Raw genomic sequence first — 71,826 nt, forward strand, 5'->3', positions numbered from 1 at the left:
ACTATTATTTATTTATTTTTTTTCCCCACAGGATTTGTTGGTCCCAAACCTATAAACTGTAGTGTACTCTAATGGGGTCAATATATATATATATATATATATATATATATATATATATATATATATTAAAGAAATTCACATTTTTATTCAGCAAGGATGCATTAAATTGACCAAAAGTGAGAGGAAATATTTCTGTTTCAAAAAAATGTTGTTCTTTTTTAACTTCTATTAAACAAAGAATCCTGAGAAAAAAAGAAAAAAAAAAACTGAAGCAGCACAACTGTTTTCAACATTGATAATAATTAGAAATGTTTCTTGAGCATCAAATCAGCATAATAGAATTATTTCTGAAGGATCATGTGACACTGAAGACTGGAGTAATGATGCTGAAAATTCAGCTTTGATCACAGGAATAAATTACACTTTACTATATATTCACATAATAAAAAGTATTTTAAATTGTAATATTTCAATGTTACTGTTTTTACTGTATGTTGATCCAATGAACGCAGCCTTTGTGAACAGAAGATACTTTAAAAACATTAAAAATCTTATCGACCCCACACTTTTGAACATTAGTGTATGTTTAAGAGGCTTTACTTACTAGTCATTTGGTCCGACAGGAACTTTTTTATCCGCTCCAACTCTGCTATGGTGCAGGGCATCAACAGGGAAGGATCTAGGAACATAAACAATTTGTCACAGAGCCAACAATATTATTATTCAATGCCAGGTTCATTAAAAGAAAAGAAGCTACAGCAGGAAAAGAAGAATACACATAAACTGAATTTATGTTTTTTTGTTTACTTATTCATTAAATATTGCTCATACAGTGTCACTTACATTTGGATGTCAAAGCCTTCTTAAAACAAATTAAATAAATAAAAACTGTAAATTTGAGAAAATAAAAGAAGAAAATAACAGATGCATGGTATAGGTAAAAAATATTGTGGAAAAAATGGATATGGAGTTAATTGGTGAGTTTCACCTGTGTTTCCTTCCTGTCAGCAGGTTCCTTCAGAAATGCTGAAATCTTCTGAGCTTTCCCTCTGTTGTAGAGGGGTTATTTTGTCGCTGCTGAAATCACAGAACAATGTTTATCAATATTTGTTTACCATGAGAGATCAAAACGCTTTTGAAAACTTGTGCTCCCTGCAAGTTACGTCACCGATTAACAGTAGGCTACATTTACGTTTATAAATTAGCCAGCTTCTAATCACCCATAGACAGCAAAACCTTTACAAAACTATCAAAACCTCTACACATAAACCTCTACACATCATCTACACATAAAGATGTGATTAAAAGCCTAAACTATTATAAACAAATCGATCGTTAGAGTTAGCCTACCTCTTCTGAAAACGGGATGCTAACGGAGATGATAACGGAGTTTTTCGAAGACACTAAACTGTTTCTGTAAAGTAAATATTCAACATAAGTGTGTCAATTACATGTTAGAGAAGTGTCAAGAACAGTTGTGTGTGTTATTCGTGTGATTTTAGCGACTAAACTCACCTGAAAGAAGTGAAAACAACAGCGAGAGGCTGCTGTTTTTGCTGCTTGTCAGTTGTTGTTTCTCCGTTTCCATGGCAACTCTGCGCCGCTCCAGTGTTTGAAAGCGGTTCGGCGCGCACACGCATTAAAACACGTCACAGTCATGCAGCACTTACATAAATAAACATCTAGAATTAAAACATTACATAAAAAAAATCTCATTAATATTAAATCATGAATTTAAAACTCATTTTGTAGTTTTATGACCCTATAGGAGCAAAATGCCACCCCAGCATAGTGGGACAATTGTGGCACTTTTATAACTTAATAAGTGTGTAACTTTTATAACTTAATTATTTATTTATTTTTTTTACAAACATTCAACCACGTTATTTTATTTGAAAGCGTGCCCATAGGCAGTTTTTTTATACCAAGTTTTTGATATAGATATTAAGTCAGTCTTAATATTTTTTATTCAGACTTTCAGATTTTTTAACTGTAAAAATAATATAAAATAAATACACACTTATCAAAAAAGATGTCCTGTAAGCGCTTAGTAGAAACTGGACCGATTATCGGCTTGCCACTGGTGTACCAACGGTGGCCCAGCAGCGGCAAACCGCTGGTGATGTGCCACCCAAAAAACGCTGTCAGATTGACGGCATTTTCAGATTGGTCGGCTTGCCGATGGTGTGCCGACGGTGGTCCGACCGTTTCAAGCCGCTGACTTTGTGCCGCCCAAAAAACGCTGGCGGACCGGCAGGTCATTGTTAGCTGGGTAATGAGCTAAAATAAAACAAGAAAATGCTGGTAGACCAGCATCACCAGCAGGACCATGCTGGTAGACCAGCATCACCAACAAGACCATGCTGGTTGACCAGCATCACCAGCAAGACCATGCTGGTAGACCAGCATCACCAGCGAGACCATGATGGTTGACCAGCATCACCAGCGAGACCATAATGGTTGACCAGCATCACCAGCGAGACCATGATGGTTGACCAGCATCACCAGCGAGACCATGATGGTTGACCAGCATCACCAGCAAGACCATGATGGTAGACCAGCATCCCCAGCAAGACCATGCTGGTTGACCAGCATCCCCAGCAAGACCATGCTGGTAGACCAGCATCACCAGCGAGACCATGATGGTTGACCAGCATCACCAGCGAGACCATAATGGTTGACCAGCATCACCAGCGAGACCATGATGGTTGACCAGCATCACCAGCGAGACCATGATGGTTGACCAGCATCACCAGCAAGACCATGATGGTAGACCAGCATCCCCAGCAAGACCATGCTGGTTGACCAGCATCACCAGCGAGACCATGATGGTTGACCAGCATCACCAGCGAGACCATAATGGTTGACCAGCATCACCAGCGAGACCATGATGGTTGACCAGCATCACCAGCGAGACCATGATGGTTGACCAGCATCACCAGCAAGACCATGATGGTAGACCAGCATCCCCAGCAAGACCATGCTGGTTGACCAGCATCACCAGCAAGACCATGATGGTAGACCAGCATCCCCAGCAAGACCATGATGGTAGACCAGCATCACCAGCAAGACCATGCTGGTTGACCAGCATCACCAGCAAGACCATGATGGTAGACCAGCATAGTCTTGCTGTCCACCAGCTAAACCAGCACCAAACCAGCATGGACCAGCATGGACCAGCACATACCAGCATAGACCAGCATGGGAATTATATATTATATCATGTATATATGTATATATTGTTTTATATATATATATATATATATATATATATATATATATATATATATATATATATATATATATACATTTTCATCTAACTCAATATTAGTCCCATTGAATGACTGTTGTTTTTGATGTAATTGTAATTATAATTGTATTTTGTATACATTATGTATAACTTAGAAGAATCTGCATCTAGTCAGTTTCTTACTTTGGTCAATAGCTCATTCTGTCAAAATAAAAAATTAAAAAAGCCTTCCAAATGTGTGGTGTATTCCCTTCATATAGAATCATTATGCATTCATATCATTAGTCAATTTTGTGAGAATATTGTGTGTCAGTACTTACCACTTAGTTATCACTTTAGTATCTGGTACTACAGACTGCATAGCTCAGCTTATGGGGATGTTATGAGATGAACAAAACATCAACATTGTGTAAGCTGTTGTGTTGGGATATTTGGCTATTACAGTTTTTTATCTCAGTCGCTTTGGTGCATTTCTCATATCACTATTTACATTTGCACAACAGTTAATGCAGTTCTCAAAACAATTAGTAAAAACAGCAAAACCTAGTTGATAACCTGCAAAAGCGTGTCACTTGCTCAAAATGGATAGCTCATTCCTCAAAAGCAAGTACTCATGTCAATGAAAGTGTCAGTGTCATCAAGATGAAAAGTCCTGACATCATTGTTTTAATAACAAGATAGTCAAATGGCTTCGTCATGTTTTCATTATGACAGTCTACTCTGTAAATGTTTTCCAATGCAAAAAAAAGTAAGATCTTGTTGACACTACCTGAAAATGCTCAAGACAGCACTATATACTATTTGCACATCCATTCGAAAAATACAGTAAAGTTACACATTACTGTATTTAATGAGGTAACTGAGTACAAGACACTGAATATGTGTTTCATATTTTTACTGTATATGCTCTTTGCAATTCTAATTTGTTCACACTGCGGGCTAAAAATGCACCCTTATTTACAACAAGCATAAACTCCCTTTGGGTAGAGCTGTGCACAACTGTAAACAGTATTGCAGTATATTGGAATTGAACATACAACATACATAGTACTGTAATCATTCATGCTCCTCCAGACGTTCCTCTCTGGCCTCATAATTTCATCTACATCACAACTAGTTCAACATTTTTATATGTAATGACTCAGGCAATGAAATGAGGACTATTAGTTTTACATGGAATAACTATTCAGCATTCACAAGTATAGTTAATTTTGACTGACATGACATAAGCAACTGATAATGTTATAAAACAGCAGAGAGTTGTATGAAAGCAATTGATGCATGTCCAAAAGCATTTGCAATTTGTTGGAAGGAATGAGAAACTGCTACTGTGATGTGCACAAATGACTAAATGTTGTGGTGGTTGAACTAACTGTTGTGCAAATGTAAAGAGTGATGTGAGAAATGCACAAAAGCAACTGAGAAAAACTGTAACATAGATATCAATTTTAAACAAGATTAAAAGATCCAGTAAAATTGTCTGAACTTTCTGAAGCTGAAAATGTACAGTATTTGTGATGTGCTAACACAATTCACATATTAAAACATTACAACATGTGAAAATATATTCCACATGTGCTCCACATTATAACCTATAGGCTAGTAACATGTTTTCCATATGTGCCACTTGCTCCATTATGTTCAAACTTTGTTCACATGTGGTGACATGTTTTTCACATGTGGTGGTTCACATGTGGTGGTTCACATGTGGTGACATGTTGTCACATGTGGTGACATGTTGTTCACATGTGGTGAAATGTTGTTCACATGTGGTGAAATGTTGTTCACATGTGGTGACATGTTGCTCACATGTGATCATATAAGTTCACATGTGATCACATGTGGAAAACATGTGATCACATGTGAAGTTCATGTGTTTTTTCTGTAAGGGAGTGGACGTGACCGCAGTCGTAACGGTCGACGGTGATGTCACGTGCATACCCTCTATAGGCACATTTCACTTTTTTTTGAAAAAAAACGCAAAGATTTTACTCCCTCTCTTTTTTTTTAATTGCAAGAAAAGAAACAGCACTGCATTAAACACATTAATATAAACTGAGGGGGAAAAAAGAAAAAAAAAGAAAAAAACATACAGACAAATGAAACCTCAACCAGTAAGAAAAAAATGGTCATAGTTCTTAAGGAATTTGTTGTTCTTGTTATTATCAATGAGTTTAATAGATTTAATAACAAGGGAAATCTCAGCAATGTAGACATCAAATCTAGGCAATGTCTTGAGAAATTTGTTTTTGTGAATAAAAAATTTGCAATGCAACACAAAGAAATTAACAACAAGGTCAATAGCATAGTCACTCCTCGAAAAATAAAGAAATATATCCTTCAAAGAAAAGTCTAAATTGCGGTTTATAAAAGGAGAAAGATAACAGCTTAAGTTCTCCCAAAGAGATTTAACATGAATGCAATGAAAGAATAAGTGAAGCAAAGTTTCTTCCTCAACTTTGCAAAATACACACAAGTCAGAGAGATCAACAAAAGGCAATTTGGGAGTTGGTTGGATAAACATTATGTAACATTTTGAAATGTACCTCTCTTATTTTATTGGACATACAGTATTTTTCAGGGAGTAACCACGCTCTCTTCCAGTGAATACTGTCAAAAACATTGTTCCAGAAAGATTTACATCTAGGGGATGTATAAACAGTGTAATGTAACAATTGCTTTACATGTTTTGGCACCTTTCACTTTTCCGGTTGCCACGAAGTAACTAGTTACGTCGCCATGACGAAACTTTGGTCACCAAATTTGCAATTACGTAACAGTTACGTAATTTTGTTAGCTGGGAAGGTCCTATCTACTGCAATAAACATGACGTGCTGGATCGAAAATATGTGAAATAAGTTTTTCTAGTCGACTAGTAGTTGTTCATTTAAGCCATTAGTTGACTAATCACATTTATATTCATTTAATTTCTTAAATACTGGAGAGAATAAACCAATAATGAGCGTTTATGTAATATAGGCTATGCACGCATAACGCTTGCCATAAAGAGCCGGCAAAAGTAATGATTAGGAATATGACAAAAAACAGCAAGGATACAATGTGAATGTTTCAAGGCCAACAAATTGGATAACAATAGCTTTAAAACCATGTCGCTTGTGTGGTAATTTCATGACTTAACTTACAACAGAACAACGACGGTCATTGCTCATAGTTTCTATTGAGCTTTATTTAAGCTATAGGCTAATAAAGTAATTACGCGGGGTGCGCCGGCGCATTTGCGCATGCAATTATTGAGTGCGCCACGATCACAGTATAATATCGCAAGCCAAAAGGGTCAGAATTATGCTATAGAATATACGCGTTTACAATCTAACGCCGTCGAATACGGCGTTTTAAACAGTATTTGCGCCGCAAAATACGCCGTTGTGATTACAATCGCCGTAAAAAACGAGCGAAAACCTGTCAATGACGCCATATTTAATGGCGTTTTAGTGTGCATGAAAAGCGCCGCTTTTTACGCCGTCCATCTTGCCATATGAAGTAATCAAATACTGTTCCTACATAATTTATAGCCTATTGTAAAACATGTAATGTATACTGAGACTTTATATTTTGTTGTGATTTGATTAGAATATTAAAGTAAACTTGAGTGTTCCACTGTCACAACAGGAAACTAAAAAATTTGCACTGCGGGGCTCACAAGTAAGGCTACCATTCCTCCTGCAATGGTAGGTGTATCGTGGTTGATAAACACCATCAAAATGACGTTGATCAATATATAAATTAATAGGCTAATCACCCGACATGAAATTCAGACAAAGTTCTGAATTCATGTTGATTTCGAGGCTTTGAGAGACACACTGTCCGCGACAGCAAATGGAAGAGTTTTAAATAATTATCCAAATAGGTGAAATAGCCATGGTTATAGCCTAATTTTATATTTTTGACTAACAGAGCAAATGAGGGAAGCATCCCAAACGATTAATGTTAATGGGGCGGTCAAGCAAGCAGATTAAAAAAGCGGACACAGTAAGGTGTAAACAAGCAGCAAAATTAGTCTATAGTTTGGAGCTTCAGACACGTTAAAACCCATAGGCCTATAATATTAATTTAGTCACCATGAACTTTCAGTTTGTTTACAGTTTGTCACGTGTTGTACAGTTCTCCCGCTCCTCATTATTGGTTCATTCCGTTCAGGTGCACATCATTAATTGTCTTGTTTGAGTCATATAAGATCAGAGAACATATGTTTTGTCTTTTAAAATTATGGAAATTATTTTGGAAAGAAAACAGCATTACAGGATCGTGAGATGTGCAATATGTCGGGAGACATGGGTCAGACATGATTTTGACCATTTCATTAAGTTTTGTTTAGTAGAAAGCCTTTCTTTAAAACAAATTTCGTTTTGTATAAATTGTATCTTAATTTTAATCCATGATTCATCATCCAATATAAATAAAAAGCAAATTTAGCAGACATAATAAGCCTAATCATGACATGGAGGCGCCGGAGCCATCACCTTTGTTGCACATGAAAAGGAGCGCGTGAACCGAAACTCAGGAAGTGTGTGAGTAAGTCCAAGATAATCGCACAGGTTTTGATTGCAAAGACGACTTGCTGGCCCTTCAAAACAATCCTCCTCATTGCAGAAAAAAATGTCCAGAAGGCTATGTCCTGCTGAAGATATTGCTGCACATCTCTATGCTTAATAAGTTTATTAAGCCTGGAAGAGGTCATCCTCTTCACCCAGCAACTGACCAAGTGATGGATGACACCGTCTCCCCATCTAACAAATTTGGGTTGCCAGAAGGTTCCCTGCACGTTAATTTATGGTTCCCAAAATGTTAGTTTTTGGTTCCCAAAACGTTATTTTTTAAATTAGCCAGGAATTTCCATCTTAATGGAAATATATAACATTATTTTTAATTTTTTTTTAATAACGTTATTATTTTGGATTGCACATTTCAAATGAGTTTAATGGATAGGCGTATTATAGCTCAATCAGCTGGATGTCTTCCGATGGCCTTTGAATATGTTTATCATATAAAAATAATTACTATGACATTTATTTTCTAATATGACAATGTAACTGAAAAACCAAATTTAACAATATTTTAATAGATACAACAAAACAAGGTGCATATAGTAAAAAAAAGTAGCTTGCAAAAAAAAATGTGGTTTGGGAGTCGGGCATTTTAACAGGCTATCAACTACTACATATATGTTGCACAACTTTTAAACATTATCTTGCTCCTGTTATACTAGGGACAATCCCTCGTTTTGGAAATATTACTTGCTAGTGTTCAGTTTTTTTACTAGCGTGAAAAGGATCTGGGTTATCAGTTAAACACATAGAATGGGGTAGGTGTTGCTGAACATGAAATCTTAGCAATACATTAAAGTATGATAAAGATGTTTAATGTTATTAGAGATGAAAATAGTTATAGGTTATTGTACATAAATATATCCTATCAATTCATAGGGACTCCTTTGGCTAAAATGATCCCTGCTGAATTGGTCTGGTCTGATTCAGTTACCACTGATTGGGTGAAAACCATTCAAGTACACCAGAGAAATCTAAATTTTCTCGGGGGAGCATGCCCCCGTACCCCCTAGCAAACAATATTTTCTGACCTCAGTAATTATGAAACCCTGCGTACGGCCCTGCTTATCTAATGAAACCTGAGGTAAACACATTTCTACAAATGTGCGCACTTTTGGACTAAAAGTTTGTATGTACGCAAATAAATGGGACCAAACGCGACTGAATGTAAAGGTTTGTGTCTCATTATTCTATTATATATATATATATATATAGGCTATATATTATATATTGCCACCCCAAGATTTGCTGTGACCTTGTCTGGCCATCCCTATTAAAATTTTCTGGGGGTGCCACTGAAACAAAGCAATTGCGCTAGTTTTTAAAATGCTTCAAAAAAAGCTTTTTTTTTTTTTTTTGTCTCAATGTTGTTCATCACAGCACCAAATACTTAATATTTAAAGATTTAATAGGCTATTTTTTTTCAGACTTAAACATTTTTATATTTTAATCTGGACTACAACATGCCCCAATGATTAGAAATGTTCTGATTATTTGTTATTGTTCAGTAAATCTTTGAGACATACGGCTTCATTAGTTTACATGTTAATTCATTATTACCAAACTGACAATAAAAATACTTATAAAGCATTAATTATTTTTAGTTAATGTTAATTTTTTACTTACTGTTTAATAACATTACTAAAATCAAAAGAACTTATTTAATGGACCTGAGCTAAAACTTGTTACGGCTACTGGTGTAGTAGAGATGGAGCATACACGGATATCCACAATGCAGGGTACTTTAATCAAACAAAGGAGAGATTTACACACAATACACGTTAGATTAACAATGAGGACAGACAAGGAGTGAAGGGAGTGAGTCCATGGCTGCGTTCCACTCCAGTTTTAGACACGCACTCGCGAACTTCCCTACACACTTCCCCTCGGGGGAATCCCTGCCGCCATTTTGAAGTGCGTTCCACTTCGTGAAGTGGACGAGGGAAGTTTACATGGACAGACCCTCGCTCCCTCGATTTTAACCGAGGGAGCGAGTCTACTTCACATGTACACTTCAGGCAGCTCCATAACCCACAATGCAACACGATTATGACGTCACCGCATATCGCGTTTAATTTACCCTACCACAAACAATTCTATGATATATTAATTATTTTTTTAAACATTTAAAACACACATATATGCATATAGAACGCTGTATTAAACAAATTTGTAAGGGGAAAAAATAAATAATAAATCAGCTCCATTGCGGATTCCAAGTGATCAAGGGCTTAGGACGTTCCAGTTCAGCCCATTGCAAAGGTTCCGGCAGAAGTGGGCACTCGTGCAACGTAAGCAATGACGTACATCCGAGTCAACGAGACCGAGGGAAGTTAGCGAGGGAAGGGCATTTAAAAACCGAACTGGAACGCAGCCCATAGCTGTGTCCCAATTCAGGGGCCGCGCACTTCGAAGTGCATGAAAGAGGTGGGGTTTTGGAGTGGAGGGTTGCCAGGTCTGCGCAACAAAACCATCCCAAAAGTAGTGTAATCACAGCACAAGTGTAAATGTATCCCAATCCCAGACATGGCAACAATGAGCCGAGCGTCGTTACATGCCTAGCGCTGTGTGACAGACAGCTGACAGTTGACGTTTATGTGTGCATTTTAAAGTTTTATGACTTTCTATTGGGTTTTGACATGCTTCACTGCCGGCGACGATGGGACACTGGACCAAAATATGTATGGTTAAACTATGTAATGTTAGTTTTATATCGTTAGCAACTAGTTAACCTTGTTTGTTTTTTTATGTTAAATTTATGTTAACTGTGAAAATATATACATTCATATTTATACATTTACTTTAAAGTACAGTACTTTAGGATTTTATTCAACTACTCCATCTCAGTTGTTGTTTATGATGTTCAACCTAAGTTCTGTTGTAAACAGTTGTAAAGGTACTTTATGTAATGTATAGAACGATGTATTTTAATGTAAAAATATTTAATTTACATGATGAAAAAATGATTGTATATGTTGTATATGTATAATGTTTCATGTAAAATTATAAGTTGCATAAAAGAAATAAACAATGAACAGAACAATTTTTTTATTTACAGACGTGAACATGCGTAAAAAAAATAAATTATCGAACATAAATTATAGTAATAGAAATTACTCTGGCTCATTTACAAATAAATTACTTTACAAATATAATGTATACAACTTATGCATTTAATTTTTAACTTACATCACAAAAATAAGCTGTACAGAAATTAGGCTGTTTCATTGACAAAGTGACATTTAAATAATATTTATATCGACACATTTTATGCACTATTCTGTTCTTGAGAAAAGTGGGGGGAAAGCAGCCTTTGAAGTGCGATTCACCGCGGCGCGAGGAGGGATGACGTAATTCGAGAGCGACTTCAAGTGCACCCTCTCCGTTTCCCAGTGGAATGAAGCACCGATCTCAAGACACTTCATGGTCTACACTATCCCACAATACATTGCGCGCCAGTGACGACAGGAGTTCTGTGTGAATTCACATAAATGTAAGCAATGCCCCGTGTTCACCAATATCTAAATCAAACTGTAATATCTGTTTTTCATAAATACAATATTTGTCTCTAAGATGGAGTGCAGTTGAATAAAATCCTAAAGTACTGTACTTTAAATTCAGACTTAAATATAGAATAAATGTATAAATATGAATGTATATATTTTCACAGTTAATAGCCTAAATTTAACATAATTGAACATTAAATAAAACAAACAAAGTTAACTAGTTGCTAACGATATAAAACTAACATTACATAGTTTAACCATACATATTTTGGTCAGTGAAGCATGTCAAAACCCAATCAGTCATAAAACTTTAAAATGCACACATAAACGTCAACTGTCAGCTGTCTGTCACACAGCGCTAGGCATGTAACGACGCTCGGCTCATTGTTGCCATGTCTGGGGTTGGGATACTATTACACTACTTTTGGGATGGTTTTGCTGCGCAGACCTGGCAACCCTCCACTCCAAAACCCCACCCCTTTCATGCACTTTGAAGTGCGCGGCCCCTGAATCGGGACACAGCTTGTGTGTCTCTCTGACCTACAAACATACAGATAAATCTACAGGATGTTTGTCACAGAACAGGAAATCATGTGATCGACTAGAGGAAGTAATAAGGCATTTCTGTGGGTTTCCTTCGGAAGTGCTGGAACATTCTGGATCATGTTGGTGTCATTCTGTTCAATCCTCAGAATCTGCTGTGATTACAGAAACAGAATAAGATGAATTCAGATGTAGTTTAACTCAGAGGAATGACGACACACACCAATAAATAAATAAATAGAGATAAACAAATAAATGTAGTAAGAAAATTCCTTTGTTTATTGTATGTATTTTTTTCTTTCATGTGTTTATATTTATATACATATTTATTTATTTTTATTAATTTCTCTATTATTATGTTTATAGGGGACCTATAATGCAAAATTCACTTTGATAAGGTGTTTGAACACAGATGTGTGTAAACAACCAGCTTATAATGGTAAAAAAATCCACCCACTCCTTTTATTATAATCCCCATTAATCATAAAGTCTCTCCAGATTACCCCTGCGCTTCTGTAAGAAGCCCCGCCCATGACTGCTGACAGACTCCGCCCTACTGACTTAGCTCCTCCCCTGAGTGAGCTGTACACAGTCCGCCATTTTGATCTCCTCACTAGAGCATCTAACAGCAGCATTCACGTGAGAAATATATTCTTATTAAAGCAACTAAAGTTATTCAGTCAAGAGCAGTTTTTTTGTACTGTCATTAATTACTCACCCTCATGTTGTTCCACACCCGTAAGACCTTCGTTAATCTTCAGAACACAAATTGAGATATTTTTGATGAAATCCAATGGCTCAGTGAGGCCTGCATATCCAGCAATGACATTTCCTCTCTCAAGATCCATTAATGTACTAAAAACATATTTAAATCAGTTCATGTGAGTACAGTGGTTCAATATTAATATTATAAAGCCACGAGAATATTTTTGGAGCGCTGAAAAAACAAAATAACGACTTATATAGTGATGGTCGACTGCTTCAGGAAGCTTCGGAGCGTTATGAATCTTTTGTGTCGAATCATGATTCAGATCTAGGGCTGTGCTCAGAATATCGATACAACGATACATCGTCATGAACTCCTGACGATGCGCGTATCGATACAGCAGCTGCCGTATCGAGTCTGTCTTGCTTTTAAATCTAGCCAATCACGTGATGTCAATTGACCCTAGCAAGCAATGCAAGCAGACATTCACGTTTCTGTGAGCTTTCATTCGTAAATAATCAGCTGTTTTGTCGCGAATGTGAACAGGAAATGCGCTCTCGAACGGAGAAACACGCGATCTCCAAGTCATCGATCAAAGCGTGCTAACGTTTTAGGACAGGTCGATGGTATATAAATCATGCCCGAACGTTAGCGTTTGTCAATCAAGCCGAACCGTCCATTTAGAAATTTGGAGGCCGATCTCTCAGGTTGACGCGCGAGCTGGCTTGACTTAAGTTTTCGTGAGGATATAGTTTATGGACTGTTTTGATTTCGGTAATTACATCTAGAAAGGTAAAAGCAGTGATGACATATATAATAGAGATATCTGAAAGTGAAACGAAAGTGATATTGGCCTTGTCCAGTGGGGAGGACGCACGAGAGGAGACCTGCGCATTTAATTGGTAGACTATGTGTATACTGTAATACTGCATTTACAATGCTTATAAATGGCATGCACTTTGATCGTGAAAGTGAAAGTGCCCTTTGCGGTCACATCGCATCATTTAAATCTTGTTAACATTAGTTAATGCACTGTAAACCAACATGAACAAACAATCAACAACTGTATTTTTTAATAACTAACATTAACAAAGATGAACTAATACAGTATGTATTGCTCATGGTTAGTTCATGTTAATACATTATCTGATGTTTAATAAATGAACCTTATTGTTAAAGTCAATTCTGAGAATTCTTTCTAAACACTTTATAAATGTTACAAATGTATTGCTGAAACACATTACAAAGTCTGTGAATTGTGTAATGCTTAATTGTGAAGTTAGAGCGTTAAACAGTTTTTCACCAAGTCTCTGCTCAGGATTTTTTGGGCGGAGCTAAAACGGGGGTCTGATGACGCACTTGGACCCCCGAGCATAGCCCCTCCCCTAACACTATATAACTGTCGATGACGCACCGAGCGTGGCACCTCCTCTAACTCTACAGCGGTTCACTCGCTCAATCTCGAGTGTTATTACAGTTATACAGCCCTTTGCACATTTAGCTAGTAATGCCTTCGTCACGCAAATGCATATTACATGGTTGTTTTAATATACAATATGCTTGGTCTCCTTATTTAAATTTCCTAAAACGATGATATGAAGGATTCTAAAGTGATCGTTCTACACCGGATAATTTTACAAACTTTCATCAAACAGCTGGGATTCACAGATAATCCGCTGTTTTTGGTGAATGTGACTGAACAGACCTCGGCCCCCTCCCGCCTCGGCCTTCCTACCGTCCCACCGATAACCGATGATATATGGGGCCGGACAGAGTCTCTCCCGCCCCGGCCTTCATCCTCCCGTCTCGCGGCACCGTCATTTGTTGACTCGACAACAGTCCGGCAGTACGTGCCCACCAATGAGTGCAAGTTGCTGAGTTTGCTTATGTTATAATTAGTAGGTAGTCCACAGTAACTCTACTAAAATTTGCAACCCTCTAAAAATGATTCTTTTTATATGCATCAGTATGTTTGACTCATTAGACAAGTAAGTTGAGACGGCAGCTCTCGCGAGTGGGTGTGGTTTCAGCGCCGACAGCGGACACGCCCCCAGCGTTTGAGAGCAGAGAGCGCTGCCTATTTTTTCGAGATTTTGATAACTTATTTCATTTACTTGCAGATTTTTTTAATCATTTAAATTTGGCTGGGTGGTTAATAACACATTTTTCTGCGGTGTGACAAACTCAGAACACATACTTTAAAATGACTTTACAGGGACTTTAAGTGTGTATTGTAAACTCATGTAGCCCATATTTTGTAGACCACGTTAATAAAAAAAATGTTGTTCTAGAACATATTTTGAGTTGATATCCAAAAAAATCATTTTTACAGATGGAAAAAAAACAGGCAGTATAGACATTATTATAATATTATAGCCAATATAATTAACCAACTTAGTTTTCTTACAGTCAACTTACTGTTGCAAGTGAAATTAGTCATTGAGCTTTGTTGATATGCTTCAGTGTCACTATAATTGTCAATTCAGTTACTGAGGGAGTGACTTTAAAAGCAAGCTTTTAAAAGAAGCTTTTTTGTGACAATTTTTTTATATTTAATTTAAATCATTGGTTTTTTTTAATGACAAAAACAAAATAGTTTTTCAGTTATCACGACTGTTATAACACTGGTTATTCAATAAACACATATTACTGTTACTAAACTCTGCTCAAAATAAATTTAAATTCTAAATTGAACCATATCGTGATACGTATCGTATCGTGGCTTTAGTATCGTGATGCGTATCGTATCGTGACATTGTTGGTGATACACAGCCCTATTCAGATCGCGTGTCAAACTGCTGAAATCACGTGACTTTGGTGTTCCGAACCACTGATTCGATATGCTGATTCATGACGCTCCGAAGCTTCCTGAAGCAGTGTTTTGAAATCGACCATCACTATATAAGTCGTTATTTAGTTTTTTTGGCGCACCAAAAATATTCTCGCGGCTTTATAATATTAATATTAATAACTGATTTAAATATGTTTTTAGTACATTAATGGATCTTGAGAGAGGAAATGTCATTGCTGGCTATGCAGGCCTCACTGAGCCATCGGATTTCATCAAAAATATCTTAATTTGTGTTCTGAAGATGAACGAAGGTCTTACAGGTGTGGAACAACATGAGGGTGAGTCATTAATGACAGAATTTTCATTTTTGGGTGAACTAACCCTTTAACAGCAGTAGATACTGTATATTACACTTCTGTCACTTTAACACACAGATCTAACTTTGAACCTTGTGTTTTTGACATAAACTTGTGTGTTTTTGACTGTTTAGGCGCAATAAGACATGAAAGAGAACTTAGTTTGACACTCACACGACAGACAGCTTTCTGTGCGCTCAGAAAACCATTTATCAGAATTTAAACTGTTATGACTAACTTTCATGATGATGAAGAATCATAATGTCAGAACCGAATCCAGATGATTATCAAAAAGAGGCATGAGCTGTACAGGCCCCGCCCTCTTCAGCAGCTCATTTGCATTTAAAGACACATGCACGAAAACAGTATGTTTTTCCTTCCACTTAAAAATGGGCATTTAAAACATGCTATAATAAATGATCTGTGGGATATTTTGAGCTGAAACTTCACAGACACATTCTGGAGACTTATATTACATCTTCAGCTGCTTTATTGATCGAAATGTTTCCATAAAAAGAATTCAATCAGTGCAGTAACAACACCAATAAACATTATGAAAGTCAATCATTTATTCTCATAGTTCTGCCACAGAAAGAGTCTGGATTCATTTAAGAATCTCCAGCACACTGAAACTCTTTACAGTGAACGGCTGCGTCTCAAATCGCATGTGAAAGTACTGTTAAAAAGAATGTTCTATAGTATGAGTGATGCATGAATGTAGTGTGAACACTCTATATTCACCATATTCAGTCTGTCATGTTCATAATTGTTGTGCCTATGCAGATCATGGTAAGATTATTACATTATATTGTTTGATTTGAAGGAGTTTTACTGACATAATATGATATAGAAATAATTGTTGTGATGTTGTGTTATCGATGCGTAAATTTAAATATACATTCTGGATTAGGTTGTCATGATTGACAGGCGAGATGTGGCTCCTCCCCTTCTGGGAGTTGACCAATGTGCACGCGGGGCACGTGAACGCGCTCAGCTGAGCTGATGAAGCGCGTGAATTCGGCGTGATGAGGAAAGTTTCTTCAGGAATCCGCTGATTATGACGGTGAGATCTATTGATTGATTGATTGATTGAGTGGTTGATATGAGAGTTGATGTGACCTTTGCGCCTGAAGTTTATGTGAAACATGTAATGCATCAGTTATATGTTCATTTGTGTCACAGAACCGAGTGATATGAGTTTAATTGATCCGATCAGGAGTCAGAATGACATGAAGAAAAGTGATGTTAGTGAAGAGGAAATGTGTTGATTCTTGTGAATCCAGTCAGAGACCTGACTTGTTATTTTAACTTTATGTGAAATAATGTATGACAAACACTGTAGTGAAAAGATAAAGAAAAATGCATGATAAAGTCAGCATGAAATATGAATTATCACTATCGATTTTCTAAATGCATGTTATTGATTTTACTGTGATCACTTCATCTACGCATATATTTAATTTATTTTTTATTAATGCAAAAAATACAAGTTTATAATAAACAATTAGTGTATAATACACAAAATTTAACAACACAGTCAACAGAATACAGAGAAAACAAATTAGTTAATTTTTTGCTAATGACAGAAAAAAATTAAGAAAGCGTTTTTCAGTGTGTACATTGATCTTAACACATTTAAAATTATAATTTATTATTCTCAGGTTAGGTAAAGTAAGTAGAGTTTGGCCTAAATTATAAGCATTAAAAATGCCTACAGTTTGGTCAGAAAATTTTATGCAAGAAATACAGTCATTTTTAAACAATAGTTGAGTTAAATAAAAATATCCAGCAGGTTGCTCAAACATTTAACCCATTTGTCCATTTTCAACCCAACTTGGGTTGTTTTTAACCCAGAATTTATTAGAGTGTAGGTTCTAATCTTCTTGATTGGCATAAGATTGTTTTCCCATGATCCAAGATCCTTTTCAAGGACTGGCAGGTGAAAGCTGTCCGCCTCTTCAGGTCCTTGAACATACACACACACACACACACACACACACACACACACACACTTCTGTTTGCTGGCCAACCAGTTTCGGTCCACATAAATATAATATTTACTTTACATCTTACATCCTAAAGCATTGTTGTCGGTGAACTTACATTTGTGGATGGGTCAATGATGTGACAGGATTTTTTTTTTTTGTCCAAAGGCCTTAATAATAATAAAAAACAAAGATATGACATCCAAAGTATGTAAAGTAGTACAACTAGATCTCTTTTATTGAATTCAAAAGGTTTTAATGATATTTTGCTACATATAAAGGTTTTTTAAAGATTTTGAAGTGTCAAAAGGTCATTTGGTTTAACTGTCCAATACAGCCATTTCATTTGTGATTAAAACATCTTAAAATGTAATAAATGTATATATTTTTTTATTCTGGCATGATTTTATAACATCATATATCAATATAGTGCAAAATGGTGTTAAAATTATGTGTAGAAGTTGTTGCTTTGTTATGAGAAACAATGTCCGGAAAAATGAATTTCACTGATGTCATACGGAGTAACAATATAAAGGAACTATTTTGGATCAAGTCATGTGACAGGATGTGACATCATTCAGACACCTGCACAGGATCACATGGTCATGAAGCAAAGTAACTAACTCTCTCTTAACTATTTGAATAATTCATGTTTTCTCTTGATCATACGCATGTCCCGAAACATCCGGTCTTTGGATACAACCGCTATAAAACATGGAAAATGTTGTAATATTTTAAAAACTTGTACTAAATATAAAATGTTTAATTTTCCTAACTGGAATTTTCCTAATATCGTCATTCGGCAAAACCGAAATTTTGGTTAAACCGCATGACTTTTTTGGTGACGAATTGTGTCCATCTGGTAAAAAATGACAAAAGCAGTGTTAATTGATTATAAAAACCACATAATCTCATTGTAACACTTAATAAAATCTCCATTATGTTTTTTTTTTTTTTTACACTTTTAAAAACCCTATTCGTCAATGACCCGGATATAAAATTTGTAAAGAAGATAAATTAATTTTTAACATTTTTTTTAACCTGCACAGACTGTGGTGAATGCTGGTCTTAAACCCCGCCCCTTTCTGACAATCCACTGTATGCTCGCATTCAGATCCGCCTCCATTTTTGAGTGCCACGCCCACATCTCAACATCCAATCAACAATGTATGAACAGAACCAAGTCCTCTTTCAACTGGACTTAGATCACAGTACAGAAGATAAGATCTGACTCATCATGAAACTGAAGTTGCGCTGGTCTTTTCTCCTCTATTGTGCCGTATATCTGAGTGAAACGCTTCTCAAACAAGAACAAATGTAGGGCGGGGCTTGATTTTGTCTGTGGGGAATTGATTGGATGGTTGTGGTTTGCTATTGGTGGATCTCATGTGAGTGACAGGTTGCCTCGCCCTCATCATCAGAGAAGAGATGATATTCTGATTCAAGACTACCAGGAACATGAATTTAAAACAATAATGATAAATCATTCAGTGCAATATTCCATACAAAAATAGAATCAGCAGCTGTAGGAATCAGACGTGATGATGTGTGTTTGTCATCTAACGCTTCATTTCTTCATAAAGCATCTTTTACAGACTAAAACACTTGCAGTGATATCAGTGGAGTCATGTCAGGGTTGGTATTTTAAGGTTGGCTTGTCGATAGTTTGTGTCTGCGGTTCGTAGCGTCATTAATAACACATGCAGAAGCAGCCGCTTCTCTCTGTTGAGTCCAGCAGCAGCGCCGTGAAAATGTTTTGGCAAACGTGACTTTAGCCGTCATTTGAGACACACAGATTTTTAGACCTAGTCCCTGTGAAATCAAAACTGACAATTCTTGTTTTTTTATGGAATATTGCAGTGTTTATTCTAAATGATTGATCGGTGCACATCATAATTGTTTTAAATTCATGTTCCTGGTAATCTTGAATCAGAATATCTTCTCCTCCCTCTTGCAGCATCTCTTCTCTGATGACGAGGGCGGGGCAACCTGTCACTCACATGAGATCCACCAATAGCAAACCACAACCATCCAATCAATTCCCCATAGGAAAAATGTCTGTGAGAGAGTGTGTGTGTGTGTGTTCAACCCTCTTACAGAGGAAGTTTAAGTGTGTTTAAACTTCAGAACAGCTTGTTCTTTCTTTTCTTTCGGTCGGTGTGAAGTTTCCAGACTCATCTGTGTTTGTAGTGATGGACTCATACAGGATTTATTTCTGACATCTTGATGGTGAAGGTGAGCGTTTATTGTAGAATCTGTTTAATAATTATTATAATGTGGATTGTGTTTTGTCAAATGCTTTTGCTGTGCACATTTATTTATTCTGATTCCACTGATATCAATGTCGATCTCTGTGCTTCTCAGGATTGTTGGTGTTGATCTGATTCTGCCATGAGCCGCGGCAAGTTCACGTCTGGATCTCGGCAGCTGAAGGTAACAGAAGCCAACAGATGACTGTTGAATATGAGTGCTAGACCAACAATATTCTCCCACACGCCCGAAGAAGCTGCTTGGAGAAACTGATTCATGAGGGTTTTTGAGTAGATCAACAAGAATATGTTCTGCTAAAGTTCTCATGAAAACATTATTTCTGAATGTTGACTAAATTTTCAAATCATCCATTTTTTTTTAATTATTTTTTTGTAAAAACTTTTTTTTTCTTGGTTATGCATTCATTAAGGGAACATTTCATGCGTCAAACATTATAGGAATGTTGCTTTTCAACAAGTAGAAACACTTAAAAAATGTTAGACATTAATAAAGGCACAATATTTTGGGATTCAAATATCCAAAAACCACTAGAACAGTGTTATATATTTTGTTGACTTGTGTACTTACATTATACCACATGTTTCCAAGAATGTTTAAATCCAGAGAAATAAGCAATTTTAACCAGGACACAGTTTCTGTGCGTCACCTGTCAATGACATCATACTCAAGTTACCTTCAGTTTCCGGTTTTATTTTAAACACCAAAGAATTTGCCAATAAACCAGTTTTGGTGATTGCAATAAAGACTTGAAGCTACTGTGAACGTTGGTATAAGAAACACAGTGTCTGTAATTAGACATGCAACATTTTTCCAGCTCTTCAAATGTTATTTTTAATGTGATGACCAAAAAACATTATTTCTTCATCCTTCTGAGATTGTCTCCATTTGTAAAACGAACATTTGAAGATGTAAGAAAATCCAACATTTGATAGAAAACACTTTTGTTTAAAAATTAAAAGACATTAATTACCATTATAACCATCAGATGGCAGCAGAGGACCATTTATTTACCTGTAATAGTTTTTCACTTATGAATAAATATTAAACTTTATAAAATCACTAGGTTTAAAAATACATTTTGTCAAGGTGAAGTATGGAGTACTCACAAAATCTCATGAAAAACAATATGAATGTGAATGTGAATGAATTACAGAAAGCGATCACCGCGCTCTCTTTATAATCACAGCAGCTGTCAGTCAATGCAGCACAAGATCACACTTTACTCACATTTTATTCCATTAATCTAACTAAAGTGCACAATAAATCTTTAATTTACAATGTTGACGCTTTTTTTCCACACGAAAGTGTATAAACTGATGGTCAAATTGAATTTTGCAGAGGAGGAACACTGAGACGTGTCTTTTTAATGTTTGAATAACTAAATTAACACTAAGCCAGACTATTTAAGTGTCTATATTCTGATTATAAACTAAGTATTACACCACTGATGCTGTTAAAGCGACCTCGCCGACACATCAACAAGTGACATTTCACCAGACGTTTTTCAGCTGGTTTATATTATTGCGGATGTTCTTAAGAACTTTCCGAGCATATGGTCAATTGTCCTTGCACTCTATATCAAATGTCTATTTCTGATTTTATGATGACCTGTCATAGTTTAATCTGTTCCATCACAGTTTTATAATAATCCTAAAAGATCAGTAACATAGTGTTTTGTGTCATTGCTTAGGCGAAGCATTCTGTCAATCGAAAAGAAAACAATATAGCTTAGTGTGCTTATCAAACGGCAAAGTGTTCACACAAGCAGCTCAGGATTGGCGTCTCAGAGCGGATCCGTTCACAGTAAATGAGCTTCATCACTGATAATGACGCTGATCTGAAGCTGCTCTTCAGTGATTGCTTTCTCTGGTCAGCTCGACTCTGTTTGCTGTGTTGAAGGTTCCTCATGACGCCCCGCAGAGATCTCCATCACATGCCAGCCTCGCTAAATTCTGCGGCTTCATCATCCTCGTGTTCTTCATCATGGCCTCTTACTTGCTGTCGGGTGAGAGGAAGACTCTGCTGGAGGACCTCAGTGAAAGCACCCTCAGAGACTTGGTGCGCAGCATCGGAACTAAAGTGACGTTCAGAGCCAGACGAGTTCCTGCCGTCAGCGAGCTGCACGACTTCGACCCGCACGTGAGAAATTCATAGAGTACATAGTGACATCTGAATATAGTAAAAAGCACCTTTTGTTCAATGGAAATGTTAAAGGTTCTTCATGGAACCATGATGATACAGAACCTCCAGGGCACATTTATGAGAATTTAGAGATCCAAATGAACCAGACTGTTGAACTCTCTGTCTCTTTCAGATGTTCTCCGTGATTCCGCCGCACTTTTTACCGAATGTTAAGAACCCCTGCTGGTATGAGGAGCTGCGTGGAAACGTGAGCGCAGATCCATACGGATCCAACCTGTTCGGCCGCTTGTCCAGTAATATGCGAATTGCCTTCGAGTGTCTGAGCGCCACGTTCAAAAAACAGTTAATTCTGCGCGACGGGAAACTCCAGCGCCTGCGATGCCTTCCCTACTTCTACATCATCGGTCAGCCCAAGTGTGGCACGACGGACCTGTATGAGCGCTTGAGGCTCCATCCCGACGTTCATCTCACGCCACCCAAGGAACCGCACTGGTGGAGCCGGAAGAGGTTCGGTATGTGAGATTCCTGATGCTTAAATGCCCTCAAAGGGAAGCTGCTTTCATCTGCACTCTCATTACAAAGAAAATGTTCTGGAAGAAGCAGCTTCACAAAGCAGAAATAGATTAAAAACAATCAAAACAAGCAGTTCTGGTTTGTTTGTTCTTGTCAGAAGCGTCTGCTGGGAACTAAAACACACTTCATTATGAATCTCAGATCACAGTTTGATTCGTGAGAATGTGAACCGATTCATCAGGGTCATATAAACACGTGTGATGATGTACAGTCATTAGAATAACACACGTGATGTAGATTGTTCTTTCGTTAAGATAATTATAGTGTTTCTACTTCAGAGACTCGTTCAGATGCATCTAGTTTAAGTTTAATCTTCTCTAAACATTCTAAAACTAGAAGATATTAAAGACCAGATATCTGAATTAACGTTACTGGAAGAACATTCTGAGAACGTTCGCTGGGATCAGGTGTTTCACCTGCACAGAATGAAATCTGCCTCGTTCAGCTTTTTTCTTATTTTACTGCATTTCAAGCTGTTTCCTGTCTAGATATAATCAGCTATATTTATCTGTTTCAGTCACATGACTTCCTCTCAGCTCAGAGAGAGCAATAAAAAACATTGATCACTGGATTTGATTCATAGCAGATCCAGAAAACGTTTTACACTCAAATTAATTCACACACATTTATGTAGATTTTATCCGCAATTCAACTCCATATACAGTAAATGTTCAGGGATTTCTCTGTGTCTCTGTTCATGTTTCTGTGTTCGTCCCGCTGATGCTCATAAATATTGCGGATGAGCTGCAAAGTCACGTGACTGACACAGAAGCACCTGTCGTTTGGAGAAGCTTGATCTGGATCCTGTGATTTGCAGGAATCATTCGTCCCGGTGATCCTCCTCTCACCCGCTTCCCGCTGGACCATTACCTGGATCTGTTTGAGCCAGTGGCCCAGCGGATACAGCACAGACTTCTGGGAAACTCCTCCATCAGCAGCAGCATCATCACTGGTACGTTCTCAGATCTGTGTGTTTATTTTAATTTCCACATGAGGTCAGGTGATCCGTGTGCTCGAGTGTTCCTAGAATGTGTTACAAAGTGAGGCTTTACTGTAATAACATTCTGTTTCCTCTAAAAACAATGTGTGTGTGTGTGTGTTTGTGTGTGTGTGTGTGTGTGTGTGTGTGTGTGTGACTGACAGGTGAGGCCAGCGCTTCCACTTTGTGGGACAACTTGGCCTGGCTCTACCTCCATGACATCAGCAGAGAGGCGGAGCCTCCGTCACTCGTCCAGGACTTCATTCAGGCGGTGCAGCCGGACGCGCGACTCATTGCCATCCTCAGAGACCCTGTGGAGAGGTCAGAGGTCACACCAGATCTCGAACTAAAACTACAACTGTAAAAAAAAAACATTTTCATTACTTGAAATAAAATAAAATGAAATAAATAAAATGAAAATAATAAAATAAAAATAAAATACAATAAAGTAAAATACAATAAAATAAAGTGAAATGAAAATAAAATGAAATAAATGAAAATAAAATAAAATTTAAAATAAATTAAATTAAATTAAATTAAAATAAAATGAAATTAAAATAAAATAATCTCAAAATAAAAAAATGAAACAATAATAAAATTAAATAAATAAAAGAAAATGAAATTAAACTAAATGAAATCAAAATTAAATAAAATATTTAATTATACTTATTTAATTAAAATGAAATAAATAAAAGGAAATTAAATGAAATAAAATAAAATGAAAATCAAATGAAATACAATAAGAAAACAAAAATATTAAATGAAAATAAAATGAAATAAATAAAAGCAAATGAAATGAAATAAAATTAACTGAAATAAAATGAAAATAAATTAAATTAAATACAATAAAATAACATAAAATGAAATGAAATAAAATGAAAATAAAATAAAATGAAATAATAAAATAAAATTAAAATAAAATGAAATGAAACAGTAAAAAACAATAAAATGAAATTAAATGAAAATAAAATGAAATAAAATGCAATAAAATGAAATAAAATAAAATGGAAATCAAATCAAATGAAATACAGTAAAAAAACAAAAAAATTAAATGAAATGAAAATAAAATGAAATAAAAGCAAATGAAATTAAATAAATGAAATGAAATAAAATAAACAAAGCAACGTTTCTGTAGAAACTTGTTTCTGTCAATGAAATAAAAATGAATAAAAAAAAAAAAAAAGGTAATTGCAACTTTTTATCTTTTTCTTCGTTATTGCATGTTTATATCTTGCAATTTGGACTTTATAACAACCAATTGCAAGATTATTTATCATAAATCTGAGAAAACACTCATAATTGTGAGATAAAAAGTCGCAATTACCTTTTTTATTTTTTTATTCCATGGCAGAAACAAGCTTCAATACTCATCTCATTTTTGTTTCGTTTAATTTGACTAAAACACTTAATTTATTTATTTATTTTTAAATGTCAAAAACTCAAGAAAATTATTAAAACAAACATTTTTGCTCGTGAATAGTGACCACTGACATGCGTTTTAGTTCCGGGTCACGTGACGCTCGTGTAGCGTGTTTGATGATGTCATCTGATGCTTCACACACACTCAAACACACTCTTCTGCTGTTCTTCTTCAGACTCTATTCAGACTATTTGTACTTCGGCACGTCTAATGAATCAGCGCTGGATTTCCATCAGAAGGTCTGTGAGTCTCTGCGTCTGTTCGACGCCTGTCTGCGGGACGCCGGTCTGAGAGCGTGTGTGTACAGCGGCGCGCTGTATAACGCCATGAGTGTGAGTATGCCGACCTCTGACCTCAGAGAGACCTTACATAGTTAAGTATTTAATAGTTATTTACGCGTGTGTGTGTGTGTGTGTGTGTGTGTGTGTGTGTGTGTGCGTGTGTGTGTAGGTGCGGCTGCACGTGGGCCTGTATGTGGTGTTTATTCTGGACTGGTTGTCAGTGTTCAGCCGTGATCAGCTCTTAGTTTTGCGTCTAGAGGATCACGCTGCAAACCTGACGCACAGCATGAACAGAGTCTTCCACTTCCTGCAGTTAGGTCAGTCCTGCAGCCGCCTGTCCATCATCATCTCATAAACACTGACCTGCTGTGAGCAGAAGGGGGCAGCAGATGTTCATCATCATCTTCATGAGACGCAGCTCACAGCAAAGAGAACATATAAACCACACAGAATCGTTTTGGGATGAGACTGATTGTGTCGTGTGTCTGTTTGCAGGTCCGGTGTCTGAACAGACAGAGAGACTCATCAGCAGACGTCCCGTGGCAAACACCAGGGATCCGTCGGACAGGAAACTGGGGCCGATGAAGCCGGTGACACGAGAGCTGCTCCGGCAGTTTTACGCTCCTTTCAACCAGAAACTGTCTGCGGTGCTGCAGGATGAGTCCTTCATGTGGTAGAGTCGCTGCCATTCACACGCAGATCGCCTGTCAGATGAGTTTGTTCACTGGATCATGAGGGGATTTTTTGTAAATGATGAAGTATTTTTAAACCACACAGAAAAAAACCCTCTCTTTTAAGTCTTTGAATCGCTGACATCTGCTGGTCAGATTGATCCAGTTCAGTGTGCAGTTTCACAGTCGGCATGAAAAAGAATTCACGCTCATATTTTCTTCTCTATTGTGCCGTATATCCGAGTGAAACTGCTTCTCAAACAAGAACAAATGTAGGGCGGGGCTTGATTTTGATTCGATGGTTGTGGTTTGCTATTGGTGGATCTCATGTGAGTGACAGGTTGCCCCGCCTTGTCATCAGAGAAGAGGGAGGGGAAGTTACTCGGATTCAAGATTTCTAGGAACATGAATTTAAAACAACGATGATGTGCACCGATAAATTATTTAGAATAAACACTGCAATATTCCATAAAAAAACAAGCTTGATTTGTTTTTTTATCTAACTACCTGCAATCTTTTGAATTAAGAATCATGTGATGATACCATTCAATTACTGACATGCGACGCAACACCGCGACACGTGATAAAAGGTATAGAGAGTATAGGAAAAGCTAGCTAGCTTACCAATTCAGAATAATATTTAGCTAAATGACTTGCATGGTTTTATACGTTGCTAAATCACCAATATGCATCATAAATAGTTTTAGACATGGACAAATTTGCTTTGATGAAACAGCCATTACATCTGTTATGTTAAAATTTTACTTTGACAAGCCAAAGTAAGCAAGTTTTTAAAGTAAATAAGCAACTTCCACTCCTCACATGTGCGTCTCCTTTTGACAGTCCTGCAGAAATTATGTGTGGTTCTAAAATATATGGTCACATGACAATAAAATTGCACGGTTGCCAAGATACAGGGGGTGGGTCAACTTACCCACTGGCTCATCTTACCCCTATGGACAAAAAACCAATGAGGCGTTTCTCAAAACTAAGGCGCCCCAGACATGATCATGCAGGAAAAAAATAGTAGGCTAAATCGTGCGCACGATTTACTCATTTGTTCCCTCGATTTATAAATCATGCGCATGATTTCAAGGGAACGAATTAGTAAATTGTGCGCACTATTCAGTAAATCGAAGAAATGAATTAGTAAATTGTGCGCGCGATTAAATTTTTTTTCTTGCATGTCATGTGCGGGGCTCCGTACAAAACATCCCCATAGTGACTAAAACTTGTTCTGGAAACCAAAAATCAGTTTGCGATCACTTCATCGTGTGGATACGGTGCCGTCACTGGCTTACGAACATGCTTTCTTCGGTCTGACTGATTGTTGAACACCCAACATTAGCAAAAACAACCGACCCTCACAAAAACAAGAATAACGGCACTATATAATACTGTTTGCAATCACTGACCGGCCTCAAGACCAGATTCAGATTCACTTTTTGAAACAATCCACCCTAGCAACCACCCTGAACACCCTAGCAACCACACACTGACAATCCCTCCGCAGCCCTCTAGATGGCAGCAGTGAGTTTGGTTCTAGTAAGCAGCTCACGCGTTCATATACTGTATATTTGATGAGGGCGACGCTGTCAGATCATCCTCATGCCGTGAGCTCTTCCTGTGGGAAACTCCAGGGAAAGTCCCGGATCATGAGAACGGCTCCTGTGCTTTTATGAAGAATCATAAATTTGCTGTTTGATGGTTGCAGCAGCTCAGGAAGCTTAGGATCACAAACACAGAGGCCTCTGGGTAACAAACTAGATCTGTGTTTTATTATCTTGGCTTGACAGAGACGCTCTGTTATTGCAGAAAACCTGGTTTTGGGTCCGATCTTGATTTACAGTGCGTGTCCATTAGAATTTGGTTTCCCTGTGGTTATTATATGTTGGGAACCAAATAAAAACCTTGCTTTTTTAGGTTTACATTTTCTTTGTACAGCATTCTCAGATTGTTCTGGGAAGCAAAAAACGTTCCTGTATTGATATCCTTCCAGTGGACGTTTCCGACTGTTTCCAGTAAGTTTTTGTTATTGTAGTGTTGTCATGGAAACAGATGCTCAGGGGCCAGTTGCATAAGCACAGCCATTACTTAAAAAACTAGTCTGACCAACCAAAGGATAATCAGTCTTCCTTTTTGTTCTCATATTAAACAAGTCATAGATCTAACTTTTTATGCAACTGACTTGAAGTAATGAATTGATCACCAAAATGACATATTTAAATGCCTTAAAATAGCTTGAATGTTTTGAATTTTGGACAATATCAGCATAAATCCTTATCATTTTTTGGTGCAAATACATTTAAAGTAACTTGACATTATCATTGAAGACCAGCAATAACAATTTTCATTTTGATTACATAATAATGGCAATATATACATGTCAAAGTCAGACACGCCCCTTTGCCAGCTGTGATGCTGGTTACTGGTTTAAACTCGGCCCAGGTTTGTAAAAGATTTTTGGGTCAGCACATCTTAATAGCTTCAACAATTGATTATCAATTAAGTTTAGAATACAATGAACCAATCAGAACCCGATTTAGGTCAGATAGCTGCTAATGCTGGATATTTTTTTTCTATTTTATAAACTGTTTATATAATAAAATATGTTTTCGTAGTTTGTGTTGTCCCTTATCAGTGCAAAATTATCACAAATTAAAAAGGATTCATGCCAATATTGTCCAAAACCCCACTTTTGTAGTGCGTTTCCAAACTTTTGGAGGGCAGTGGAGGGCACCCTTGCCTCATTTAGTATACATGGTTCTATGAATATGCAAATTAACCCCGCCTCCACTCACTCGCACCAGTTCAGAGATCCACTTGTTGGCGATCACACCTTGACGTGATTGGTTACAATGTAGTTTGTGATGTAAGAAACGCCAGCAACTATCTTTGGTTCACTGCAGTTTTAAGGAGAAAATACTCAGCAGTGGTGTTGGCTTATGAATTTGCACATGGTTTGACTTAAAGCATATTAAAAACACCACATAGACATATAAACAACATTAAAAACTTGATTTTCACCACAGCGGGTCTTATTAACTTCTGCGATTATTCCAGCTAACAGGGAACGTTCTGGCAAGGTTCTCTCAAAGATATGAACAAACGTTCTAATAACGTTAAGAGAAGGTTATCTGGTCTTTAATAACATGCACAAAATCGCCTTTTTCTGTAACATTTCAGTTGTTACTACTTCAGAACATTCAAAAGTAGCTTTCTCATATTTGCAAAATCATAAAAGAGAGTAAAACATTCCCTTAATGTTCACATAACCAAGAAAAAACATGTTCTCAGAACGTCTTTTTCAGCTGGTTTGCTGCGGATCTGCTGGTTCCATGTTTCAGATTTCTCCGTTTCATGAAGTCACTCGTGCTTCTGACAGGAAGATGGAAGCGACTGCGCAGACGTGCCAGCGTCTGTCTAATATCAACATGTGCTGGATGTTGGCGGACGGTCAGCTGGACACATATTGATCATCTGCTTCGTGTTACTCTGAATCATCAGGCCAGATATATAACTCACATCTAACAATGTTCTTGCCATGTCCGTCTCTCCTGCAGAAAGCCATGATTCAGTGTGCTGAATGACTGATGTCTCGCAGCTTTAGTGATGAGGTTTATCATTTAGAAATCTTCTGAGTGCTTCAAACGCTTCATTTAAGTTGCGTTTCTTTGTTCCAGTGTGTTTGTTGTGTTTTCGTAGGGCAGAACGTGGATTGTTGGTGGCTTACAGATGCATTCGGAGCGCTCGTCTGACATGGTGAATGATGATTTAGCACCGAGATGCATCTGAAGATCGTTCTGCAAGAAATCAGTGTTGATTTTGGACGCTCGTCAGAGTCTCCGGGTCGTTTAAGGGGATGAAATATTAAGTAGCTGATTAAAAGTCTGATATCATCTGCAGTGGTTTGTACAGACAGATGTTTCCCCGAGACGGTTCATGCGGTTCCTGCAGCTTCGGGGTTTGGTCTGAAGAATGTGTGATGATTTCAGGAAGTGCTGCTGGCGTCTCAGATTCATCCCAGCAATCCAGTGAAAACACGCTTTAATTTGCACAAACACTGAGGTGAGCAGATCTCTGAAATTAACACTGTGTGACCGCAGCAACCGCTCCATATCGACAAAACCTGCATGCTGTCCTTATTGATATAAATGCAGAAATCCGTTTCAGCTCAAAATCCCCCACAGATCATTTATTATAGCTTGTCAAATTTGCCCCTATTTGGGTGTGAGCAAAAACACGCCGTTTTTGTGTGTGTCCCTTTAAATGCAAATGAGCTGCTGCTCCCGCCCCCTTTCCAGAAGAGGGCGGAGCTTTAACAGCTCAACAACAACAAAGCTGGAGAATCTCACGCAGCCAAAATGACGACAGTGTTCAGCCTTACATTGTTCAAACCGGAGTCGACACTGATGGAGAGACTCAGGAAGAAGTTACAACTTTCAGACGTTTCTGAATGGTTAGTGGATAAATTGATGTAGTTGCTGTGGAGTTGATTCAACTCATCCACTAGCATGTGCCGTCATGTTCATCTTTTGTGTTGAATTGACCCTCGTTTGTGAAGCAGTCCGGCGTAAAATGACGGCATTTACAAAAACAACTCTTCCTCTTCTCTAAAGCAGCCCAACATGGCCCCGCCCCCTTTGTTGCGTGTTGTCGGGGGCGGGGTTTATGTAAATTTTAGGGTTTGTGATGTCACAAACCTGGGACGAAGCTCGTTGTAGTTCCTACCAGCCGTTTGTTGTAGTCCTTAAAAAGAAAATATCTCCTTTGCATTGAACTTTGAGCGTCGTAACTTTGCAGATGTTGTTTATGCTCAAACAGCAACATTACACACTAACTAAAGTTGAAAAATCATAATCATGGACCCCTTTAACTAGGATTAATAAATGCTTTTCAAGTATTGTTCATTGTTAGTTCATGTTAACTATAACCATATTGTGAAGTGTTAGGGATTGTTACACAATCATTCATTTGGTTTGTTATTGTGAGTTTCAGATGTGAGGAAGTGAAGCTCATAATGAATCGCGTCTGAACGGATCAGCGTCACTGAAGCTTCACAGCAGACGCTCATTACAGACCTTCATTTTACCGTAAACCTGCTTTCTAGTCAGTGCGGCTATAAGAATCAGTATAAGAGGTGGGTGTGTGTGTGTGTGTGTGTGTGTGCAGTAACACTCGTGATGAGATAAGCTCTGACACACACACACACACACACACACGTTCAGATACTCAAACCTGCCCGGACCTGGATGTGATTAACACATTAGAGCATTAGTGACGCTCTGAGAGAGTGTGTGTGTGTTTGCATCCATCAGTATGAATTCTTCTCAGTTCTCTCTCGTTTGGTTGTGGGATGGTAATGAGGTCAAGGAAGCTCCGCCCAGTGGGAGGAGTCACAGTGAGACAGAAGAGTGAGACATCAATCAGCTCTGGATCAGATGATCTGTCTCTCACACTGCAGCTCCTGCTTCATGCTCTAGAACAAAACACCTGGAACCAGAGCCAAAACATCACCGTCTGTCTGTCTGTTCTTCGGCTGTCTCTCTCTCTCCTGAGTGATTCCAGACAGCAGAAGTTTTACCTGCCAGTTCATCGGTCCGGGAGCCGATTGGATCAAATAATGTGGCTCCAGACTCTCCTGCTGCTCGGCCTTGTGGGTCTCATGCTGGATGTGTGTTATGGATATTCATCTGAGGATGAGGATTATTACATGCAAGAGCTTCTGAGTCGGGAACATTACCAGCGCGTCTCGGAGGACCGAGCGACCGACGGCCGTCAGACACCCGGACGAGGAATCGGGAAGGAGAGCAGATCCACATCAGCTGCTTCCAAAGCAGCCGGCGGATCCGATTCGGCATCAGGTAATGTAAACACACGTAACTGGATCAGGCTGATTCACTGTTAGATGTCATAGAGTTCCTTCATTAAACCCGATTATGTCTATTCAGGATATAAACTTAAACACTCTTTAGATCGTTTCTCCCTCATTACAGCCGTTGAATCTGGCGGTTCACAGCACATTAACACACCGAACTGAAGCTGTGTGGCTGGACGAGCTTGTGTTTCAGGATCTGTCAGGCACTGGTTCAACCGTCAAACATTATTGGCTTTCAGTGAATCATGAATGGAGTGCTTTACTGGAGCTTTGACTGTGTGAAACATTCATAAAGTTTTGCAGAGGTCGGCAGGGAATGATGCTTGTTTCTGACACCAGATGCTGATTAATCTTCAACCAGACACATCTGATCGTCTTCATCAACAGCAGAAGACATGCATAGTGTTTTCTCCTTGGTTTTAAAGCTTTAAATTAGTCTATTTATTTTGCTCTCGTAACTACACACCATTAGATTTAACTTTATTACATGCATTTGACATCATTTTTTCCAGCTGTCAGTGCAAAACACTGCAAAGGGGAAAAAAAGGATTTCTGCAAGTCTTAAAAAAGACTTGAAAATCTTAACTTGCTCTTACACAAATGAAAGGGGTCCTTGATTATGATTTTAAATGGTTTTTAACTTTAGTTAGTGTGTAATGTTGCTGTTTGATCATAAACAACATCTGCAAAGTTACGACGCTCAAAGTTCAATGCAAAGGAGATATTTTCTTTTACAGAAATCACTTTTTAAGGACTACAACAAATGGCTGGTAGGAACTACAACAACCTTCTTCCCAGGTTTGTGACATCACAAACCCCAACATTTACATAAACCCCGCCCCCAAGAAAACACAACAAAGGGGGCGGGGCCATGTTGGGCTGCTTTAGAGAAGAGGAAGAGTTGTTGTAGTAGAGTGTTGTTGACATGCCGTCATTTTACGCCGGACTGCTTCACAAACGAGGGTCAATTCAACACAAAAGATGAACATGACGGCACATGCTAGTGGATGAGTTGAATCAACTACATAAATTTATCCACTAACCATTCAGAAACTTCTAAAAGTTGTAACTTCTTCCTGAGTCTCTCCATCAGTGTCGACTCCGGTTTGAACAATGTAAGACTGAATACTTTCGTCGTTTTGGCTGCGTGAGATTCTCCAGCTTTGTTGTTGTTGAGCTGTTAAAGCTCCGCCCTCTTCTGGAAAGGGGGCGGGAGCAGCAGCTCATTTGCATTTAAAGGGACACACACAAAAACGGTGTGTTTTTGCTCACACCCAAATAGGGGCATTAATTTGACAAGCTATAATAAATGATCTGTGGGGGATTTTGAGCTGAAACTTCACAGACGCATTCTGGGGACTTTTATTACATCTTGTAAAAGGGGCATTATATGAAATTGCCCCCAGTGAAAATGTAGACAATGCAAGTAATGATTGATCAGTTTGAGGGACGTGTGTCCGCTGTGATCATGTTAGACTCTCCGTGTCGATGATTCCGTGGCACATCTGAACGCTGGCAGCGCTTGAAAAATCCGAGTGTTTCCATGTGGGATGTAGGTTTATCCTGACACGACCTCTCAGGCACACGATGAAAGCCTTCAGCTGCTCTTCTGCTCAACACATTGGCTCTGAAGCTTGGCGCCGCAGCTAAAGTTTATAGGCCACCAAACACACCAGCTTTCATCATTCAGCACTTCTCTTCATCTCATGGGCCTGATGTATGAACCACAGATGCAGTTCAACCTTCTGCTGTTTGTGTCTCATCAGCCGTGAAAAGTGGAAACAAAAAGAGTGAGAAGAACAAGAAAGCAGTGAAAGCAGCCGGCGGCGTCAGTGACGGTTCGTTCACCGCTGACAAAGACGGTGAGTTGAACAGCAAACGAACATGGTTTGTGTGAGGTCATCTGTGTGTCAAATATGATTTGACATTGGGACTGTAAAGTAAGATAAGATAAGCAGATCGGTTCACCTAATGTAGAGGAGGGTCAGAGTTTGATCAGAGACATCACATCTTCATAATATCTCTCAATATATTATTATAACAATAATAGAAGATCTAAACTGAAAATATGAAGAGACACTGATGCTATTGTCTGTATGTGTGTGTCCTGTTGGAAAGTCGCTTAGGACATATAAATGAGTGACCTTCACGTTTCCCTCATGATTGCGGTTGCGGAACAGTAACGGCTGTGTTTGTTTCAGGCCAAAAGCAGAATTAGAGCTGATTCACACCGATCTCCTGAGAGTCTTTAGAGCTGCAGATGTGTGTCCTAATGAGAGGAGCTCAGCTGCGCATCCGCAGACAGACCTTTACAAATCATTTTATTACAGTTACAGGTGTATGTAAATATTAGAAAGATTACTAGATTAGATATTGAATCAGTGGGGTAAGTAAGTCTGATAGTCCTGCCTCAAATTCATGTCATTGGTCAGTCGGTCTGATAGTCCCGCCTCAAATCCATGTCATTGGTCAGTCAGTCTGATAGTCCCGCCCCAAATTCATGTCATTGGTCAGTCAGCCAGATAGTCCTGCCTCAAATTCATGTCATTGGTCAGTCAGATAGTCCCGCCCCAAATTCATGTAATCAGTCAGTCAGCCAGATAGTCCCACCCCCAAATCCATGTCATTGGTCAGTCTGATAGTCCCACCTCAAATCCATGTCATTAGTCAGTTGGTCTGATAGTCCCGCCTCAAATTCATGTCATTGGTCAGTCGGTCTGATAGTCCCGCCCCAAATTCATGTAATCAGTCAGTCAGCCAGATAGTCCCGCCTCAAATTCATGTCATTGGTCAGTCTGATTGTCCCACCTCAAATCCATGTCATTAGTCAGTTGGTCTGATAGTCCCGCCTCAAATTCATGTCATTAGTCAGTTGGTCTGATAGTCCCGCCTCAAATTCATGTCATTAGTCAGTTGGTCTGATAGTCCCGCCTCAAATTCATGTCATTGGTCAGTCGGTCTGATAGTCCCGCCCCAAATTCATGTCATTAGTCACTTGGTCTGATAGTCCCGCCTCAAATTCATGTCATTGGTCAGTCTGCCAGATAGTCCCGCCTCAAATTCATGTCATTGGTCAGTCGGTCTGATAGTCCCGCCCCAAATTCATGTAATCAGTCAGTCAGCCAGATAGTCCCACCCCAAATCCATGTCATTGGCCAGTCTGATAGTCCCACCTCAAATCCACGTCATTAGTCAGTTGGTCTGATAGTCCCGCCTCAAATTCATGTCATTGGTCAGTCAGTCTGATAGTCCCGCCCCAAATTCATGTAATCAGTCAGTCAGCCAGATAGTCCCACCTCAAATTCATGTCATTGGTCAGTCTGATAGTCCCACCTCAAATCCATGTCATTAGTCAGTTGGTCTGATAGTCCCGCCTCAAATTCATGTCATTAGTCAGTTGGTCTGATAGTCCCGCCTCAAATTCATGTCATTAGTCAGTTGGTCTGATAGTCCCGCCTCAAATCCATGTCATTGGTCAGTCGGTCTGATAGTTCCGCCTCAAATTCATGTCATTGGTCAGTCAGATAGTCCCGCCCCAAATCCATGTAATCGGTCAATCAGTCTGATAGTCCCGCCCCAAATCCATGTCATTGGTCAGTCAGTCTGATAGTTCCCCCCTAAATCCATGTCATTGGTCATTCTGATAGTCCCGCCTCAAATTCATGTCATTAGTCAGTTGGTCTGATAGTCCCGCCTCAAATTCATGTCATTAGTCAGTTGGTCTGATAGTCCCGCCTCAAATCCATGTCATTGGTCAGTCGGTCTGATAGTTCCGCCTCAAATTCATGTCATTGGTCAGTCAGATAGTCCCGCCCCAAATCCATGTAATCGGTCAATCAGTCTGATAGTTCCCCCCTAAATCCATGTCATTGGTCATTCTGATAGTCCCGCCTCAAATTCATGTCATTGGTCTGTCAGTCTGATAGTCCCGCCCCAAATCCATGTCATTGGTCATTCTGATAGTCCCACCCCAAATTCATGTCATTGGTCAGTCGGTCTGATAGTCCCGCCCCAAATTCATGTCATTGGTCAGTCGGCCAGATAGTCCCGCCTCAAATTTATGGCATTGGTCAGTCAGTCTGATAGTCCCGCCCCAAATCCATGTAATCAAGGTGCGTTCACGCGGCCTTGTAATTCCTGTAGTTACGAGATTCTAGCTTGTAAAAAGCATTCACGTCCTCGTAGAGATCGTAGTTACAGCTTGTAAGCTGGGAGTTTTCTGAAAGCTCCCAGATGTACCACGTGGGCGCTTGTACCACCTGACCACTGTAGATTCATTTAGGCGTTGATAGTGGTGGCATGGAAACGCATAATTCCCAGTCCAAGGACCAAAAGGACGTGAACAGCTCCGAATATAACGTCACGTGTTGTCATTTCAAGATTCCGGTAAATACGAGGTGACGTGAACGCAGCATCAGTCAGTCAGCCAGATAGTCCCACCCCCAAATCCATGTCATTAGTCAGTTGGTCTGATAGTCCCGCCCCAAATTCATGTCATTAGTCAGTTGGTCTGATAGTCCCGCCCCAAATCCATGTAATCAGTCAGTCAGCCAGATAGTCCCACCCCAAATTCATGTCATTGGTCAGTCAGTCTGATAGTCCCGCCTCAAATTCATGTAATCAGTTAGTCAGCCAGATAGTCCCACCCCCAAATCCATGTCATTGGTCATTCTGATAGTCCCGCCTCAAATTCATGTCATTGGTCAGTCGGTCTGATAGTCCCACCCCAAATTCATGTCATGTCAGTCCAATAGTCCCGCCTCAAATTCATGTCATTATTCAGTCAGTCTGATATTACATGGATTTGGGGGGGGGGACTCAGTCAGCCAGATAGTCCCGCCTCAAATTTGTCTCATTGGTCAGTCAGTCTGGTCAGTCCCGTCAGACCAATGTGTATTGATTCAAGAAAGTTTTTTTTTTTTTTTTTTACTGGAAAGTAAAAGAAAAATACTAAGTAAGAAAATCATTTTTTGCAGTGCAACTTGCTGAAAATGCAAATGATGACATGCTTCAGCATTATTGACTGTTTAAAGTAGGGTAGAGCTCAGATCACTCTCATGACTTTCAGTCTGCTCTTCTCATTCCCCACAGATTGTCCTCCGCTGGGTCTGGAGACACTGAAGATCGATGACTTTCAGCTCCACGCATCCACCATGAGACACTACGGTCTGGGGCCGCACAGGGGCCGATTGAACATCCAGGTGTGTGTGTCTCTATGAAATGTTGCCAGTGTTTCTGCTCTTCGTCTGTTGTTACTCAGATCTCAGACCCGTTCTGCTCAATCTTTGCCTCATCTGGATCCACTTTGCACAGAATTTGCTCTTTGTTTTCCGCTGCGCTCGATGAAAACAGAACGACAAACGAAAGCAGGAATGATCAGCTGGAAACAGACTTCAGAGCGACAGCCGTATGAAATTGACCCAGTTTCTGCTGAAATCCGCTGTGAGTCACAGAAAGCATTACGCAGCTGCGCTCGAGTCCAGAAGATCATTACCAAGAATAATTCTGACCCGCACGACCTCGAAGGATCCTTAAACACTTTACAAAGTGCCTTCATTCACAACTCTGAGCAATAGAAACGAACGTGAAGCGAATGAGTTTCTGATCTGTTTCACACTCTCACATGATTGAAACACATTTAATGATCATTGTGTCACTATTTAATCACCCTCATGTGCTCCAAACCTGTATAACTTTCTTTCTTCAGTGGAACATAAAGAAGATGTTTAGATTAACCAAACATTGGACCCCATTGGACAAAAAAAAAAAAAAAAAAAACTTTAAAAAACATAAATTTGACATAAAATATGAATAATTGACCTGTAAGTAAAACTCTGTCCTCATTTACTTCCCTCTTCCACTGAAGGAATAAAGTCATACAGAATGAGTAAATGATGACTGAATCCTCATATGTGGGTAAACTAATCCTTTACCTGTCTAGCTGTGCTGTGAGCGGGTTGAGTCTCATGTTTCTGTCTGTGCGTCAGAATCTTCTATTAAAGGTGCTAAAGAGGTTCTTTTTGTCGACTGAGTTTTTGAAATGAGCGCATGGGTAAGAACAACCCCCCTCTTTCACAGCTCATTTAGAGGGAACGCCTCCCAAAACTCGTGCACGAGTATCGGAACACGAGTGTTTACCACCGGCATTCGCTGTGTTATTAAGCCGGGCACACATTTAACGACTAGCTAAAACATTCTGACTGTGCTCAACATACAGCGATTATTTCCTGCTCCTGAAGCAGATTTATATACACATGGAATTTGAACACTGACTGTAATCGCAGACTGAAAGCAACTGGCTCTGACTGGACGTGTTTGAGCGTGATCAGTCATAAGTATCAATTTACATTCATAATCGCCCTTACACTTAAAGCCGCGCACACACTTAGTGGATTCATTATGTCGGACTCACCGCAGGTGACTCATAATCTGCAGTTGTTACTCCTGTCTCCTGACAAAAACATTGCATGCAGCGCCTGTGGAGTGTGGAAAGTTACTGGAGCGCGCAGCCGCGCGTCTCTCACATGGATCGTCATGGCAGTGATTGACAAGCCAGAGTGCCAATCGTTTACGCGATCATTGGCTGATGTTTTTAAGGCCCTACCTCGTGCACAGATGATGTATATTAATATTATTACTTTCAGTGCACCTAATAAATAGCCTTTTATCAGTTAGTAAAGACAGTTTCAAGTAATATTGCAAAAATGTATAAAACAAAACATCCTCTTTAGCACCTTTAATGCATCTCACATTTCCTCCAGCTGCTGTCTCACCACTGTCTCACGGCTGACTCACTGCTCTCACGGCTGTCTTTCTGCTGTTTCTCTGCTGTCTCACTACTGTGTCGATGCTGTCTCACTGCTGTCTCTCTACTCTCAATGCTGTCCCAGTGCTCTCACTGCTGTCTCAATGCTGTTTCTCAGCTCTCACTGCACTCACTGCTGTCTCAATGCTGTTTCTCTGCTGTCTCACTACTGTGTCTTTGCTGTCTCACTGCTGTCCCAGTGCTCTCACTGCTGTCTCTTTCTGTCTCATTGCTGTTTCTCTGCTCTCACTGCTGTCTCATTGCTGTTTCTCTTCTCTCACTGCTGTCTCTTTGCTGTCTCACTGCTGTTTCTCTGGTCTCACTGCTGTCTCACTGGACTCACTGCCGTTTCTCTGTTCTCATTGCTGTCTCAGTGCTCTCATTGAACTCACTGCTGTCTCTCTGCTGTTCCTATGCTCTCACTGCTGTCTCACTTCTGTCTCAATGCTGTCCCAATGCTCTCACTACTGTTTCTCTGCTCTCACTGCAGTCTCAATGCTGTCCCAGTGCACTCACTGCTTTTTCACTGCTGTCTCTTTGCTGTCTCTCTGCTCTCACTGCTGTCTCTTTGCTGTCTCACTGCCATTTCTCTGCTCTCACTGCACTCACTGCTGTTTCTCTGCTGTCTCACTGCTCTCTCTGCTGTCTCTCAGCTGTCACTGCTATCTCTGCTCTCACTGCTCTCCCAGTGCTCTCACTGCTGTCTCAATGCTGTCCCAGTGCACTCACTGCTGTCTCAATGCTGTTTCTCAGCTCTCACTGCACTCACTGCTGTCCCAGTGCTCTCACTGCTGTCTCATTGCTGTTTCTCTGCTCTCACTGCTGTCTCACTTCTGTCTCAATGCTGTCCCAATGCTCTCACTGCTGTTTCTCTGCTCTCACTGCACTCACTGCTGTTTCTCTGCTGTCTCACTGCTCTCTCTGCTGTCTCTCAGCTGTCACTGCTGTCTCTGCTCTCACTGCTCTCCCAGTGCTCTCACTGCTGTCTCAATGCTGTCCCAGTGCTCTCACTGCTGTCCAACTGCTCTCACTGCTGTCTCTTTGCTGTCTCACTGCTGTTTCTCTGGTCTCACTGCTGTCTCACTGGACTCACTGCCGTTTCTCTGTTCTCATTGCTGTCTCAGTGCTCTCATTGAACTCACTGCTGTCTCTCTGCTGTTTCTATGCTCTCACTGCTGTCTCACTTCTGTCTCAATGCTGTCTCTTTGCTGTCTCACTGCCATTTCTCTGCTCTCACTGCACTCACTGCTGTTTCTCTGCTGTCTCACTGCTCTCTCTGCTGTCTCTCAGCTGTCACTGCTGTCTCTGCTCTCACTGCTCTCCCAGTGCTCTCACTGCTGTCTCAATGCTGTCCCAGTGCACTCACTGCTGTCTCAATGCTGTTTCTCAGCTCTCACTGCAGTCTCAATGCTGTCCCAGTGCACTCACTGCACTCTCTTTGCTGTCTCACTACTGTGTCTTTACTGTCTCATTGCTGTTTCTCTGCTCTCACTGCTGTCCCAGTCCTCTTACTGCTGTCTCTCTGCTCTCTTTGCTGTCTCATTGCTGTTTCTCTGCTCTCACTGCTGTCTCTCTGCTCTCACTGCTGTCTCTTTGCTGTCTCACTGGACTCACTGCTGTTTCTCTGTTCTCATTGCTGTCTCAGTGCTCTCACTGTTCTCTCACTGAACTCACTGCTGTCTCTCTGCTGTTTCTCTGCTCTCACTGCTGTCTCACTTCTGTCTCAATGCTGTCCCAATGCTCTCACTACTGTTTCTCTGCTCTCACTGCAGTCTCAATGCTGTCCCAGTGCACTCACTGCTTTCTCACTGCTGTCTCTCTGCTTTCACTGCTGTCTCTTTGCTGTCTCACTGCTGTTTCTCTGCTCTCACTGCTGTCTCACTGCTGTTTCTCTGTTCTCACTGCTGTCTCACTGCTGTTTCTCTGCTCTCACTGCTGTTTCTCTGCTCTCACTGCTGTCTCAATGCTGTCCCAGTGCTCTCACTGCTCTCACTGCACTCCTGCTGTCTCTTTGCTGTCTTACTGCTGTTTCTCTGCTCTCACTGCAGTTTCTCTGCTCTCACTGCTGTCTCAATGCTGTCTCACTGCCGTTTCTCTGCTCTCACCGCTGTCTCACTGCTGTTTCTCTCCTCTCACCGCTGTCTCACTGCTGTTTCTCTGCTCTCACTGCAGTCTCAATGCTGTCCCAGTGCACTCACTGCACTCTCTTTGCTGTCTCACTACTGTGTCTTTGCTGTCTCATTGCTGTTTCTCTGCTCTCACTGCTGTCCCAGTCCTCTCACTGCTGTCTCTCTGCTCTCTTTGCTGTCTCATTGCTGTTTCTCTGCTCTCACTGCTGTCTCTCTGCTCTCACTGCTGTCTCTTTGCTGTCTCACTGGACTCACTGCTGTTTCTCTGTTCTCATTGCTGTCTCAGTGCTCTCACTGTTCTCTCACTGAACTCACTGCTGTCTCTCTGCTGTTTCTCTGCTCTCACTGCTGTCTCACTTCTGTCTCAATGCTGTCCCAATGCTCTCACTACTGTTTCTCTGCTCTCACTGCAGTCTCAATGCTGTCCCAGTGCACTCACTGCTTTCTCACTGCTGTCTCTCTGCTCTCACTGCTGTCTCTTTGCTGTCTCACTGCTGTTTCTCTGCTCTCACTGCTGTCTCACTGCTGTTTCTCTGTTCTCACTGCTGTCTCACTGCTGTTTCTCTGCTCTCACTGCTGTTTCTCTGCTCTCACTGCTGTCTCAATGCTGTCCCAGTGCTCTCACTGCACTCCTGCTGTCTCTTTGCTGTCTTACTGCTGTTTCTCTGCTCTCACTGCTGTTTCTCTGCTCTCACTGCTGTCTCAATGCTGTCTCACTGCCGTTTCTCTGCTCTCACCGCTGTCTCACTGCTGTTTCTCTCCTCTCACCGCTGTCTCACTGCTGTTTCTCTGCTCTCACCGCTGTCTCAATGCTGTCCCAGTGCTCTCACTGCTGTCTCTTTGCTATCTCACTGCTGTTTCTCTGCTCTCACTGCTGTCTCACTGCTGTTTCTCTGCTCTCACTGCTGTCTCAATGCTGTCTCACTGCCGTTTCTCTGCTCTCACCACTGTCTCACTGCTGTTTCTCTGCTCTCACCGCTGTCTCAATGCTGTCCCAGCGCTCTCACTGCTGTCTCTTTGCTGTCTCACTGCTGTCTCTCTGCTCTCACTGCTGTCTCTTTGCTGTCTCACTGCTGTTTCTCTGCTCTCACTGCTGTCTCACTGCTGTTTCTCTGTTCTCACTGCACTCACTGCTGTCTCACTGCTGTTTCTCTGCTCTCACTGCTGTCTCAATGCTGTCCCAGTGCTCTCACTGCACTCCTGCTGTCTTACTGCTGTTTCTCTGCTCTCACTGCTGTCTCACTGCTGTTTCTCTGCTCTCACTGCTGTTTCAATGCTGTCCCAGTGCTCTCACTGCACTCCTGCTGTCTTACTGCTTTTTCTCTGTTCTCACTGCTGTCTCACTGCTGTTTCTCTGCTCTCACTGCTGTCTCAATGCTGTCCCAGTGCTCTCACTGCACTCCTGCTGTCTCTTTGCTGTCTTACTGCTGTTTCTCTGCTCTCACTGCTGTCTCAATGCTGTCTCACTGCCGTTTCTCTGCACTCACCGCTGTCTAAATGCTGTTTCTCTCCTCTCACCGCTGTCTCACTGCTGTTTCTCTCCTCTCACCGCTGTCTCACTGCTGTTTCTCTGCTTCACTGCTGTCTCAATGCTGTCTCACTGCCGTTTCTCTGCTCTCACCGCTGTCTAAATGCTGTTTCTCTCCTCTCACCGCTGTCTCACTGCTGTTTCTCTCCTCTCACCGCTGTCTCACTGCTGTTTCTCTGCTCTCACTGCTGTCTCAATGCTGTCCCAGTGCTCTCACTGCTCAAACTGCACTCCTGCTGTCTCTTTGCTGTCTTACTGCTGTTTCTCTGCTCTCACTGCTCAAACTGCACTCCTGCTGTCTCTTTGCTGTCTCACTGCCGTTTCTCTGCTCTCACCGCTGTCTAAATGCTGTTTCTCTCCTCTCACCGCTGTCTCACTGCTGTTTCTCTGCTCTCACTGCTGTCTCAATGCTGTCCCAGTGCTCTCACTGCTGTCTCACTGCCGTTTCTCTGCTCTCACCGCTGTCTAAATGCTGTTTCTCTCCTCTCACCGCTGTCTCACTGCTGTTTCTCTCCTCTCACCGCTGTCTCACTGCTGTTTCTCTGCTCTCACTGCTGTCTCAATGCTGTCCCAGTGCTCTCACTGCTCTCACTGCACTCCTGCTGTCTCTTTGCTGTCTTACTGCTGTTTCTCTGCTCTCACTGCTGTCTCACTGCTGTTTCTCTGCTCTCACTGCTGTCTCAATGCTGTCCCAGTGCTCTCACTGCACTCCTGCTGTCTCTTTGCTGTCTCACTGCTGTTTCTCTGCTCTCACTGCTGTCTCAATGCTGTCCCAGTGCTCTCACTGCTCTCCTGCTGTCTCTTTGCTGTCTTACTGCTGTTTCTCTGCTCTCACTGCTGTTTCTCTGCTCTCACTGCTGTCTCAATGCTGTCTCACTGCCGTTTCTCTGCTCTCACCGCTGTCTCACTGCTGTTTCTCTGCTCTCACCGCTGTCTCACTGCTGTTTCTCTGCTCTCACCGCTGTCTCAATGCTGTCCCAGTGCTCTCACTGCTGTCTCTTTGCTATCTCACTGCTGTTTCTCTGCTCTCACTGCTTTCTCAATGGACACACTGCCGTTTCTCTGTTCTCACTGCGGTCTCTATGCTGTCTCAGTGCTCTCACTGCTCTCTCACTGGACTCACTGCTGTTTCTCTGCTCTCACTACACTTACTGCTATCTCTCTACTTTCTTACTGGTCTCAACATTGTCTCACTACTCTCACTGCTGTCTTACTGACTCAAAGCTGTCTCTCTGCTGCCTCACTGCTGTTTCTCAGCTCTTACTGCACTCACTGCTGTCTCACCGCCATCTCTCTGCTCTCACCGCTGACTCAATGCTGTCTCTCTGCTCTTACTGCTGTCTCTTTGCTATCTCACCACTGCACTCACTGCTGTTTTGCTGCTGTCTTACCTTTGTCTCTATTATTATCTCACTGCTGGCTCGATTCTGTCTCACTGCTGTCTCTCTGTTATCTTACTGCTCTCTCTCTGCTGTCTCATTGTCTCTCTGCATCTCTCAGGCATTTGTTCTCATCTGAGAAGCTCTCGATCCTGTGTTTCTGAGGATGAATCACTGTGTGTTTTTGTCACTTTGAATAAAAGCATCTACTGAATGAATAAATGTCCAGATGTTTTTACATTCTGATGAAAGATGAAGTTTGTTGAGAACAGGGTCACTGATGAATCACTGACAGTAAGAGCAGCAGCATGAGTTAATTGTGTTGATGTAGTTTCATGTGTGTGTAGGGTGGTCTGTTAGAGGACGACCTGTATGACGGCGGCTGGTGCGCAGGACGAAACGACCCGCTGCAGTGGTTTGAGGTGGACGCGCGCAGACTCATGAAATTCACCGGTGTCGTCACTCAGGGACGGAGCTCACTCTGGTCGTGAGTACACAACGCCAAGGTCATAGGTTCGATTCCCAGGGAATGCATGAACTACACTGCATGAACTGAACATCTTGAATATAAAGCAAGGGTTTGAAGCATCTGCCAAATGCATAAATGTAAATTGGTCAAACAGTAAATGTCGTGCTTGCAACACCAAGGTCATGGGTTCGATTCCCAGAGAATGCATGAACTGATCCAGTGTATGCCTTGAATGCAATGAAAAGTCTGCCAAATGCACATACAGAAATGTCAGGATGGAGGCTGATGCTTGTGTGTGTGTGTTGCAGGAGTGATTGGGTGAGCTCATATAAAGTTCTGCTCAGTAATGATTCTCACAGCTGGGTGACGCTGAAGAATGGCTCCAGAGATCTGGTGAGACACCAAACATGTCCTTCACAAGCCATCAGCTCGTTCACACACAGCTGTAACCCCGTGTTTCTGCTCGCATCAGTAGATTTTCATTGGGAATCGAGAGAAGGAGATTCCCGTCCTCAACACTTTCCCGAAACCCATGGTGGCTCGTTACATCCGCATTAACCCTCGATCCTGGTTCCCCAGTGGCGGCATCTGCATGCGTGTAGAGATCCTGGGCTGCCCGATGCCAGGTGACGGACACACCCACGCACACACACACACACCCACTCGAAGAACACACACACACACACACACCTGCAGTGCTTTCAGCCTACAGGAATGATGCAAAGCAATAATTAAATCATTAAAAAAAGTCAAAATTAAACGCTTACAAAAATGTATTAAATTGTAAAAATGTCAAATTACAATAAATTAATAATTTAAAAATATAACAATTCATAATACAACACTTAATATAAATTCATTAAATTAAATAAAAATGCCAAATTACAATAAATTCTAATTTAAAATAAATTAACAATTTTCAAATAAAACAAATCAAAATATAACACTTAATATAAATGTATTAAATCGTGAAAATGTAAAATTGAAGGAATTAAAAAAAAAACAATAAAACTTTATTAAATCATAAAATGTAAAATTAAAATAATTTAAAAATAAAAAGAAACCAAAATATAATACTTTATAAAAAATGAATTTAATCATAAAATGTAAAATTAAAATAAGTAATGTAAATATTAATTTTAATAAAAAAATTAATTAAAAAATCATTAAATCATAAAAAGTAAAATGTAAGTCATTTAAGTCAAAATATAGCACTTAATAAAAATTAAATTATAAAAATGTCAAATAAATAATTTTAATATAAAAACAATCCAAATAAAGGTGAAGAATTTTATTTGTTTACCTGCGTGACCATTAACTGACATCAGAGAAACACAAACTTTCAAATGCATTAAAAAATTACTAAAATATTAACTTAAAATCTCAGGAGGACTTTAAGAAGATAGTTTAGCTCACAAAAAAATGTTTGTGAATCCGGACGATCATCACAACAGACCTGCAGATCAAAGATTTTATGCTTTCTCATTTATTTTTAATGCTTATTACAGATCCAAACAATTATTACCGGAGAAGAAATGAAGTGACGACAACAGACAACCTGGACTTCAGACACCACAGTTATAAAGAGATGAGACAGGTACAGTGTGAGGATTGTGACGCATCATAAAATATAATGCCTGAGAGCAGTTCACATTATCATTTAATAAAACATTCTTCATTATCTTCCCTTGTGTTTGTGTTCAGCTGATGAAGGTGGTGAATGACATGTGTCCGAACATCACACGCATCTACAACATCGGCAAAAGCTACAACGGACAGAAGCTGTACGCCATCGAGATCTCGGACAACCCCGGCGAGCACGAGCTCGGTAAGACTGGACTCTGAGCGTGCTGACGCAGGTGTGTGTGACTCTGGATGAGTGTGTGTGTGTGTTCGCAGGTGAGCCCGAGTTCCGCTACACGGCCGGTTCCCACGGTAACGAGGTGCTGGGCCGCGAGCTGCTTCTGCTGCTCATGCAGTTCATGTGTCAGGAGTATCTGAGCGGAAACCCACGCATACGCCACCTGGTGGACGAGACGCGCATCCACCTGCTGCCCTCCATCAACCCCGACGGCTACGAGAAGGCCTTCGCAGCGGTACGTCTGCGGCCACTCCTGCTCATGATTATAAGACACCCTGCTGAATGAAAGTGTGTCTCTCTGTCATGTGTTTCAGGGCTCGGAGCTCAGCGGATGGTCTCTGGGCCGCTGGAGTCACGACGGCCTCGACATCCATCACAACTTCCCTGATCTCAACGCTGTTCTCTGGGAAGCAGAGGCTCGGAATTGGGTTCCGCGCAAATTCCACAACCATCACGTGCCCGTCCCGGACTGGTACCGCTCCGAGAACGCCACCGTACGTCCCTCACACACGCGCTTAGAGTCTCTAACTCAATCCCTCTAGCGCCACCAACTGTCCAAAAGTTGCACTCACGTTTATGCTAATAACTTTTGAACCGTAAGGGCTAGAAACAAAATTCTTCTTCCTTTTTTGATTTTTACATGCTGCGTTTCGGCGCAGCGCCACCTACTGGTCCTGAGATATGAAAAATGGCTATTTTTGCTTATAACTTCTGAATGGTTTTACCAAAAGTCATAAAAGTGGTCTCGTTTGATTTGGGGCGTCATGCCAAGTCAAATGATATCCAATTTGATATAATATCAGCCATTTTGAATTTTGTAGTAAAATGCGGTATTTTATTAACGTATCATTACGAAACTCGGTATGGGTCATGCCCTGAAGGAGTCTGAGAAGTTTCGAACCAGATCATCTTCAGACTATGGCAATAAAATGTTATGGAACTCAAGTTGATTTGTCAAACCGTTTTTGAAAAACACACGAACTAATTTTATGTAGCACTTGCAAAAATAAACGTAAGGCTGTATCTCCTCAACGCTTTATCGTGTTCTGACCAAACTTGGTGCATGTCATCACAAGCATGACCTGAGTTTACATGCTGCATTTCGGCACAGTGCCACCTACTGGTCCGGAGATACAGAAAATTGATATTTTTGCTTTTAACTTCTGAACATTTTGTCCAAAAATAAAAAAAAGTGGTTTCGATAGATTTGAGGATTCGCCAAGTTGAATGATATCCAATTTTCCCATATTTTGAATTTCATAATAAAAAAAGTTGCATTTTTTGAATGCATGAATGTATTATTATGAAACTCGGTATGGATAATCAGCACGATCCCCAGAAGGAGTCTGAGAAGATCAGGACCAGCGACACCTAGTGGTGAAAAAACATCATTTACAGGCTTATAACTTTGGATGTAGTTGACTTATTTTCACAGGAGTCATCTCCTTGGATTCCTGAATCCTTGCCGAGTCCAACAATACCAAACATGCTAGGTTTCGCCTTATGGTTTGTACAACGTTGTGATTTAGCATTTAAACAGCATTCGCAAACATCTTAAAAACGGTTAGTCTGATCGAGACGAAACCACCGTAGGAAAATCAGAAACAGGTCATTGACTAAATGGTAATGGTCAAATGTCAAAATTTTGATAGTAAGTGGCAAAAAAAATACAATCAAAATCAGGTGTGGATAATTTTGTACGTGTTCATACATATAAATGTCTATAACTCCTAAACAAAACTAGATATTTTCACCAAATTTGACATGCTTATGTATGAGGGCACTCTGAGGACACACAAAAAGCAGTGTGACTGTGCCACTTGGTGGCGCTATAATTGCAGGTTTTGTTCTTGATAATAATCAATAATATTACTGAATATTGTGTCTTTTGAACCCAGATATATTAATATATGAAGCAAGTGATACATATTACACAACACTATTGAACTGCTGCAGTCTTGTATCATAATCATATTCACTCTGACCCTGACCCCAGGTGGCTGTGGAGACGCGCGCTCTGGTGTCGTGGATGGAGAAGATCCCGTTCGTGTTGGGAGGGAACCTGCAGGGCGGCGAGCTGGTGGTGACCTTTCCGTTCGACCGCACGCGCTCAGTGACGGCGCTCCGGCAGCTGACGCCCACCGCCGACGATCACGTGTTCCGCTGGCTGGCGTTCTCGTACGCGTCCACGCACCGCCTCATGACCGACGTCAGCCGCAGGGTCTGCCACACCGATGACTTCGCCAAGGAGGACGGCACCATCAACGGGGCGTCGTGGCACACGGCTGCAGGAAGTGAGATCATCAGGACGCCTGATTTCTGATTGTGAGGATCGGTTAGTTGTTAACCGGGTTGTTGTACGTTAACAGGTATGAATGACTTCAGTTACCTGCACACCAACTGTTTCGAGCTGTCCATGTACGTGGGCTGCGATAAATACCCGCATGAGAGCGAACTACCGGAGGAGTGGGAGAATAACCGCGAGTCTCTGCTCGTCTTCATGGAACAGGTGATCATACACACTCACACACACTTACACACACAAACACACACTCAATATTGTGTTGATGGGTTTGAACAGGTGCATCGTGGGATCAAAGGTGTGATCAGAGACGTTCAGGGGAAAGGAATCGCTAATGCCATCGTCTCTGTGGACGGAATCAATCACGACATTCGCACAGGTAAAACACGTGACGCACACCGCCCACGTTAACGATTCCAGTCGACTCACTGCAAAAAATGCTGTTCTTACTTAGAGTTTTTATCTTGTTTCCAGTCCAAATATCTAAAAATATTTTTTACTTGTCAAGAAAATGCTTCTTATTTTATTGTTTTTAGGAAAAATAAGTCAAAATTAAGTGAGTTTTTCCTGAAAACAAGAAAATATTTTTTACTTGTCAAGAAAATGCTTCTTATTTTCTCGTTTTTAGGAAAAATAAGTCAAAATTAAGTTTGTTTTTCCTTAAAACAAGTAAAATAATCTTAATCCAAACTGAAAACAAGATTATATACCTTATTTTTTGTTTGAAATAAAGATTATTTAGCTTGTTTTAAGGAAAAACTCACTTAATTTTGACTTATTTTTCCTGAAAACAAGAAAATAATTTTTATTTGTCAAGAAAATGCTTCTTATTTTATTGTTTTTAGGAAAAATAAGTCAAAATTAAGTGAGTTTTTCCTGAAAACAAGAAAATATTTTTTACTTGTCAAGAAAATGCTTCTTATTTTATTGTTTTTAGGAAAAATAAGTCAAAATTAAGTGAGTTTTTCCTGAAAACAAGAAAATATTTTTACTTGTCAAGAAAATGCTTCTTATTTTATTGTTTTTAGGAAAAATAAGTCAAAATTAAGTGAGTTTTTCCTGAAAACAAGAAAATAATTTTTACTTTCAAGAAAATGCTTCTTATTTTCTTGTTTTTAGGAAAAATAAGTCAAAATTAAGTGAGTTTTTCCTGAAAACAAGAAAATATTTTTACTTGTCAAGAAAATGCTTATTTTATTGTTTTTAGGAAAAATAAGTCAAAATTAAGTGAGTTTTTCCTGAAAACAAGAAAATATTTTTACTTGTCAAGAAAATGCTTCTTATTTTATTGTTTTTAGGAAAAATAAGTCAAAATTAAGTTTGTTTTTCCTTAAAACAAGTAAAATAATCTTAATCCAAATTGAAAACAAGATTATATACCTTATTTTTTGTTTGAAATAAAGATTATTTTGCTTGTTTTAAGGAAAAACTCACTTAATTTTGACTTATTTTTCCTGAAAACAAGAAAATAATTTTTATTTGTCAAGAAAATGCTTCTTGTTTTCTTGTTTTTAGGAAAAATAAGTCAAAATTAAGTGGGTTTTTCCTGAAAACAAGAAAATAATTTTTACTTGTCAAGAAAATGCTTCTTATTTTATTGTTTTTAGGAAAAATAAGTCAAAATGAAGTTTGTTTTTCCTTAAAACAAGCAAAATAATCTTAATCCAAACTGAAAACAAGATTATATACCTTATTTCTGGTTTTAAATAAGATTATTTTGCTTGTTTTAAAGAAAAACTCACTTAATTTTGACTTATTTTTCCTGAAAACAAGAAAATATTTTTACTTGTCAAGAAAATGCTTCTTATTTTATTGTTTTTAGGAAAAATAAGTCAAAATTAAGTGAGTTTTTCCTGAAAACAAGAAAATATTTTTTACTTGTCAAGAAAATGCTCCTTATTTTATTGTTTTTAGGAAAAATAAGTCAAAATTAAGTTAGTTTTTCCTTAAAACAAGCAAAATAATCTTAATCCAAACTGAAAACAAGATTATATACCTTATTTTTTGTTTGAAATAAGATTATTTTGCTTGTTTTAAGGAAAAACTCACTTAATTTTGACTTATTTTTTCTGAAAACAAGAAAATAATATTTACTTGTCAAGAAAATGTTTTTAGGAAAAATAAGTCAAAATTAAGTGAGTTTTTCCTGAAAACAAGAAAATAATTTTTACTTGTCAAGAAAATGCTTCTTATTTTATTGTTTTTAGGAAAAATAAGTCAAAATTAAGTTTGTTTTTCCTTAAAACAAGCAAAATAATCTTAATCCAAACTGAAAACAAGATTATATACCTTATTTTTGTTTGAAATAAGATTATTTTGCTTGTTTTAAGGAAAAACTCACTTAATTTTGACTAATTTTGAATTTTGACTGAAAACAAGAAAATAATTTTTACTTGTCAAGAAAATGCTTCTTGTTTTAAAAACTTTAAGATATTTTGACTTGAAACAAGACAAAAACTCTAAGTAAGAACAGCATTTTTTTGCAGTGGCTGAAGTTCAGTGAATCTGAGTCACATTTACATTCTGTAATCAGTGAACATGTTTCTCTCAGCGTCTGACGGCGATTACTGGCGTCTGCTGAATCCCGGTGAATACCGCGTGACGGTCCGCGCCGAGGGCTTCAGCGTCAGCAGCAAGGTGTGTGCGGTGGGATACGACATCGGCGCCAGCAGGTGCGACTTTGTGCTCGGACGCTCCAACCTGTCACGCATCAAAGAAATCATGCAGAAATTCAACAAGCAGCCAATCAGCATGCGGGAGCGACTGAGACAGCGCCGCCTACTGGACACATAGAGGGTGTGAGTGTGTGTGTACGAGTGTGTGTTTGTGTGTGTGAGAGAGTGTGTGTGGACAGAAGCGACTGCGGCGTCACTAATAATCACCTGTATTGTGTACAGGAGCTGTTTATCAAGAGAGTATTTTATATAATGGATCATCTTCTTTTTATTGATGTTTACGGCTTTAATATATTTCTGCTGAAGCAGATTCATTCCTCCAGCTTCTCTAATAGTTTCTTCATTCAATAACGAGTGACTCCAGCTCTTCTCTGCTTCATTTTTATTGAGTTTAATGTCATTATAGAGCATCTGTTCAGACAGTGACGTTCATTACAAGCTTATAGACTCACGATAATCAATTAATTTGAATTACATGATCTTCCCCACATCTGTTGAACAGAGTGAATGAAAACAGGTCACGGGTTCGACTGGATGAACTGATTTAAATGTCAGTCCATCTCCTTAACTGTAAGCAAAGCTCTTCTGCCTCATATCAGCGTCTGTTTACATGCTCACAACATCATCAGTATTATCATATTTGAAATGTTTTGTTAAATTCCGTGTCATTTCTGAGAATGTATTGAGAATATTCATACATACAACAGCAATAAAGCTTCAGAGAACTGATCCTAATATATCTGTCCTTCAATCAGTGAGTGTGTGAGTGTATGTCTGTGTGAGTGAGTGTGTGTGTGCATGAGTGTGCGTGTGTGTTTGTGCATGTGTGAGTGTGTGTTTGTATCTACTTAACCATATTTTAGAGACAAATTTGAACCCATAAGTGAGCTAAACCTGAAAAAATCTCCCAAAATCCTAAAAAACATAATCCCAAAATGTAAAAATTCACCCATGACTGTGTTCACACACTCAGAACATCAAAAACATTGTTCTTTCTGCATTCATCGAGAAACAACTCAAAACATTAATATCCAAACACAATAATCAATATTGTGAAATCATAACATATTACAATTAATATAACCTGCCATAGAATAATCATTTCTTATTCACCTTGTAGCGGTAAAGGTCAAGGTTAATGTAGCGTCTACAGTCATGATCAACCTCTCCGCCATTAAAATGATCACATTTTTAATTGTAAAACAAGTTTTCTGTGAGGGTTAGTGTGAGTCATTCCACGAAACCGCTACGATTTGAGTCCCTCTGACTTTTTTCAGTGTATTTTATCTGTTGGGTCACCAAAATATATTTTTAAAAGCTTTTTGTATTCATTGTAATGTCTCCTTTAATTATATTTAAAAACATGACATACATTTTATCTTCATATTAGAAATTTAGTTTTTTTCAGTCGACTCCACCTATTTTGTCACGTCCCTCGAGGCCGAAGTGTAGTTGGGATATGAATAATAAAATGAGAAAAAAGTCCATTTGCCATTCCCATAAATATCCATCTGTGCTTTTTTTGCTTGTAATGTTTTTTTTCGAAGTAAATTCATTAAAATCACATCATTTAGTTGCGTATCTCAGTAACCCCTCAACCCTGTTACACAAACCATAATGAACTGATACTTATGTGACATCATTAATAGGAAGTGACATCACAGAAGTCTTCTGAACAACATTGTGAGCAAGTTACCACCTTCTTTAATAATTATAACTAAATTATGTTGTGAAATTGTGTTTGTCGAGCTTAACGACTCAACCCCGTTACATCAATTAAAGATAGAAAACTATTACTTGTGAAAATTATCAACATTATTCATGATTTCTCTATTGCTCTACATTTATTCACTAGATTTAGAGCAGTGGCCAATTTGGGCAAAAAAACAAAACCCCGTCACACCTACATTTTTATTATTATTTTAAGTTTATGAAAAAATAATTTAAAGTTAGTTGAACTCTGTGTGAAATGTTCAGAGCAATCATAAGAAAACTGATTTTAGTTCAAATTCTGAAGCCTTTGATCAAAAATGATGAGGTTTCTGTCACAAAAAGTGTCCATTTCAGGCTTTAGTAGCAAAAGTGTGAGATTTTATGTAACTTTTATATTTGCAATGACTGAATTAGTGTGAGGGTCATCTGATTAATAGGCAAATGTTGATTTTATCACAAATACATTTTATAATAATACTCAGAGAGCTCCCATAGTGTCCATAACTTAAAATAATGACCAACAATAACAGGGATTTGATGCCTGAGATGGGAAAATATGTTTTTCTGGAAGTTAAATATGTCATTAATTTTGTGGGGTGTTCAGAAAAGTAAAAAATCTAAAAATGTGTAAGTCCAGATCGAACCGGTTTCTTGGAATGTCTCAATTATAACTATCTGTGTATAAAAATAATAAAAGTCTATGCAGTGTCTTCATCTCGGGTCCTTTAGCGCCACCTGCTGCTCAATTTGTACTTTTTTTTCACAGACTTTGATGTGGAAACATGGAGATCATGCTGAGTGAATCATTGGTTCAGTTTGGCCTGTACTTTTTGTTTTTTTATGTATTGTTTGCTCGTCATCCTCCAGATTGAGCTCTTGATGATCTGCAGCATTTTCATTCCATAATGCATGCTTGGTTTCTCCTACTAAAGGTAATTCTTGGTTGATTTTTCACAATTGTGACTTTTTGATGTTGAAATGATTGAGGTTTTGTTCTTTTTTTAAAAAATGTCATCTATTATGTTAGTTCAGATTCATTACCTGTTCATTAGAAAGCATAATCTAATAAATAATTGAATTAGTTTTATTTAGCCTAAATTTCAATGCATTCTAAGCAAGTTGAGGAGTGTTTCTTGACTATTATCCATCAGTCCAGCAGGTGGAGGCCTTGATCATGACTTCATGATTTCTCTCCAAAACAGGAGAAAACAAAGATTTGAACCCACCTGATGATGATGATGATGATGTAAAGCGGTCTGTGTGAAGTTTGAGATCTAGAGCTCTGACATGAAAGAGTCTCGGTGTGCTCGTCTGCTAATGATGAGCTGTGGATTGATGATCTGCTGGAGCTTCAGTCCGGATCTGAGCTGTCGTCACTCCGGTCCGGTGCGGATTCCACCTGTTCACAGGTGAGGCAGACATCATCACCACACAGAGCGCCTGTAAGGGTCACACACCATCATATGTGAAGGTTTGTTTTGGGATCATGTGAAGCTTCTAGATTTCATCAGAACCGTTTGAATATTTTCGTTTGCATTAAATGATTGAGACGCACAAAAGCTTGAGTTTCCGCTGAGCAGAAAATGTTTCCTCTGATCTTCATCATCATCATCATCATCACGGGCGAGAGAAGTTCTACTTCTGTTGCTAGTTTAGCTCATAGCGTTCGTCTCTGTATTCCCAACAAACAAAATAAGTTCTAAGAACGTTTTGCTAATGTTCCAATTTAAGGGGCCGTTTACACAACATTGTTTTCAATTAAAAAACGTAAAAATGTTATGCGTTTGGACCGTTCATTTACAACATCGGCATTTTGGGGGCATGAAACGCAAACTTTTGAAAATGGGTTTTAAAGAGCACGTTTTTAAAAACGATACCGTTATCGTCTCCATGTAAATTACAAAAATGCAAACTTGTGAAAACGCCAACGGTGACATCATGCGTAGTGTTTCTTTATAAAGTGATGTCGCCAACTACTGGCCTGACAGCAGAATACAGCTGTTTTAGTCGTTTTTGCGGAGACGTGAACAGGAATCGTTTTGACAATGGTGTCCTCTGTACGTGAAAAATGCAAAGGAAAAACTTTATATGATATGCAATATGGGGGAATAAGTCCCGCCTTCTAAATAAGAGCCAATCGCCGACTGGTAAAGTCATCGCGTCACTGCAGCGGCCGTTAGAAGCTCTGGTTTCTATAGAAACAGTCAGACGCGCGCCTCCGAAATGAAGCTGAGACGCGCATTTAGGACTGCGCATGCGCATTAGCCTGATCCAGCCTGACTAATACCGTTTTTTTGTCATGATTCGAGCGTTTGGAAACAAAATGTATGAGACGGTTGTTGTCAGATTTCATTGGTTATTCAAATATGAAATTTAATCGAAAGCTTGGTGAACAGCTTTGGAGAATTTGATGTTTCCCCATTCAAAGAGATAGGAGCTGCACTTGCATGCCCGAGAGGCGTTTCAATGGCCGCCGAGTGAAATGACGTGTCTTAAAGGGACTTTGGTTTTATTTAACTCAACTATTGTTAAAAAATGACTATTCTCGCTTAAAATGAACCCAGGTTGGAAATTAACATTCATTAAAACGGGCGTAATGATTGATTTCAGACTAGGCCTATCACCGTAGTCAGGTAGAACATCTCTAAACGGTTTTGCTAATGTTTTAATGATTTACTTTATTACTGCTAGCGAGCTAACTGGGATAGCTAGGATTCATTTCCATCTGATCTTACTTTCCTGTGAGCATTAACTGACTAAAGGAAACTATATAAAAAAATATATAATAATAAATAAATAAATAAATAACGATATGACTTACCTTTCATAATCAGGCTACAGCAGCTTCTTCCTGTTGACTGTCACTGGACCGTTAAAATTTGAAATTTGAACAGTCAGAGCGGGAACCGTATTTAACCCAACAGCCGGGTTATTACTAAAAATTACCCAACATTTTTGTAAAATAATCCAATGGTTGGATTAAAAAATTAACGGTTGGATTAACGTTTTTTACTGTGTAATAAGTTTAGGAAATAATAATTAAATTGACTAAATTGCTTATCATGTTCACCTTTTGATTATTATTGTTGCCTCTAGTAATTATGTGCCTGGTTTTTAATTTCCAACCTATTTTGGGTTCATTTTATGCCAGCCATATAAAATAAAACTACCCAACATAAAATATTTAACCCAACTGCTGGGTTTGTCCATTTTTAACCCAACTTGTTTTGTTTTTACACAGTATTTTTTAGAGTGTACAAAACAAAAATATAAAAAATAAAACCATAAAATCACTCAGGTGAAATGGTGGCTGTCTGATTTTCTATTTAGTCGAGATATAACTTGACTTGACAAAGTGACGAAGCGATCTGAGGCTACTGTCGATCAACAGATGTTGCAGGTTCCTGCAGATCAGGCTCTTAAACGCTAAACGAGACGCTCGCGATCAGAAACCCTCCGTTTAATTACAACACAGGAAACGAGCGGCTGATCGGAGCAGCAGCGATAAGAGCCGATGAAACCCGAGCGGCCGCAACAAAGAGCGACTTATCAGAACGCCGGCCGAGCTGGACGCCTGACCATCTGATTGCGCTGCGGACCCGATTCATAATTAATACATTTATCAAATTAATTACAGAGAGACGTCTCGGAACAGTGGCTAAATTCATGGAGCTCTGGCTCGGCTTTCTTCTAATAAGAGCGCTGTCAGAGTAATGGAGGGAGCGACTCGGACACATGACAGACAAATGATGTGGAGGAATTTAGAGGGAAACAGAAATATGTCATTGTTTGGTGACGAGCACAATTGCGGCTTTGTCTGTGTCCGGTCTGTGCGTCTCTCTCTCTGAAACACACCTGAGATCATTCATGGTTTTGCTGTACAAACACACACTCACAGAATGTTTCTAGATTGTTCTCCTTTGCCCTTTGACCCAGAGAAGTGAACACTGGTGAAGCCTTTTAGTCGTCATGAAAGGGAAGTTGCGCTGGTCTTTTCATCCCGTATATTTGAGTGAAACTGCTTCGCAAACAAGAACAAATGTAGGGCGGGGCTTGATTTTGTCTGTGGGGAATTGATTGGATGGTTGTGGTTTGCTTTTGGTGGATCTCATGTGAGTGACAGGTTGCCCCGCCCCCATCATCAGAGAAGAGAAGAGATGCTGCAAGAGGGAGGAGAAGAGATGCTGATTCAAGATTACCAGGGAACATGAATTTAAAGGATTAGTTCACTTTCAAATTAAATTTTCCTGATAATTTACTCACCCCCATGTCATCCAAGATGTTCATGTCTTTCTTTCTTCAGTCGAAAAGAAATTAAGGTTTTTGATGAAAACATTCCAGGATTTTTCTCCATATAGTGGACTTCAATGGCCTCCAGACAGTTGAAGGTCAAAATTACAGTTTCAGTGCAGCTTCAAAGAGCTTTAAACGATACCAGACGAGAAACAAGAGTCTTATCTAGAGAAACCATCGGCCATTTTCTAAAAAATTTTTTTTTTAAATTTTATAAATTTTAACCATAAATGCTCATCTTGAACTAGCTTTCTTTTTCACTATTAGAATTCCAGCAGTGTAGACACTGCTAAGTGTATTACTGCCCTCCACAGGTCAAAGTTTGAACTAAATTGTCATATACAATATAGCCTACTAGTAGCCTGGTAATACCAGACTCTGCTACTTCACTTTGCTTCGTAGACAGAGTCTGGAATGGCATAATAGAGAAGTGTTTTCTCTCTCGCTAGGGGGCGCTTGTCTGAAGTTTAAAATCATTGGTTACCCGTAAGCCAATCAGATACGTTTAGTTATGACGTATGTTATGTGCCTGTACAGCCGCATCGAAGCACAGACATCATGCATCGAACTCAAATCTATGATTGAACTTCCACTGTAAACCTGTTGTAAACACATGATGATGCGAGCGAAATACCGGAGTGAACATGGCTGTAAACGACTTTTGCAGATTATGCGAAGTTAATGCATCCCGCAGTTTGCATCCCGTGTCTCGTTTCCCATTTCTGCGGTCGTTTCGGTTTTCGATTTCTCTAACCTACAATGTAAAACTCGGCGCTTAGCATCTACGTCACGGCTCTCAGCCCGCCCTCTGTTCGTTGATTAGCCCGGCTGTTTCCAGACCGGTGGAAAACAGAAAGCTCTGACGCTGTATCAGACTGAGTACAGAAGCGAAATGAAATTGAGCGGAAGTAGGAAGTCTGACGTAGTCAGGCTAGCCTACTAGTGCAAGTATATAACATTTAGTTCAACCTTTGACCTGTGGAGGGCAGTAATACACTTAGCAGTGTCTACACTGCTGGAATTCAAATAGAGAAGAAGAAGAAGAGAGCTAGTTCAAGATGAGCATTTATGGTTAAAACGTATATAATTTTTTTTTAGAAAATGGCCGATGGTTTCTCTAGATAAGACCCTTATTCTTCGTCTGGTATCGTTGATATAAGTCCTTAACTCAATTCGCTTGCAATCACATTATTCTCTATAGGGCACAGCTGATTGGTTCCTGCTGTAGCCAATGAGCTTGTAGCTCAACTTTCAAAAGCTGGTCAGCATTTGCTGTAGCAGTTGCGATAAAAATAAGATTTCATGGTAACTTTAAAGGGATAGTTCACCCAAAAATCAAACGGCTGTAATTTCTGAAATTTTTATACAGAATTTATTTAAAAATACAAAAATAATTACAGAGATGATCATTTGTGTAACTTGAAACACGATGAGATCATATGACGACAAAATAGCAAATGACTGTTTATTATTGAATAATGTGTTCAGATTCAGTAAGATTTTTAGTCTCTTCTGCTCACCAATTTTGATCAAAAATACAGTCAAAATAGTGAAATATTATTATAATGTAAATCAGCTGTTTCCTATGTGAATATATTGAAATATGTAATTTATTCCTGTGACCAAAGCTGAATTTATTTGATTAAAAATACAGTAAAACACTAAAATATTATTAGAATGTAAATCAGCTGTTTTCTATGTGAATATATAGTAAAGTGTAATTTATTCCTGTGATCAAATCTGAATTTTCAGCATCATTACTCCAGTCTTCAGTGTCACATGATCCTTCAGAAATCATTCTAATATGATGATTTGATGCTCAGGAAACATTTATGATTATTAATCTTATTATTTTTTTGCAAACCATGATATATTTCATTTTTCCAGAAAGTGAATAGAAAGAACAGCATTTATTTGAAATAGATATTATAAATGTCTTTAATGTCACTTTTTTATCAATTTAATCCTTGATGAATAATAACAAAAAGGATCTTAAACTTATGAACTGTTATGCAACAATAAACATTATGGAGTGCCTATTTCTTTCTTGAACTATATTATTATGACAGAATATCGTCCTCTTCTGAAAAAGAACAATACAGACATCATTAAAATTGTTCTAAAATTGCCCTTAATTAGTGATAATTCAGAACAATGCATGTAATAATTAGAAAGAGAGAATATCTAAATCATTTGTTAGTGTTGTTCTGACATGATTCGCTGTTTATTGTGTGTAAAGTTCGTTTATCATCATCAGAATCATCATATTCTCCGTCTCTCAGTTTCGTTTCTCTCTGATAGCGGAACATAAAGGAATCATAATAATTGACTCTGTTCACTGATTGCAGCAATATTAAATCCTGTTGGAAGGCTTTGTGTGGGAATTCTGCTGATATTGCTTTGGCTTCACTTTCATCTGTATTCTCTTTCAGCCCTTTGTTGCGGCTTTATTGCGGTGGCGGCTGTTATCGCGAGATCTGCCGCTGAAGTGCAGGTCACTGAAACGCTTTATTGCTCTTTATTGAGTTCATTCGCTCCGATTTGAGCATCAGCTGTCGGTGCGAGTCTGTTTGAGCCCGTTTGTGTCGCTTCTGATGCTTATCGCCGGCGCGGACCGCTTTGTGTGTATTTACGCCGAAATTAAACATTCTTCATCTCCAAACTAATATCCTCCTTTTTATGCCTGAGCGAACAAAAGTCTGGAGAAACATTCATTTTATGTGATGAACGAAAATTCGGTAACATCACATGATGAAAGGCTGTTTGTGTTTGAGCTGCAGAGGAAGATTATCATTGCCATTATATAGTTGAAAAAGCACAAATCTGGTTGTGTGACTGACGGCGTGACGTCATCAGGCGCTCCACGTGCTTCTTGTTTACAGACGGACAGACTGAAGCAGTGGGACTGATTGTGAAACTGTTCCTGGATTGAGTTTCAGCGCTGATCACATGTTCTTCATATTGAGTTCTTCATCAGAATCAGTGACAATCACCAGCACACGGTCAGTAAGACAGCAGCTCTGCATGTTACTAACCCTAACTAACTAACCAACTAACTAACTAACCCACTAACTAACAGTAAACTCCTGGCTGACCATCATGAGTGTTGCTTAAGGCTGATCTGTGCTGAAGGTCAGCTGTCGTGTTTCTCCAGATGTTTTTCTCATGACGTGTTTATTTCAGCTCATTTAAGTGTCTTGGAGTGTTTGATTAGTATTTTCTGATTAATATATTGTCACTTTCAGATATTAGACTGAAGAATGTTCCAGATGGTTCAGTTCTTAGTTCCCTCGGGGCCCAAGAGACCTGGTAACATCAGCGTTTCTCAACCGACCGGACAGAAGCGGACTCAAACCGCTTCATATGAGTTTCTACAGCATGTACGGTGAGGATATATAAATTATCTTTTATATATCCTCGAATTTTGTATGTATGCAAATTGTATAATATCCAAGGTACACATTTCTAGTGATTGTGCAGTTAATTCTGATATTGTATTTTCAGAAAGTTTTGGAATATTGTTCCTCTCCCAAAATTTGTCACTACCGAAACACAATAATAAATAATTTAATAAGAAGGGTTACATTGAGATATTAAGATTTTGTTTACATCTACCTTGTAAATATATATTTTTAGCTATTTTTAAAAAAATATTTCACAGGTAAATCAATAACAATTACAATTTTAACAATATTTCAAGTGTAATTTATGAGATTTGTTGTATTCTGAATCCAATCTTTCTTTGTAAAAGTCATAATGTTTATCAAACTGATTTCAAAGTGAAGGATTCATTAGTTTGAATATACATTGAACCAAACACTGATAATTCAATATATTTAATTTTTGACAAAACACCCCATGTTTCGATCGTGACTGGACATTTTCGGTAATGACAGTAATGTGTTGGTAGTGACCACATCACATGACAGGATTTTAACTCACATACTAAAACATATTAAAACACTAATGATTTGCATAACTGTACTAAAATGTTGTTTTTTTCCCCCCAAAATAAATGATTATGTTCCCTTTTGTTACTACCAAGACAATGATGACATGTTTCGGTTGTGACTGTTTCGGTTTTGACAATTTTAAATACTTTTGAGCCGCTCAAAGATGCGAATCAGCACATGGTTATCTAGCACAGTTCTGAACAGTTGTACACAAACACTAAATTTGATCAAATAGCACCCAAAAAACAATAATGTCACAACCGGAACTTCACCACGTTTTGGTTGTGATTGTTTCAGTAGTGACAATTTTAGATACTTTTGAGCCTGCTGTCCCACAACCAAAAAAAACACATTTAAAAAGCATTTAAGTATTCAAATTTTAGATGTTTACTAAGATCCTTCTATTTTTTAAAGTGAACTTATTTTATTTTTAAATCATGAAACTTTATGTAAAAAAATGTATCCCGCAATGTGTCCCTCCCTCTCACAGCCTCTCTTTCACAGTAGATAGAGTCCATCATTCTGAGTTAAATGTGTTCAGAAGTCTGAAAATCTGTGTGGAACTTCAAGGATCGTCAGTACCAAACACCTTTTTTTCTGCAATTAAGCAAACTTTTTTGGTTGTTATTCCATAAAATGTAGTTGTGTGTGTGTGTACAACAGTTCAGAACTGTGTTAGGTAACCATGTGTTGATTAGCACCTTTGAGCTAGGCTCAAAAGTATATAAATTGTCATTACCGAAACAGTCACTACCAAAACAGTCACGACTGAAACAACATCATTGTTTTTTGGGGGTTATTCGATAAAATGTAGTTTTATGTGTGTGTACAACTGTTCAGATCTGTGTTTGGTCACCATGTGCTTATTAGCATCTTTGAGCGGCTCAAAAGTATATAAATTGTCACTACCGAAACAGTCACGACCGAAATAACATCATTGTTTTTTGGGGGTATTCGATAAAATGTAGTGTTTGTGTGTACAACTGTTCAGAACTGTGCTAGCTAGCCATGTGCTGATTAGCATCTTTGAGCGGCTCAAAAGTATATAAATTGTCATTACCGAAACAGTCACAACCGAAACAACATCATTGTTTTTTGGGGGTATTCGATAAAATTTAGTATTTATGTGTGTACAGCTGTTCAGAACTGTGCTAGCTAGCCATGTGCTGATTAGCATCTTTGAGCGGCTCAAAAGTATGTAATTTGTCACTACCGAAACAGTCACGACCGAAATAACATCATTGTTTTTTGGGGTATTCGATAAAATGTAGTGTTTGTGTGTACAACTGTTCAGAACTGTGCTAGCTAGCCATGTGCTGATTAGCATCTTTGAGCGGCTCAAAAGTATGTAATTTGTCATTACCGAAACAGTCACAAGCGAAAACAACATCATTGTTTTTTGGGGGTATTCGATAAAATTTAGTGTTTGTGTGTGTACAGCTGTTCAGAACTGTGTTAGCTAGCCATGTGCTGATTAGCATCTTTGAGCGGCTCAAAAGTATATAAATTATCATTACCGAAACAGTCACAACTGAAACAACATCATTGTTTTTTGGGGTATTCGATAAAATTTAGTATTTATGTGTGTACAGCTGTTCAGAACTGTGCTAGCTAGCCATGTGCTGATTAGCATCTTTGAGCGGCTCAAAAGTATATAAATTGTCATTACCGAAACAGTCACAAGCGAAAACAACATCATTGTTTTTTGGGGGTATTCGATAAAATTTAGTATTTGTGTGTGTACAGCTGTTCAGAACTGTGCTAGCTAGCCATGTGCTGATTAGCATCTTTGAGCGGCTCAAAAGTATATAAATTGTCATTACCGAAACAGTCACAAGCGAAAACAACATCATTGTTTTTTGGGGGTATTCGATAAAATTTAGTATTTGTGTGTGTACAGCTGTTCAGAACTGTGCTAGCTAGCCATGTGCTGATTAGCATCTTTGAGCGGCTCAAAAGTATATAAATTATCATTACCGAAACAGTCACAACTGAAACAACATCATTGTTTTTTGGGGGTATTCGATAAAATTTAGTATTTGTGTGTGTACAGCTGTTCAGAACTGTGCTAGCTAGCCATGTGCTGATTAGCATCTTTGAGCGGCTCAAAAGTATATAAATTGTCATTACCGAAACAGTCACAACCGAAACAACATCATTGTTTTTTGGGGTATTCGATAAAATTTAGTGTTTGTGTGTGTACAGCTGTTCAGAACTGTGCTAGCTAGCCATGTGCTGATTAGCATCTTTGAGCGGCTCAAAAGTATATAAATTATCATTACCGAAACAGTCACAACTGAAACAACATCATTGTTTTTTGGGGTATTCGATAAAATTTAGTATTTATGTGTGTACAGCTGTTCAGAACTGTGCTAGCTAGCCATGTGCTGATTAGCATCTTTGAGCGGCTGAAAAGTATATAAATTGTCATTACCGAAACAGTCACAACCGAAACAACATCATTGTTTTTTGGGGGTATTCGATAAAATTTAGTATTTGTGTGTGTACAGCTGTTCAGAACTGTGCTAGCTAGCCATGTGCTGATTAGCATCTTTGAGCGGCTCAAAAGTATATAAATTATCATTACCGAAACAGTCACAACCGAAACAACATCATTGTTTTTTGGGGGTATTCGATAAAATGTAGTATTTATGTGTGTACAGCTGTTCAGAACTGTGCTAGCTAGCCATGTGCTGATTAGCATCTTTGAGCAGCTCAAAAGTATATAAATTGTCATTACCGAAACAGTCACAACCGAAACAACATCATTGTTTTTTGGGGGGTATTCGATAAAATTTAGTGTTTGTGTGTGTACAGCTGTTCAGAACTGTGCTAGCTAGCCATGTGCTGATTAGCATCTTTGAGCGGCTCAAAAGTATATAAATTATCATTACCGAAACAGTCACAACTGAAACAACATCATTGTTTTTTGGGGTATTCGATAAAATTTAGTATTTATGTGTGTACAGCTGTTCAGAACTGTGCTAGCTAGCCATGTGCTGATTAGCATCTTTGAGCGGCTCAAAAGTATGTAATTTGTCATTACCGAAACAGTCACAACCGAAACAACATCATTGTTTTTTGGGGGTATTCGATAAAATTTAGTATTTGTGTGTGTACAGCTGTTCAGAACTGTGCTAGCTAGCCATGTGCTGATTAGCATCTTTGAGCGGCTCAAAAGTATATAAATTATCATTATCGAAACAGTCACAACTGAAACAACATCATTGTTTTTTGGGGTATTCGATAAAATTTAGTATTTATGTGTGTACAGCTGTTCAGAACTGTGCTAGCTAGCCATGTGCTGATTAGCATCTTTGAGCAGCTCAAAAGTATATAAATTGTCATTACTGAAACAGTCACAACCGAAACAACATCATTGTTTTTTGGGGGTATTCAATAAAATTTAGTATTTGTGTGTGTACAGCTGTTCAGAACTGTGCTAGCTAGCCATGTGCTGATTAGCATCTTTGAGCGGCTCAAAAGTATATAAATTATCATTATCGAAACAGTCACAACTGAAACAACATCATTGTTTTTTGGGGTATTCGATAAAATTTAGTATTTATGTGTGTACAGCTGTTCAGAACTGTGCTAGCTAGCCATGTGCTGATTAGCATCTTTGAGCAGCTCAAAAGTATATAAATTGTCATTACCGAAACAGTCACAACCGAAACAACATCATTGTTTTTTGGGGGGTATTCGATAAAATGTAGTTGTGTGAGTGTGTACAATGGTTGTACACACACAAACACTTAATTCAAACACTAGGCTCAAAATTGTCACTAACGTAACAGTCAGGACCAAAATAACATCATTGTTTTTTGGGGGTTATTCCATAAAATTTAGTGTTTGTGTGTGTACAGCTGTTCAGAACTGTGTTAGTCATGTGCCGATTAGCATCTTTGAGCGGCTCAAAAGTATATAAATTGTCATTACCGAAACAGTCACGACCGAAACAACATTGTTTTTTGGGCGTTATTCGATAAAATGTAGTTGTGTGTGTGTGTACAACGGTTGTACACACACAAACACTAAATTCAAACTCTAGGCTCAAAAGTATCTAAAATTGTCACTACCAAAAATTCACCACACATTTTGGTCGTGACTGTTTTGATAGTGACAAAAGGGAACATAATCAGTTATTTGGGGGAAATAAACCAAATTTTAGTACAGTTGCAAATAATTAGTATTTTAATATGTTTTAGTATGTGAGTTAAATTGTGTCATGTGATGTGGTCACTACCAACACATTACTGTCACTACCAAAAATGTGCAGTCATGACCGAAACGTGGTGTTTTGTCAAAAATAAAGTATATTGAATGATCAACTAAGATGTTATTATAGTGTTTGGTTCAATGTTTATTCAAACTAATGAATCCTTCACTTTGAAATCAGTTTGATAAACTTTATTCCTTTTACATTAAGAAAGACTGGATTAAAAACACAACAAATCTCGTAAATTACACTTGAAATATTGTTAAAATTGTAATTCTTATTGATTTACCTTTTAAAAAAATAGCAAAAAATATATATTTACAAGGTAGATGTAAACAAAATCTTAATAGGTCAGTGTAACCCTTCTTATTAAATTATTTATTATTGTGTTTCGATAGTGACAAATTTGGGGAGAGGAAAAATATTCCAAAACTTTCTGAAAATACAACATGAAAATTAACTGTACAATCACTAGAAATGTGTACTAGCAATGTGTCTCTCTGTACTTCAAATGAAGGCGTTTAAAGTGTCATGTCAATCACAGCTGTCAGGCTCCGCCCTTTTCCCTGCAGAATGTTAGGCAATGCTTTCTAAGAATGTCACATTAGCCTCCGTGTTTTGCCAGGTTAACTTTAGATGAGTGCAGAGAGAGTCTCCTGGTCTGTCCGGTGTGTTAATATTGTGTGTTATTATGCTGATATCTTCACACAGGACGGTCAGCGGTCTGAGACAGCAGGACATGTTTTATAACCTGCGTGTCCCAAACCAGTTTCAGACCGACCGAGACGAGATCAACCTGCTGCTGCTCACAGGTGCGTCAGAGGAGCTTCAGTACTGTCAGAAACACCTGTAAGACACCATCACAGATCAGTGTGTGTCGCTCCAGGTCACGGCGTGTTTTGTATCGATCTGAAGACGTGGAGCGGTTCTGTTTCGGCCCAGATCGAGACTCATGTCAGAGCGCAGCAGCAGACCTTCAGCAGCGTCTCCGTCGAGCAGCTGCCCGACGCGCTTCAGGCCATCACGGTCAGATTCAGCATTCGTTTCCTCTCAGAGTTCACGAGAGGTTCTTCAGAGCTTCAGTGCAGATGTTTGTGTGTGTGCAGGTGAAAACCAGCAACCTCTGCAGTCACATGAAGCGCTGCGGGCTGAACGTCCGTCCGTCTCTCTTCATTCCCAGAATCCTCCTGCTCTCTCCGGACTGTGTGCTCAGTGACGAGCTGCTGCAGACAGAGCGGCTGGTGTCCGGCGCTGACGTCCAGACGTTCCTGCGCTCGCTCCGGGAGGGATACACGTCATGGCTGTCGGACGCCTTCACCCCGTCCTGGATCTCAGGTCAGGCAAGCCCAAAGAATAATTGTATTATACACTGCAGGGTTTATTGGACAACTAGATTAGGAAGCAAGATGGAGAAGAAAGGAAATGTCATTGTTTTCTGAATTATATGTCATTATTATTCTGTTGTTGTGTCGGTGCAGGTCACCTGTCGTACGGGCAGATGCGTGCGCTGCGTGAGCGGCTGGAGCTGATGGGCACGTGGGATCTGCTGCAGATGTCTGGCGGTCAGGAGCTCAGCGGTGATTTCCAGAGCTGCCAACATCTGGCCATCAACCGACAGGAAACTGACCTGCTGGAATTCAACAGAGCAGGAAGTCTGATCACTGACACACTGTGGAGTCTGCTGGGACACACACCACAGGTGACACACACTCTCACACACTAACGAAATACATGTAACTTAGTTACGAATTTAAAATACAAAATTTACAGTTGCATTTTAAATGGGTTGTAATCAAATTACTGTTACATTTGAAAAGTATTTAAGATTACTAAAGTGATACTTTGAATTTCATTTCAACATTAATGTAAACTGTGACGGTAATTAATGTAAAAATCAATTGGTGATTCTCCGACTCTGACAGAAGCATCAGCTCCATTTCTGCTCATGAGTTTCATTCCTCTTGCAGAATATGCAACATTTGAATCATTTTAACCAAATAAGTTATTTTTATTTAGTACTGTCCTGAATAAGCTATTTCACATAAAATACATATGCTTACATATATTCCATATTCCAGATGAAATTTCTAAAAATTGCCCCATTCAAAAATGTCCATCCCCTTGAATCTGAACTGTCCTGTCATTACCTGATGATCCACGACTGTTTTCATGTTTTGCGATCGTTGTTTGTGAGTCTCTTGTAAATGTAAAAAATGGTAATATTGCAACTTTTTATCTCACAATTCTTTTTTCCTTGCAATTGCGAGTTTGCATCTTACAGTTCTGAACTTTCTTCTCAGAATTGCGAGATTAAACTCATAAATGCAAGTTATAAAGTCAGAATTGCGTGATTAAAAACTTGCATTTCTGACTTTTTTTCTGGGAAATTGCGAGAAATCTCAGAATTATGACTTTATAACTTGCAATTGCAACTTCATATCATGCAATTCTGAGAAAAACTTTTTTTGTGTGTTACATACTTATTAGTATTCCAAAGTATTCTAAAGTATTTAGATTAAGTTACAAAACTTAATCTAACGAAATACGTTACAAACGACTTTTAAAGCATGTATTTTGTAATCTTTAGTGAAATACATTTTAAAAGTAACCTACCCAGCCCTGCGCACACACACACACACTCTCTCTCTCTCACACACACACACACACACACACAAATTGTCAGTTTTGATTTCATGGAGACTTGAAGCTATGGTTTGTGCTCCTGATGTGGTTCTTCTTCTCTCAGATGTTTTCAGACTGTGTTCTCGTGTGTCAGCAGTAGGTGGCGCTGCAGTAAATGATGTGAGGCTTGTGTTGATTCAGCAGAGACTCGCTGCTAATATGACATGTTTCTCTTATCCGTTTAAAGCATCAGATAAGAGTCAGTGGATGAGACGCAGCTCTGCTCCACCGGATCCACAATAATCCACAATAACCGCTGCAGATCTCCAACATCTCACATGATTATATGTGTTTGTCACTGAACAAACACCTCGAGCTTTACTGAGCGATCAGACACAAAACATGATGTTCTTCCTCAATGTTTCCATCTTGTTATCCAAACATTCTTAAATCAAGATAAATGAAAATGACTGAAGATATTAAGTCCGTTTTCTCCTGCTGGAACATGAAACGGCATTAAAAGAAAATCCCACAGAGACCTGGAAACCACACAAGCAGACCTAAATTTATTGTGAAGAGTGTTGGTGAGGGTTAATGTAGAAGTGTGTGAGATTGTCCTCAGGCCTCTCGTGGTGTTTCTGCATTAAAAGCCGCCGCTGAACAAAAGCATCTTCATCGCTGCTGGTCTCAGGTTCGCTGTGAACTCGGTTTAAAGCGCCGGAGGGCTGCTGTTCGTCTGGTGTTACATTACTAATAAGTGAGGAAATGATTTTCAAATAGTCTTGAAAAGACGGAGCTGTTAAACACCCTGACAGCTGATCGCTGGAGTCTCAGAGGTCGTGACCTCACCGTATGAGAGTCGCGTCATCAGACGGCGTCAGTTACCGGCGACCAAGAGCGGAAATATCTAATATTCACTGATGGAGTCGATGCCATGCCAGTGTCACAGTATTCAGATCAGTTCAGTTCCAGTTCTGTTCTCATCTGATCTCAACAGCCCAGCGAACAAAAATATGTTCTAAGAACAATTTGCTGATGTTCCACATTTTAAGTTATAAAATCTGTAAGTTATATTGTAATAGTTGCCATTCTTCTTATCATTATTCTTCCATTTCCGCTCTGGAAGTCTATGGGAGCCCACAGAACCGCTTACAGCACACTTATGAAATTTGGCACACTGATAGACATCAGTCCCAACATTAACCACACCGAATTTGAAGTCTCTAAATCAATGCCTCTAGCGCCACCACCTGTCCAAAGTTGCACTCTTGTTTATGCTAATTTGAACAATAAGGTTAGAAACCTACTTTTTCGAACTTCTCCTAGGCCGTTGCTCTGATTTTCACAAAAATTGAACTAGATCATCTTCAGACCATGCTGACAAAGGAATTCAAGTCAATGGGCTATATGGATGGAGCGTTCTTTAGAACTTCCGCATTAATATAATCCAGCTGGAAAACTCCCGGTGAGAGTCATGTGTTGGTGTGTTGAGCATCAGTAGTGTCATACTTAGTTTATAATCAGAATATAGTCACTTAAATAGTCAGGCATAGCATTAATTTAGTTATTCAAATGTAAGACGGCATAAAAAATAAATAAATAAATATGTACCTCAGTGTTCCTCCTCGGCTAAATTCAATCTGACCATCAGTTTTCACACTTTTATGTGAAAAAAGCTTCAAAAATTAAATATTTATTGTGCACTTTAGTAAAATGTGTGTTTTCACAAGTGTGCTGAAATCATTGATCTTGTGCTGCTCTGACTGACAGCTGCTGTGATTATAAAGAGAGAGCGGCGCTCGCTTTCTGTGTAATTCATTCACAAGAAAAGTTATTGTTTTTCATCAGATTCTGTGAGTATTTCATACTTCACATTGACTAAATGTAATTTTAAACCTAGTTATTTTATAATGTTTAATATTTAGTCAAAAACGAAGTGAAAAACGATTAGAGGAAATGGCTGATTTATGCGCAAATAAATGCTACTTTGCCACCACCTGCTGGTTAAAGTGGTAATTATTGTCTTTTTTATTTTTAAATACATTTTTTCTATCAAATGTTGAATTTCCTACATTTTTAAACATTTGGTTTTACAATGGGGACAATCTCAGAAGGATGAACAAATAATGTTTGTGATCATCACATTAGAAATAACATTTGAAGTGCTGGAAAATAATGTGTGTTTGTGTCTAATTACAGATAACAGCGTTTTTAAACGGTCCCAATAGCTTCGTCTTTATTGCAGTCAATAAAACTGGTTTATTGGCAAATTAGGTAAATGTGATAACTGCATTAAAATATGAATACAACATTAAAAAGTCAACCATTGATGGTTTTGTGTTGATGTATAGCGACTACAGAATGAACAGCTAACAGTTTACCAGAAACGCCCGAGCTGGCTTAACCACAACCAGGAAGTAACCGTGCATATAGTCCATTGGTCAAACCATTTTCAAAAAACTTGCAAACAAATTCTGCATGGCGTTTGCGAAAATAGACATAAGGCTATATCTCCTCAACGCTTTTTCGTATTCAGACCAAAATTGGTAGATGTCATCACAAGCATGACCTGAGGTCACATGCTGGGTTTCGGCACAGCAGCGCCACCTACTGGTCCAAAGACCAGTTAGATCATTAGATTCGGGGCATCATGCAGAGTTGAATGACATCCAGTTTTCCTATGTCAGCCATTTTGGGCGACAAACTTTGATTTTTTTTGTCGAACTCCTCCTAGACCATCAGTCTGATTTTCACCAAAACCAAATCGTATCATCTTCAGACTGTGCCAACAAAAAGTTTGAATTTTTTTTAAACAAAATTGTTTTTGTATATCACAGCAACAAATTTGAGGCATGATGCCAAAACATCTCTTAAGGCTGTATCTTTGCATAATTTGGCATATTGACACCAAACTTTGCATGTGTCATTGTCACCTCACTCTGACCACACCACATCAATTTAGTCACAGCGCCACCTATTGGCTGAAAGAGATAAACCATTAAATCTTTCAGTAATTTTGCCTAAAATCATTTTAATATGCCTTTAATTGCTCGTTGTTGCAGTCAGTGTGATGCTCCACTTATTGTGTCTTCTTTGTGCTTGGCCCCTTAATTGCTGCTTGCAGCTATATTTTCTAAATGTTCTCAGAACATCCAGTTTCTTAAATGTTTTAAAAGCATTTGTAATAGTTACACCAACATTCCATTTTCTCATTCTTCAAACATCATGAGAATGTTACTTTTTAATGTTTTCTGAAACGAGTTGTAACATTTAAAAAATGTTAGACTAAACTGAATCAGATAACTTTGAATGAACGTTCTATTAATGTTACCAAAAGAACATTTGTTTTATAACGTTGAGAGAACGTTCTGAGAACGATTATACTTCATAGATTATATCAGGAATGATTTAGTCAAGTAACTGTCAGAAAAGCTTTTGTAATTCACCGTGATGCTGTTCTTGACCCCGTGTGACCTTTGACCCCTGGCAGTCTCATCTGTTATTTCTCCTCCCGTGTCTCGACTGATATCGTTCCTGCGCTGCTGTCTCTGTTCATGGTGTTTCAGTCTGATTTTACTGCTGAATTCATCTCGAGTCCTGAAAGCCTCTTCTAGCCGCAGCATTTACATGCAGTTATCTCCTTATTCAATTAACTGCGCCGGGTTAATGAGTGGCTCGGCCGGAGACGGAGCAGAGAGTGTAATTGGCGTTTGTGGAGTTAATGGAAGCGCTGTGACCGCAGATACCAGAGGAAAACAAATCATCAACCCTCAACCAATAACACTCACACAGCTTTATTCAACCACTTACTTGCTTTTCAAACGTTTTGACATGCGACATGTGAGTGACTCAAAGAGTCTGATTTGATGCTTTTTGCATTTTTGTTTTTCTTTAAACACATTCTTCTTCACAAATTTAACCCATACAGCAAAATATATAAATTTGTAGACAGAGTCGTGTC

The 71,826-nt window shown here is 39.0% G+C and overlaps 3 protein-coding genes and 2 long non-coding RNA genes across 11 annotated transcripts in view; 3 read left to right on the forward strand and 2 right to left on the reverse strand.

The window, feature by feature from the left end:
* LOC125255537 overlaps window positions 1-1,975 on the reverse strand; it is a 3,780-nt gene extending 1,805 nt beyond the window's left edge. Inside the window, exons 1-4 of the long non-coding RNA XR_007181920.1 lie at window positions 1,516-1,975; window positions 1,351-1,414; window positions 989-1,077; window positions 605-679 (exon numbers count right to left, since the gene is read on the reverse strand). This is a non-coding gene — a long non-coding RNA (uncharacterized LOC125255537). The remainder of the gene's footprint in view (window positions 1-604; window positions 680-988; window positions 1,078-1,350; window positions 1,415-1,515) is intronic.
* A 9,141-nt stretch (window positions 1,976-11,116) lies between these two features.
* On the forward strand, window positions 11,117-28,366 carry LOC125255525 (carbohydrate sulfotransferase 15-like). 2 transcript variants are annotated; one of them, XM_048170841.1, is made up of 12 exons: window positions 11,117-11,308; window positions 12,363-12,503; window positions 16,628-16,780; window positions 19,835-19,937; window positions 20,067-20,135; window positions 21,873-22,112; window positions 22,288-22,627; window positions 23,506-23,640; window positions 23,832-23,988; window positions 25,263-25,419; window positions 25,538-25,685; window positions 25,864-28,366. In XM_048170841.1, exons 5-12 carry the CDS (start codon window positions 20,094-20,096, stop codon window positions 26,043-26,045), a joined length of 1,401 nt encoding a protein of 466 aa, XP_048026798.1. In that variant the 5' UTR covers window positions 11,117-11,308; window positions 12,363-12,503; window positions 16,628-16,780; window positions 19,835-19,937; window positions 20,067-20,093; the 3' UTR covers window positions 26,046-28,366. The 2 variants fall into 2 exon arrangements, with proteins under 2 accessions (XP_048026798.1, XP_048026797.1); XM_048170840.1 differs by having other exon boundaries at window positions 19,868-19,937.
* On the reverse strand, window positions 23,585-55,878 carry LOC125255541. Its single transcript, XR_007181924.1, has 4 exons — window positions 55,600-55,878; window positions 54,005-54,218; window positions 23,879-23,978; window positions 23,585-23,711 (listed from the first exon to the last, which is right to left on the reverse strand). It is a non-coding gene; the product is annotated as an uncharacterized LOC125255541 (long non-coding RNA).
* cpxm2 (carboxypeptidase X (M14 family), member 2) lies at window positions 28,735-51,800 on the forward strand. 4 transcript variants are annotated; one of them, XM_048170828.1, is made up of 16 exons: window positions 28,735-29,495; window positions 29,603-29,656; window positions 29,745-30,107; window positions 33,684-33,779; window positions 37,009-37,118; window positions 44,106-44,245; window positions 44,536-44,620; window positions 44,703-44,853; window positions 45,736-45,824; window positions 45,932-46,055; window positions 46,127-46,323; window positions 46,403-46,582; window positions 48,085-48,382; window positions 48,458-48,597; window positions 48,670-48,769; window positions 50,942-51,800. In XM_048170828.1, exons 5-16 carry the CDS (start codon window positions 37,071-37,073, stop codon window positions 51,181-51,183), a joined length of 1,794 nt encoding a protein of 597 aa, XP_048026785.1. In that variant the 5' UTR covers window positions 28,735-29,495; window positions 29,603-29,656; window positions 29,745-30,107; window positions 33,684-33,779; window positions 37,009-37,070; the 3' UTR covers window positions 51,184-51,800. The 4 variants fall into 4 exon arrangements, with proteins under 4 accessions (XP_048026785.1, XP_048026784.1, XP_048026783.1 ...); XM_048170827.1 differs by having other exon boundaries at window positions 28,735-29,656; XM_048170826.1 differs by having other exon boundaries at window positions 28,735-30,107.
* Window positions 55,879-59,101: 3,223 nt separating the features above from the next.
* si:zfos-911d5.4 overlaps window positions 59,102-71,826 on the forward strand; it is an 18,809-nt gene continuing 6,084 nt past the window's right edge. The window contains exons 1-6 of one of the 3 annotated variants that reach the window (XM_048170732.1): window positions 59,102-60,073; window positions 60,317-60,456; window positions 65,955-66,055; window positions 66,130-66,269; window positions 66,350-66,578; window positions 66,722-66,942. In XM_048170732.1, coding sequence (XP_048026689.1) covers window positions 60,332-60,456; window positions 65,955-66,055; window positions 66,130-66,269; window positions 66,350-66,578; window positions 66,722-66,942 — 816 coding nt within the window. In that variant the 5' untranslated portion in view covers window positions 59,102-60,073; window positions 60,317-60,331. The other 2 variants (XM_048170734.1, XM_048170733.1) reach the window with 2 other exon arrangements.

This window comes from Megalobrama amblycephala, linkage group LG20, assembly GCF_018812025.1.
Source record: "Megalobrama amblycephala isolate DHTTF-2021 linkage group LG20, ASM1881202v1, whole genome shotgun sequence".
Taxonomy (NCBI): Eukaryota; Metazoa; Chordata; class Actinopteri; order Cypriniformes; family Xenocyprididae; genus Megalobrama; species Megalobrama amblycephala.

Excerpts from the sequence above, each read along its gene's own strand:
- LOC125255525 (XM_048170841.1), top strand. The coding sequence starts at position 20,094 with ATGAGCCGCGGCAAGTTCACGTCTGGATCTCGGCAGCTGAAG. Across the intron at positions 25,420-25,537 it reads CGCTGTATAACGCCATGAGT|GTGCGGCTGCACGTGGGCCT; the intron begins GTGAGTATGCCG and ends GTGTGTGTGTAG. Across the intron at positions 25,686-25,863 it reads CTTCCACTTCCTGCAGTTAG|GTCCGGTGTCTGAACAGACA; the intron begins GTCAGTCCTGCA and ends GTCTGTTTGCAG.
- cpxm2 (XM_048170825.1), top strand. The coding sequence starts at position 31,396 with ATGGTAATGAGGTCAAGGAAGCTCCGCCCAGTGGGAGGAGTCACAGTG. Across the intron at positions 44,621-44,702 it reads AGAATGGCTCCAGAGATCTG|ATTTTCATTGGGAATCGAGA; the intron begins GTGAGACACCAA and ends TCGCATCAGTAG. Across the intron at positions 46,583-48,084 it reads ACCGCTCCGAGAACGCCACC|GTGGCTGTGGAGACGCGCGC; the intron begins GTACGTCCCTCA and ends CCCTGACCCCAG.